Source organism: Pholis gunnellus, assembly GCF_910591455.1.
Source record: "Pholis gunnellus genome assembly, chromosome: 7".
NCBI classification, from domain to species: domain Eukaryota; kingdom Metazoa; phylum Chordata; class Actinopteri; order Perciformes; family Pholidae; genus Pholis; species Pholis gunnellus.
Genome location: NC_136533.1, coordinates 25,721,255 through 25,774,592, shown reverse-complemented (window position 1 = coordinate 25,774,592; position 53,338 = coordinate 25,721,255). Strand labels below are relative to the sequence as shown.

Sequence of the window (53,338 nt, the reverse complement as noted above, 5' to 3'; positions counted from 1 at the left end):
AGATTCTCTCGGTAACAGAGAATTTCTTCGGCTCAGGAAGGGAATTCCCGTCCTCACGGCTAGCACAAAGTCGACTTGGGTGGAGAGGAGAAATGTGCTTCTCTCTCTGAAGAATCCGTTTCTCCACAACAAAACAAACAAACAGTCCAGTAGATACGTCCAGCGAATCTAAAACTGCTAAAAACCTAGGATTTTCTTTTGTACAGCAACGTTGCGTGTGCTCACTTGTCGACCGAGATCGAGGGAAAAGCATAGAGATGGGGGAGCACGGCTGTTTTATAGAAACAGGGGCTGAACCACCCAAATCAGGATGGGTCTTGCCTGCAGAATCGGCAGGCCCAGATCTCTTTGTCTCAAAGCACATGGTGAAGCCACATAGTCAGATCCCAACAGTAATGTAGTGGAGTAGCCTTTGGTCCTAGCTGGGTTAGCTTAGCTTCCATCTCGGTTCCCCTCCCTCTCCTCTCTGGGCAGTTTGGTGGTGTTTGGTCCAACAGGTCTGGCTGGTTGGTCGCCAGTGACCGGTGATCGTTTAAAAGTTTGTTGCACTTAATCCGATCTCCACGCTTCCTTTTCAGATGTTGATGAATGTATTCTGTCATATACCATGAGTGATAAACTCGGTATCCACTTAACATGGATATCATTGCCTCTCGTACAAACATCCGGACATGCACACACACACACACACACACACACACACACACACACACACACACACACACACACACACACACACACACACACACACACACACACACCTAATATACCCAATCTAATCTGTATACTCCCACACTTTTATTAAATCATGACATAAATCATCATGTGCTTTATTGTATTGTCTGTATGTCTGTCTATTATATCATGTACGTATATGTGACATTACTTAATCAACAAAAAAAAGTATTAGAAGACAGCGCTCTCACAGGTCGTTAGCTGATCAGCTTCTGCTCTTGTCTTGGATCTTCTGCACCTCTTCCCTGAACTGTGCTCTTTTTCTGATTCTGGAGAATTCTGGTTAATTCAACATGGATTACAGGAATTGCTGACTTTGTTGTCTATGCTAGCAGAGTAAAGTTACTGCACATAAAACATAAGACTTTCCTTTTGGTATCTGTTCTTATTTTGTTCAGCACAACTATTGTGAAGATCACAACAAAACTGTAAATGAACAAAACATAAATGCCTCTCTCCAGTACAACAGAGACTTTCAGCCACCCTGCAGAGCTACCAGTTTGGTATCTGCTCTATCTGAAAAGTGTGTCGAGATAACTTCATGATTTGAGGCTGTATAAATAAATTGACTTGATTTAAAATAGCTGCGTTTAGAGTGGAGCAGAGGAAGGACTAAACCATTTTTAGCCTTTTGTAAGGGGTGAGAGGGAACTCAGAGAGCCTCCACTATTTATTTATTTTTAGTTCAGTCTCGCAACCGATTTGTTCATCCGATTTTAAATTACTTATAGCAAAAATTGCATCAATAACAAACTTTTCATTCCAGGCTTTTTGAGCCTTATTAGGTGGACACAAACAAAACACAACTCCAAGTGAATGCTAATGTTGATCTGTGTCTGCTGGTTGTTAGAATTGAGGCAAACTATGGTGGTATTCTGTCAGTTCTGTTTGATGTGTTCTGCCCCCTGACGGCATGTATGTAGATGACACATCACTTACATGAAACAACACATGGTTTCTGATATGTGTGTGTGTGGTTACATGGTTAGTAAGAGTGTTAGACGATACCACACAGAGCTGTGACTAAAGGAGCAAAATACAGACATTTCACACACACACACACAAACACACACGCCTACACACAAACACACACACACACACACACACACACACACACACACACACACACACACACACACACACACACACACACACACACACACACACACACACACACACTTACACAGCAGTTTTTCAGCTCATTAGGCAGAGGGTTGCATGTCTAATCATGTTTTGTATGGATGGTGCAGGGTCATTGTGATCTAATTTACCTTTAGTGGTTATTCAGCTGAGCAGAAAGGGAGGGAAGAGGAGGGAGGAGGGAGGAGGGGGAGGGAGGATGGTCCAGATCTGAGGGGAACTTGTGCATAGAAACACATTTTCTGGATTACACTATTTGGAAAAAAATGACTAAGCTGCAATGTGAACTTGGCCTATGATTCCTTCTCTCTGTGGCTGTACATAATGGAATTACTTATTTCATCATTAGTGTGTTAGCTATTAAAATAGTAAGACATATTCCTGGAAAATAAAACAATGGAAATGAATTGATTTAATAGAAAGATTTATTTCATCCTCAAGGCACCCCAGTAACAACTTATAAATGGCATGTATTATCTAGTCAATCTGAAGCTAATCACTGATTTCTGCAGAAATACATCCCAAAAACTAATGCATAATAGTAAATTAATTATCTAAAATAATGATTGATCAATGTATTACCTAAAAATTAATTGTTGAAGTTATAAATAAATCTGAATCTGCAATTCAATTCAATTCAATTTTATTTGTATAGCTCAATACCACAAATTACAAATGTCCTCAAAGAGCTTTACAGTCTGTACAACACCCTCACATCGAAACAGAAACAACTCTCCAAAAAAAACCTTTAATGGGTAAAAAAAGAGAAAAGAAACAGCAGAGCAACAGAAGAGGATCCCTCTGTCAGGATGGACAGAAGTACAATAGATGTCATGTGTACAGGATGGACATCATAACAGAGTTACAACTTAGTCAATGCATATGACAGAAATGATTCAAGAAATGAAAGTAGTAATAGCAGTAGTAGCACTAACAATAGCAGCATAATAATAACCACGATCCATGGAAACCTGCACAGAGACTCCGGGGGAAACCAAGTAATATACATTCATTCTTCTGGATCTTAAGAAACGTATTAGAGCAGTCTGAAAAAGGAATTGCAATAATCTCGTCTAATCTTTCTGCATTGTTTTGAGACAGGATATGCCTGATTTTTGCAATGTTACATCGGTGAACAAAAGGCAATTTTAAGAGCATATGTTGCTCAAAGATAACGCTGAGACTCTTTACAGTGATGCTGGAGGCCAGGGCCATTCCATCGAGAGTAACTATATCATTAGCGAGGCAGAAAGCACAAAGACTCTGGAGAAGAAGCCAAGTCTCACTATGGTACATGAATAGGACATGAATGCATACAACCATCTTTCAGCTCTTTACTTTTATTTCATGTGCCACACATTTTGAAAAGTGCTTTTTATTATTAGTACATTTTATCGGATATCTTGTGTAAAGTTAAATGATCAGTCTCTGACTGATTGCAAGAAACACTCCCCAAACTCCACATCGTTACATTATAGACCGTTTCAACAGAATTGCATTGCCAGGCAACATTTTGGGTCCATGTTGACTTCTTGTCAGCAGCTGTTATTCACACACACTGCAGCTGTTGATGTTTATGTCAGCTACCGTTAGCGAAGTCTCTTTTGACGGACAAACACAAATTCACAGGTTCATTTTAAAACAAGTGTAACGAACAGAAAGAAGAGAATTGATTTATACAATCTCATATACAGAGGTAAGATAAAAAATAAAAATAAAACACGGACCTTAACCTGACCAAAAAACACCTCAAATAAAATAAAGAGAACTGATTATAATCAGGGAAATGTGTGTTACTATTCTGTAAAGCTAGGGTGGTTAATGTATTTAAGAAAGATTTTTGTTATATTTGTCTCTTGTCTCTTAACATTTGACAATCAATAAATCAAATGCTCTGACAAAAAAAAGAAAATAAATCTGGTATCTGTGGATGTCACAAGCCAGTAATAATCCTGACCAATCATTTCATTCAGCCCAAATCCAATGTTTGGATGAGCTAACTGCGTGCACTCTGCTCGTGTACTCATTGAGCGTCACCGCGGCCCGAGTCCTCCACAAGCTGCTCGCTTGTCAGCTGTGAGTTCTAACTGCAGCCATGTGTTTACATTCATAATGATCATTTTGAGGGAATGGCTGTCAGTGTTGACCACTTGCTTCTAGCTGCTTTCATTGGAAAAGAGTTGGACACACTGGGCGGGGTTTACTCTTTGGATCATCTTTTTAATCTAGCGTACTCTTGCTGACTCCTCCAATGCTACCTACTCAAGCTTAAAGCCAAATCACACCTGTACCACAGGGTTGATACCAAAAGATGCAAACTCAGTTAGTCTTGTCTACTCACTCTTCAGTTAGCAACTCTTCAGTAACTCTTAGTTAACTCTTCATGTTCACCTTCCTGTTTTGAGGATACAGAAGTATCAGCAAACCACCAGACTGCAACACAGCTTCTTTCCTCTGTCTGTGAGATCCTTAATTCATCCTCCATGTACAATATCGTTGTTTTTTGTTGTTGTTTGTTTTCTTTACTAGCTAAATTGGACTACAAACTACATTTTGTTGTGCAACCCTGTTGTTGAAGACAAATACAAAGCTTGTAAACTTGTATGTTGTATTGTATGAATAGGGAACATTTTGTTCAAATTGAAACCTATTTCTCCTTTGTAAATGAGCGTTACTTTCAAAAGGACAAATGCCATCACAATATGTAGAGGCCAACTGGCCCTAACTTTGGACCCCAGGAGCTGGTTAAATTCCAAGCTGTTCTATGGTGCAGTGACATGTTCACATGGGGGTCCAATGCCTTTGTTCAAGTGTGTTAAATGGGTTAAAGAGTAGTGTCCAGAGGCAGCAATGTGTGTCCTGCTCAGTGTGCAGGGATAAAGACCTCCGTATGATACTGGTCAGTCAGGTCCAGCACCCAGCCAGCAGGGCCGACCACCTGCCAATCAAACAGAGCTCACACAACAATAGGTGGGAGTCAGCCTGAGCCTGCAAACACAAACACACATGCCTGCATGCACAAACACACACACACACACACACACACACACACACACACACACACACATACACACACCCACACACACACACACACACACACACACACACACACACACACACACACACACACACACACACACACACACACACACAGACGCATAATTCACTTTCCTCCTATACCTCCACACAACACCCCACCTTCACTTTTCTCATTTTTTTATTTCATTTTTCTTTATTTGTTTTAAACACCCATATTGTGAGTAACAGTAGGTCTGTATCTCAATTATCTAATACTATATCTTATCGTTTTTACCACTGTCAGAAATGTTATGCCATTGCTAGTCTTATAAATAACTTATTTGTTCTAGCACAGTGTGTGATTGACGGTAGAAAACGACTCCCTTCCTGATAGAGGACGTTAACATCCTGTCAGGCTCCCTGAGCGTTAATTTTTGGGGCCGAACATCGATCGCTGGAAGCAGAATTGGCCGGTCCTGGCTGGAGCTACGCCATCAACGGTCTCATCTCATACTCGCCTGCTTGGTTTCACAAGGGCTGTACCAAATAGTTTGAAACTTCATTCACAACTTTGACATCTGAATCCTAAATTATGTCTACTCATTCTACACTAATCAGGGAGAGGCGAAGTGAAGATAAGGTGTCAGTACCAGTTACAAACAGGCTCGGTAGTGAATAATATAGCTCACAACATGGTGAATTATTATCGTGGTGGCTGTTTTGTTAGACTAAATGGTTGTGATCCAACTTAACTGCAAGCTTAGCAGTGTATTCCAGACCTCAACGTCTTCCAGCTCTTCGTGGGGAACCCCGAGGCGTCCCCAGACCAGACCAGATAATATATATTTCGTTCTATACCTCTTACCAAATGGTTTTCTGAGAAATTGATTTCATTTAAACATTTCTACTTCCTAACAATATCAATGAAGCTTTGCATCTTGAAATGAGATACTTAGTACGCTGTAACAGTTTTGGTTGTAAAAACATAACCAAAACCCACACAGCATGGAGTGGTAAATGGTAAATGGACTGTACTCCTATAGTTCTTTTCTTGTCTTTCCGACTACTTAAAGCGTTTTAACACTACATGTCATCATTCACACATTGACACCAATTCATATACTGATGGAGGGGCTACCATGTAAGGTGCCACCGGACAATCAGGACTAACTAACATTCACACCCACTCATACACTGCAGGAACAGCCTGTGTGAGACATTTGGGGTTAAGTCCTTTGCCCAAGGACACATCGATATGGACGAGCGGAGCCGGGGATTGAAGCGCCGATCCTTTGATTAAAGGACGACCCGCTCAACCACTGAGTCACAGTAATGGAGTCAAACATGCAGAAATACAAATTTGTAAATATTGTATAAAAAAAAAGAAGACATGTTTTGGTGTGGTGCCTCTGAGGGTATTTATTTTGGTAAATACCCTCAGATAAGTCTTCCAGTAAATTCCCAGCATGCTTTTTGCATTTACGCCATTCCAAAGACTTGCATTAATCTTTTGTCATAACACTTCAACGCTATTGCTCGTCTGTGCCGGAATTGTGTTTATCTTTACAAACGCTCAGCCAAGTGATTCACGGACAGTCATTCACTCAGACTGCCCTGCCACAATGCAACTCCACTACAAATCAAAGCCACTTAATGATGCCATTCTTTTGATGCTGAATTCTAACCATTCGTAATTCTTCGAGAAGCTTTTGGCACATTTGATTAGGAGATTAGAAAAAACTGAAAATTTGTAGAATAAGAAAATAAGAAAAGCGGCTTTGCAGGGTGTTTACAGATTACAATTGTGTCCGCTGACAGAGGGCAGGGTGTGTGGTCGAGGTCTTCAAGTGCTACTTCACAGTCACACTCACATGTTTGGCAGGATTGGAGCTCTCATCTTCTTGGATCACTGGACTGACAAAAAACGTTTCTGTGGAGCCACATTTTTAAGCTGGTAAACTGTTTGGTGGACTACTAACCTGCATTAAGTTATGAGTCTGTATTATTTCATGTTAAAGGAATTTAAAAAGGCAAGGCTAGCATGTTAGAACCAGCAGCTAATAACAGAGCTGTGTATAGCATCAAACCACCACTTTTTCCGGAATCATCTGGTGACTCACACCAGCCTTTCCATGACCAGCAGCACTGGGTCCTGACCCACTGTGTGGTCTGACCAGTTGACCTCAATTTGCACTTCAAATTCACAGCAAAAAAGAGCTGTAGTCTTCACAGCCTTCACAGAAAGTCTGTTTACAAAGAAAGTGTCAATTTTCAAATCCCTTCAATCTGACATCAGCGTCAGAAAATACTGTAGAGTTAGTGGGGTAGAGTGAGGATGGGTAGAAGAGAGTGGTCGAACCTAATAAAAGCCTCTGATCAGGAAGGTTCGGTGAGCACAAACACTAATTATTGTCTAGATCTCTTAACATCTTCTTTTGTACCTCAACAATAAAATTGTGGTGCTTTGGGTGGAACAAGTCAGATCCTTTGTAAAAATACTCTAGCAGTTAATGTCCTGCATTCAAAATCCTACGTAGTAAGTAAAAGTACAGTATTATCACCAATACAAAGAAGTATAAAAAGAAAATGAAATATGGCTTCTGTGACTGATATTATCATATAGGACAATACAGGACTGTCTCAGAAAATTAGAATATTGTGATACAGTTCTTTATTTTGTGTAATGCAATTAAAAAAACAAAAATGTCATGCATTCTGGATTCATTACAAATCAACTGAAATATTGCAAGCCTTTTATTCTTTTAATATTGCTGATTATGGCTTACAGCTTAAGAAAACTCAAATATCCTATCTCTAAATATTAGAATATCATGAAAAAGTATACTAGTAGGGTATTCAACTAATCACTTGAATCGTCTAATTAACTCGAAACACCTGCAAGGGTTTCCTGAGCCTTGAAAAACACTCAGCTTGGTTCAGTAAACTAAATCACACGTATGGGGATTATCACAATATTCTAATTTTCTGAGACAGTCCTGTATATAAGCAGCATTCCAGTGTTGTAGCTGCTTGAGGCAGAGATCATTTTAACTACTTTATATACATGTGGTCCAGTGTATCTTAACATGGGGTTGTTAAAGTTAAATCTGAGAGGTCGTGAGATTATTAATGAGAGAGGGAAGAAGAAAGACAAAGTTCTGCTACACAAATTGATATCATTTTTTGGGACTTTATTCTTATTACTTTTTGATAAAATATCGGATCATTTGACTTGTTAGGGTTAATTGATTATTTTAATTACACAATGTGATGGGAGGTCAAATGGGTGAAGTGCGAACGACTTATAGAATACAAGTACAAGTAAGTCTCTTTTCAGTTTCTGTGTGTGCACACGGCCCTGCAGTCTCATGCCCTTTGAGAAGGATTGGCAGCGTGTTTACCTGTGCTGATTAGGATCAACTGACACACGCCTTCAATTTACAGGACAATGTGATTCACCATTATTAGAACACAGGTGCGAACAAATTCTGCAGTTTAACAGCATGTCGTGAATCTGATGGAGACTGGTCTTAGGAAGAACACATTTTAAAACCTACTTTGGAAGATATTAATGAATGAGGCCCTTTTTGTATCCCAACACGGAGCACACACATCCAGACTCCCTGCTCATTGTTCTTGGGGACTTTAACAGAGCAAACCTCAGCAAAGAACTGCCAAAATACAGATCGCATATTAAGTGTAGCACCAGGGACAAAAACACACTGGACCACTGCTACACTGGAATAAAGGATGCATATCACTCAGTCCCCCGGGCAGCTTTGGGACTCTCTGGTCATTGTCTAGTTCATCTTCTCCCGACCTACAGGCAAGAAGTAATATCTGCAAAGCCTGTGGTGAAGACTGTGAGGAGATGGACCAACGAGGCAAAGCTGGAGCTACAGTCCTGCTTTGTCTGCACTGATTGGAGTGTTTTTGAGGCTGCTGCTACAGACCTGGATGAACTCACTGACATTGTGACATCATACATCAGTTTTTGTGAGGACATATGATGACACAGAGATATTAGCCGAGCAGTTAAACGTGCACGGTCCTAACAGTTCCTCTCTGATTGAGAGCAACGTGAAAAGGCGCTTGGACACGGCAGCGCGGTAAGTTTTGTTGGTTCTCCTTAAAGGAGCCATTGGTCAAAGTCAAGGTGCAGGCGGGATCGATTTTAGCAGAGCGACGGCCTGGTTGGAGCACTGAGCATATCCGCTCACACCGGCTCACGTCCGGGATCCTCCTCGATGCGTCATCAGTGTGTGTGTATGTTGTGAAAGCCTAGCCTAACAGGCTCCAAAGTGTGTAGTCTACGTTTTGCTATCCCAAGCTGTGGTACGTACTGTTCTCAGCTGGCAGTTTACCCCACGATTTGACATCAGTGTATAGTTGCCCAAGCGTGGCCTTCAGAGTTACAGTTTTCTCATTCCTTTGTACAGGCGAGTGCTAGAACGCCCCGCTTGGAGTTTTAAACCTTCATAACCTGTAACTCGCAACTCCGCTAATTAGCACATAAAGCTCTGATTAAATATATTTACATAACAACTGTTGTTGTATAGTATATATACTTTTTGGATATATATATATATCGTAAATAGTCGTTAAATGTTTATGCTTGCATCTCTTCTACTTATTTTGCCTTTTGTTGTCCCTAACTATTTTTATATATTTACAATTCTTTCCTGTGTATTTGTAAATTCTGTGTATGTACGAGGAGAGCAACGAAAAACCGGAGTCAAATTCCTTGCATGCGTACGTGTACATGGCCAACAGCAATTCTGGAATTCACTGGCAAACTACATCTCAGTGAGCAGCTTAACTGCAGCACATTACGCAAATTGTGCAAGAGTGCATAAAACACAATAGACTTTTTTTATCCAACTGGTTCTTCCAGCTGCAGTTGCACCAACAACCACCAGAGAGCATCCTACTGCAGCCACATGACTCTGTTCAGAGCACATGGCTGAAGCCTCAGCAGGAGAGGAGGAAAGCAATTTGGCTGATGTTTTACATGTATTTTTACGTTTAAAGAGCTGCAGCGGACTGTGGTTGTGATCGCTGGTCTGAAGAACGGTGCTGACAGCTAGTGTGTCTGTTGGGTTAATGCTTATAAGTTTAATAACTTATACACACAGTATTTGATGTTTCATAACTACCACGAGTCCTGCTTTCTGCCCCGACGAAGAGACGCAGAAAAGTAGAGAACAAATTATGGACATGAAAAAATGACACAGCTTTTAGTTCAGGTGGACATAACGTATGTTTGAACCAGATGGTCATCCTCAGGTCAAATTGAAGAAGTGAACACACCTATATTTAATAGTCATTAACGATGAAACATCACAGCGTTGTCTCCAAATTAGCCTGAATGAGCCCTCTGATATGAGACGTTTTCAGAAAGACGAGAGACTTCACTTCATTAACCTTGTCTTCATCTGATTGGACACACCTGGATGTGATGGGAACTGGGACTTAGGACATCTAAACTGCAATGATCAAAGTTAAAGGACACTGTAACATGTTGACAATTTTTATATTTACTTTGACATAACAGACACGATTTTCTGATTTATTTGGCAAATCACAATATAATATAAGAGACAACAAGCAAATAATGTCTTTGTATACTTAATAGAGTATCAAGTATTGATTTCTTCTTTTTCTTAACCTCAGATAGATGCCTGAGGTGTCTTGATATTATGTATTAGCTTATACTGTACATCACAACAGCACTGCAGTTTAAAAACTGGAATGGAGACAGATCTAAATAAACTTGGAAAGGTATTCTGTTGCACAAAATCCGTTTTCCACCGTCTGTTCGATCCCCGGCTCCACTAGTCCATGTCGATGTGTCCTTGGGCAAGACACTTAACCCCAGATTCACTTGCAAGGACCACACTATCAAATAGAAGTGTTTAACAGGTTTATTAAAGGTAAACGTGATTGAGATGCAAGACTTCGGTTAGTTTAGGAGGTGGAACATTTGACCACTCGAGGGTGTTCTGCTCATACTGATGGAGTGTCTTCCATGCACTCTATATCACATTCATCAGTAAAACACACTGACACAGGTCTGTAGCCTTCAGATGTTTCCCGCTTGAAGCCTGTAGCTTCATGGATACAGCAGGGATTAAACAAAGTTTTAGACTTAAGGGTTACAGATATGCAGCAGCCTTTGAGTCTTTGCTGTCATTTATTAAATCTTTGGGTAACAGACAAATAACACCAACATTAAACAGCCATACACTATGCACAGTAGGCTGTGTTTCACTGTGTCTCCAGATTCGCTGCAGTGCCTTGAATAATATCTCTGATGCTCTGTGTGTCCGCCTGCAGTGCTTGGTTGTGAGGGTCAATCTGTAGAGCAGCTTGGTAGTCTTGTAGGCCTGAGAAAACATGCCACAAGTAGGTCAGCTGACAGCACAGAGCAGGTGGACATGGTCACCATTCAGCCATTCACTTATCATTCTGAAAAGACATGCTTCAGTTATGTATTGTTACTTTACTCTATGTCTTTAAACACAATACAACAATTGTGTGTGTATATCATTAAAACCAAGACATCAAATTCAAAGATGTATAGTAAAAGTGTTCCTATCAAACCTTCTGCATAGAGCTGTAGCTGGCAGAAAGCAGATCCTCGGCGGACGTTGGCTCTGGCTCTGGCAGCTGCATTGGCAGCAACTGGTGGAGTCAACAGATCAAGCGCCTGCAGAGAAACGTGTGCAGATGTTTATTCCTACTTTACATAATGGTTTAATGCAGCTTTACTGTCAGAATGATTCGCTAAATCAGACTGATAAACATGATCAAACTCAATCTCAACATGATTACCACTCAACATGTGTCCAATTTGAAGAACTGTATCGGCGGTCAGAGGCTGCAGTGGTGGAATTATTTTGCCTCTCTCCTTGTACAGTTTCAAGACCTTACCACATGCAGTAGAGTACAGATGACCACAATGTAAAACACCGGGACAGCACCGACCTTAGAAGAATCCTCAATGGCCTTGTGTAGATTCTTTAACTTCAGATGGCAGGCAGCCCTGTTTGAATACAGAGCTGGGATCTCTCTGTTGAGCCTGATGGCCAGGCTGTAGGCGTTCACTGCCCCCAGGTGGTCCCCAGTCACAAAACATTTGCTGAAGGAAAGAGTCAACTTAGTGATGCCGTGGTTCACAATAACACATGCTGTGAAATAGATTTGAGAGCAGACTTCACTTACTCCCCTTTGTCCTTTAACCAGTCAGGGTTCCTCTCCTCCTCCTTCAGGTCCTCCAGCTCTTCAACGTCTGCGTTCACTGCACGCCTGGCTTCAGCTTGTTTTTTGAGCCACTGTTGGTTAAATTGTAATTCCACTCAAAAAGCATATGGTGCATTCAAGCTTTACAGATAACTTTGATGAGAGAAATGTTATTTTCTGGGAATGTTTCATATTTAAAGGCATACTATACAGGAATTGTCGCTTACTGTAACATTTCAATGGAAGACATAATCAAGGGCATAGAATTTGGACGGGATATCCAGCGAATCGTCCCTGGCAAACAACTTTGATCAGAACATTTCAGTATAACCGCTGTCGTCTCAGTAAAAAGACACTGTCCCTGTACTGACAGGACAGATGGTGTCTGGTATTGATTCAGGTAGCTTCAGTTTTCACTTCCAATGTGTTCAGAATAGGTTAATAAATGCATTGAAATGATTTACTGTATCATTGAAGTGAATAAGTGCCACATGCACATTTAAAGGAACATTGGAAAGCACAGCGGCTCGTCCACCGGTTCGATCCCCGGCTCCTCCAGTCCGCGTGTCCTTTGGTAAGACACCGAGCCCCAAATTGTTCCCAAAGGCTGTGTCATCGGTGTGTGAATGTGTGAATGTCGACACGTTGTGTACAGCACAGAGGAATCTCTACATTAAGCTCACTGCTGTTTAACGACAAAGGAGAACCCTGCACATGACAGAAAAGGAGGTCAGACATTCTCACCTCTTCCTCCTCTGGCACTCTTGATTCCCTGAGGGCTGTTGGAAAAAGTCGCGGAGTGAATGTGACTTGAATGTTTCCAACGAGTCTCGGAGCAGGCAGGTCCTCTGCTTTTCTCTTGCTCTTTGCTTCACTGTCGCCTCTTTGATCTAAATGCAGGAATGTGTTCATTAAAAGTGCAAAAACTAACTAGTGTAGGAGCAGATTGGATCACACAGGAAATGCCTTACCCAGTTTGACAGCTAAACATCCATTTCCCTGCTTCTCTGTCATGGCTTCCAGTTTCTTTGGACTGTCTCTGTGACTGTGGGGTTTGAGTTGTTCTTCTTGCTCTGCTTGTTGTTTCTGTCTCAGTTGCCATGCTGCCAGCTCTGCTGTGGTTCTCTCTCGCTCTTTGTCCTTGATTTTCTGGATACTGTCTCTTTTCTCCTTTTCAAGCTGAGATCAGGTCAAATACACTATGAATAAGTCCTGCTAGATTCCACAGCAGATTTCCAATGGTCATTTTGGACACTTGGCGATGTGATTCATAAGTAGAGTGTGGTGTCACTGAGTTTGTTACCTTCATCATTTTCTCCAGTGCATATTTTTTCTCTGCACACTCTTTCTTCGCCTTGGATGTGGACTGTGCAAAGAGCTTCTCCTGGTATTTCAACACAGCCCTTTCTCTGACCTCCTTTTTCTCTTCATCATCTGAAACATATTGAGTAGTATTGGTGGAGCAGTGTGCTGCAGCATAAAGGAGATAGATGGTATGTGAAATGACTACAAGGTCAGCTAGATGCTCTTACTTGTAGTTATCATCAGATGCTCCCACACTTTATTGGTCCTCTTTGGCAAACTGAAAACTGCAACTCCGTCTCCAACCTTTGCTGTGCTTCTGTCGTCATCAACAGGTTTAAATAGGAAGGCTTCGAACAGATATGGTGGGTAATGCACCTGTACAGAAAATAGCGTGGAAAACGTTATGTACTGTTTGGGGAGGAACACCAAACGTTACACATTATAAAATACAGCCAAGAAGTGGCAGACTGTTTGAGAGGCAGGGGCATAAAAAAAGGGCACCAGTTGCATGTGGTGGGGCGCCAGTGAAAGCTTTCTAGCATGAAGAGCTGCCTTTATTCCACTGCACCTCGTCGTACAGTTTAAGGACACTTCATCATGTTTTCTCCATTTGAGGTCACCTGAGACTGCATCAGGTGAAAAAAACAAATCAATCTTTTAATAGAGAATGTAGTTTAGGCTAAGAAGTGAGCCTATGTTTTATGATTGATAATATGAAGTAGGCTACATTTCAGCACTTTCAATATTTCAATAAACTAATGTTAACTTAAGGTAGTGGAAGAAATACTCAGATCTCTACTTAAGCAAAAGTAGTTACAGGTGCGGCAGGTAGATCGGATGTTCGATCCCCAACTCCGACTCCTCCAGTCCATGTCTGTGTCCTTGGGAAAGACATTTAACCCCCAACAGCTCACCATCGGTGTATGGATGAGTGTGAATGTGAATTAGTTTAGTCCTGATGGGCAGGTGGCACCTTGTATGGTAGCCCCATGCCATCAATGTATGAGTTTGGGCTGTGCAATATTATCGATATTTGTAACTATTGCAATATTTTTTTCCACAATGGTGTATCGATATTCCCAAGCATAGTATCAATACATAAAAAAATAAATAATCATATTTTAAACCCCTGGTGTCAAACGTCCTGTAGATGTCACGTTCTAGTGCTCACTAAGCTAAGAGACATCAGAACATGGCGTCTCAAAAGCATGACGGGTTATATTGCTGTATCACTTGACACCACGCAGGTGAAAACAGCAGCATGGTAACCACAGCCTACCTCAGCTCGGCCCAAGGAGATAAGTGAGTAGGTGGTGCATGTCATTTGCAGATATTTGCGTGCGTATAATTTGGTTGAAAACCTGTGTGTTCTCTTGCTGCACTGGTTCTGTTCGGCGTGTTTGTCTTACTGCTTGTATTATAAGCGTGTCTGTGACTGTGCTGCCTGATGCTGTTGTCTGCTACGTGTTAGTCTGCTTGTCTTCATGTAATGCCTGTTGTGTGTTGGAAATGTTTGGACATGTTTTGCTGTCTTTTTAACTTTTGATTTGACTTAATTAAGCCCCTCCCCTTAAGGGACACAGTTGTAAACACAAATGTCAATATATGTGAAAGCAGTTGTGAAGTATTCTGTTTCTACTCAATCTAAAACGAATTACTAAGAACTCCTAATATTTTTAAAACACGGTTGATAATTATTCTGGAAAATAAACAACAGTTTTTGAGGTACCCATATCATTTTCCCAATGATTAAGACATATGCGGTGTGATTAAGTGCCAGAGTGCATCAAAAAGCATCAAAATAGAGACCGGGCCCCCTCATGTCCTCACATCCTGGAGACGCCCCTGCTGTGATTAACACCGTAGTAGAGTAAAAAAGCACGACGTGTATTGCTGTCAGCTAGCATGACGAAAGGTACCGAACCCTGTTTCTGTTAACTTTACCTTTAGGTATTCGTCCGTAGACAGGATGTCCACTTTACTCACTTTCGCTCCTTTAAGTGGAACACTTAAGCAGACCGTGGAGTCCGTCTGTGTCCACGAGTAGTCAGTTACTAACAACGGCATCTTCTTCCTCTTCGTGTCCTGTTCGTAGTTGTGGTTCGTTCACTAACTGCGCAGAAACGTCGATGTCGCCAGGGTCAAACGTAACTCCTGCGACAAAAGGCGAAGAGTCTTGAAGAGACAAATGCTGTCTGCTGCCTCATGGCGTCCTGTCTCTATGGTGACCAGCATGCTGCCTTCAATTTTATCGGGAAAATCCGTTTTAATAGCTTCAAATATGCTAAAGCAGGGGTTCTCAACCTTTTGTAATTTAATTGTAGAGAATAAATCCCAAAGAAGGCAAGGCAAGTTTATTTGTATCGCACATTTCAACAAGGCAATTCAAAACCATTAAAAGCATCAAAACATAAGGCAAAAGAAAAGGAGATTTAAAAACAATTAAGAACATTCATCAAAACATTAAAAACAGTCATTAAAACACTAAAACGCAGTGTAAGAAATAAAATACAGTAGTGAAATGTAGAAATGCAGGAAATTGATTAATATCTTTGAATCAGGTTCAATTAAAGGCAGCAGCAAACAGAAAAGTCTTCAGTCTTGATTTAAAGGAGCCCGAGGGTCTCAGCAGACCTGCAGCTTTCTGGGACTTTGTTCCAGATATGTGGAGCAGAACAACTGAACGCTGCTTCTCCATGTTTAGTTCTGACTCTGGGAACAGAAAGTAGACCAGTCCCAGACCACCTAAGGCAGGCATGTCCAAAGTCCGGCCCGCGGGCCAATCACGGCCCGAGGTCAGATTTTATACGGCCCGCGCCTTCTGTCTTAAAATGCATTATTTATGGCCCGCCAGCACAGTCAAAACGGAATGAATAAATCATACAAATTCAACATGCAATTCCTCTTTTCACCTCATGGTGGCAGCACCACTCTGTAACTGTCTGGCTTTTTTTAATTGTCTCTGACCCTTCAACTGTCATGGCTACGGTAAATAAAATAAGGAAAGTCGATACCGAGGGCCGCCGCTTACATATTTTTTAACCGAAAACCGAAACAACTGTGTCTGCCTAGTTTGTCATGAGACTGTTGCCTTGTTTAAGTGATATAATGTAAAGAGACACTACGAGACAAAACATACTAATACTTCAACAAGCTATCAGAGAGCAACCGTGCTAGAAAAGTGAAGCAACTCCAAAATAACTTGGCCACACAGCAGCGGTCTTTTTCGCGGGCCCACGAGTCAAATTCATACCTGCAAACTTGTCGCTTTTCAGCGAAATTAGCCGTTTTGAATGAAAATATATCATCCACGTGATCCGTAGATGTTTTCTCTTTAGGGGGGGGGGGGTCATCTGGCCAGCGTTTCTCAGATTGGATTGAGACGAGGTGATGATGTGATCTTCGCAATAAAACATCTTTGATGTGTCGAGTCTTGGCCAATCAGCGTTAAGATGTCTACACCGTCTTTCCCTCCGTTACAGTTCAGACTTGCTCGGTTAAGGATAACGTCCACTGCATGCGGAACTTTGTTTGTTAACATTCGTCATTATCACGATTTAGGAGGAAAAAAAACGTAACGCGATGAAACATGCCCGGTTCAGTTCACGCGGTCACTCGTTAACGTTAAACCGGAACACCGGCGGATCTGCTGGCAGGTTGTTTTTTTTAACTCAAAGTAGAATGAGGATGATTTCGTGGTGACAATAACTTTTAAGACCACGATGATGAGGCCCAGATACTGATGAGATGATGAGGTCAAAGAGCTTCAGGGAGAGGACGCTGTTTGTGTAGCGCACCTTGATGCAGGGCTGAGATGTGAAGGAGCTGGGCCTGGATAAAGGTGGAGGTCTACTCTAAACAGACGTGAGTACAGCTTCCTGCTGTCGCAGTGTTTTAGAAATATTGATAAGGCAGGGTATGCTAAATACTGCCTCTGCTCCAAGGAGATGAACTACAGTAACAAGGGCTCACGTGCCCTCTCATCACACTCCCAGACACTGTTCACTGTGATGACCACAGCCCGGGTACTTCCGGTCCCAACAGGGCCCTGAAGTAATGATAGAGAGGGTTAAGGTGCCTGTATCTTCATTTCAGCGAGTTGCTAATGCAGAGGTGTGTATAGATCACAGAAAGGCTTTAGTTTTTGAGATACCCCTATACAAGAAAGAACTAATCACAACCATGTTTTTTTCATAACTCTAATAATAGGTCTATTTTTTTTAAATTTATGGTTGTATAAATTTATTTTACTTCAAAATTAGTTTTTGGGTTGATGTTTGGATCCTCCCCAAACCAAAAGCAGTGATAATGTAGGCTTCTCCAAAAGGTACAGCGCCTGACTTATCACATGTATCTCAAGCATCAAGAATGTCACCAAATTTGGACTGGATATTATTATTAGTTATTGCATACAATACAGCAAATGTTTCATCAATACCTTTGTTCATCTTTGAAATTTATACAGTTAAACACTAATAAATTATAAACAGAAATTAAATGGGACATTAAAAAACAAAAAACGAAAAGCTATGTGTTTAATTTGCTGTTTGACGTTTTAAAGGACTGTGGAAAGACTGTTTTTATATCAGGGCCTATCCCAGGGGTCGGGAACCTTTACTATCCAAAGAGCCATTTTGCCCTATTTTCCACCAAACAATATAAAAACAATATAAAAACTCTTATGAAGAGGAGAAAAAAAACTTGGTCAGTTTGCTGCAGCAGTTGAGAAATCGCGGCTCCCTGAGGCTCAGGGAGCCACAACAGAGGGGCTGAAGAGCCGCAGGTTGCCGACCCCTGCCCTGGCCCACACTCGGTCGTGGAACTGACCGTTTTAACAGACTCCTCTGCCTCCATACCTGGCTCCAATCTGCAGGACTCACAGCATGGGTTTTATTGACAATTTTAACCTGTTCTGGGATCGTTCCTCTTTGTTTAAAAGAGGCGGGATCCATCCCAACAAGAGGGGCAGCTACATGCTATCGCTAACCTACAGCATACAGTGCAGCAGTCACAAGTCCACAAGTTTCTTTGTGGTTCAGACCAGGAAGCAGAGTTGCAGTCACACTACTCTGCACTTCCATTAGAGCAGTTACCCACCCAAAACCATATAGAGACTGTCTCTGCCCCACGGCCACTTAATGGCCTGAAAATGGCCTTGTGTAAGACATGAAGGTGTTTGAGGAGCTAATGCCTTCTCCTCTTCCTCCTTTTCCTCCATATCAATTACTGTCCTGTCAACGTATTCAGGACATTATCAGTAACACATATTGAATCATATAATGTCACAAATTATTGAGGGGACCTGTTTACCAATATTAGACTAATCATTAATCTAATGACTAAATCTTACTTTTATACAAGCAGTGAACTGAGGATTTAGTTCTGGTGGGCATGAGACAGATAGAATCAGTTAGAATCCTTGTTTACCACAGAAAGAACCGGAGGTTAGACAGCTAGATGGCCTTTACAACAGATAGGTTACACATGCACACAAGGGTGCATTTTCTTAAAATGTAGTAAATATATTTCAGTATAGTTTCAACATTAGGCTTACAATATTAAGAATTTATGTGTACATCAATATTAAACACAGTTGCTTCTCTTAAATGCAAATAAAATTGCTCTTTTACCACTACTGGTGTGTGAGAAATGATGTATAGCTGTATACATACAGTACATTTTTGTAGCCATTTGAGGGCAGCGTAACAAGCTTTAAATGTAGCCAGCTTATTATAGTACTTGCTGAGACCATTTAACTGTAACAGCTCCGGAGCATTTATTCACGGTCTGATAGCAGCACTGGAACTGAAACGATCTCAATGCAAAAGCTATTTTTCTCTTGCACTTTTCATTTGAATGTCCCGTGAGCATCTTTGGACTGCAGCTGTGTTGTGCATTATGCTCTGCAGTAACACTACAGCCTGAAGGGACGGTATACTCCACATACCTGATAGTGGCTGATATATTTCAGGACAACTCTGACTACATACAGACTCAAAATCAAACATGTTTACCTGATCCAGTTGTCATTTCCATTTCCACTTTGGCGGTTATAACACAACCACCCACTATGTCGTAACTGCTCACCTTATCTGCAGCTGTGTGTTCTCCACTGCAGAGCAGCTGCTCATTCACAAGCTGTTTGGACAGAAATGGGATGAGGTGTCACCGTTCTTTAGTAAACAATTAACAGAAGTGCAACAGGTCGACTGGCTGAATCAACTTCCGAACTAAACATATTAAGAAAAGCTCTCAGGAGCAACAGTGTACAATTCCAGATGCATGCAGGTCGTTGAATAAGACGTTATGCCATTTCAAGTAGTCATAGTCAAAGAAATCTCAAATCAATTGTCTATAATAACATATATATTAGTATATATTAGTATATATATTAGTGCTGGGCAACGGTTAACATTTTTAATCGCGATTAATCGCATGATTTCTTTGCAATTAATCACATTGTTATGCACAAAATTCAATAATGAATTCAAAAGTAGTGTATTGCACACTTTTATTTTAAAAGTACTGCAAACAAAAGTGCAATAACATTTGGTTTGCAAACACTTTAAACAAATAAGGTTATTTTTAACAGCAGTATTCTCTTTACACAGTAGCAGTTATAACACAGTTATAATGTTTTTTATAACATTTTTGGTATTTTTTTGGTATTTTGGTCAGACACAACGCTGATTACCGTAATTTGTGTGGTATTTGTTATAAATGTACGTTGGTACATAGAGGGTGATAACAAACTACATGGAGGGAATTAGGACCCAGGGGAATTTGGTGAAGGAAACAGGAAGAGCTCTTGTGTTAAAAATGTCCGCTTAATAATTTAAAAAAATGCGATAATGCGTTAACTTGCCCAGCACTAATAATATATATAATATATATATATATTATAATATATATTATAATAATTATATCATGCATTGATCTTCCTGGTAGAAATCCTGAATTTGTTTGAGTAATTATTTCAGATAATACTCCTCAGTCTAAATGTTATTATCTTATTTTCCTCAGTGTCCTTATGTCCCCTTTGTTTTCGTCCCTGTCTTCCATTGAATAATTTCTTGGCTCGTATATGTGTTTATGTACTTGTCTGCACTTGTTTTGGTCAGTCAAGATAACGACATGTTGAACACCAACTCTAGACAGCTAACTAGTAGGGCACTGACCAAGCGTCAGTATATGACGAGTTGCGAGTGAGAATGCGTTGAAAAAACAAAGCATATCAAAAGGCATTACCAAATGTCCATGTTACACATAATACATGTAACGGCATACACAGACCGTACTGGAGCAAATGGGAGTGGGGTAAATGAGGGAGGGACACACTGATTTCATTTCTACATGTCCACATCTACAAACACTGTATGTGAAACAAAACCTTTGGAAACTAGCTTTTCGGAAGGAAGCAAGAGAGTAATACGAATGTGAAAAAAATGGTAGTCAAAACTGCATTAACAGTGATGGTACATTTTCTTTTTGCCTGATTTTTACCTTTTCCATATTATTCTTCATTGTTATCCACAAACTACTAAAAACACATCACTGTTGCATCGGATGAAATGTTCTTACATAACCATGAATGCCACTGAAAATAGTCAGCCAATAGTGACAGTTCTGGTTTGGAGTCTGTTGGATAAATTGACCTAAAATGTAGCTCAGCTGTTCATGTGGTTGTCAAGATCTACTGTAATAACTGTGGTGATCCCCTGACTTTTCATCTAGCGTCATCATCAGGTCCACGTTTCAATTTGTCCAATACTCTGCAATCTCAACACCTCATGGTAAGATAAGATAAGATAAGATAATCCTTTATTAGTCCCTCAGTGGGGAAATGTACAGGATCACAGCAGCAAAGTGGACGATGCACACAAGATACATGGTAAAAAACAAGAGCAGCAGTAATGTAAATATTAAACAGTAAAGAATATCAACTAAGTAAAACAATAATTCACAATAAACAAATAAATAAATAAAAAAGAATATTATATATACAGACAGAGTATTTTGTATTGCACAGTGTAATTATTGCACAGATTATTAGTGTTTTTTGGTGTTGTTTTGTTAGTGTTGTGCACTCAGCACAGCTGGTTGTGCAGCCTCACAGCAGCAGGAAGGAAGGACCTGCGGTACCTCTCCTTCACACACCGGGGGTGAATCAGCCAGTGGCTGAAGGAGCTGCATAGAGCTGCCAGGACGTCCTGCATGGGGTGGGAGGTGTTGCTCATCAGGGATGATAGCTTAACCATCATCCTCCTGTCTCCCACCACCTCCACCGTATCCAGTGGACACCCCAGCACACTGCTGGCCTTCTTGATGAGTTTGTTGAGTCTGTTCCTGTCGGCTGTCGAGATGCTGCCGCCCCAGCAGACCACTCCATAAAAAATGTCTGATGCCACCACGGAGTCAAAGAAGGTCCTCAGGAGAGCTTCCTGCACTCCAAAAGACCTCAGTCTCCTCAGCAGATAGAGTCTGCTCTCACCCTTTTTATAAAGTGCATGTGTGTGATCAATCCACTCCAGTTTATTGTTCAAGTGAACACCCAGGTACTTATAAGATCTCACGATCTCAATGTCCTTTCCCTGGATGTTCACTAGTATCGGAGGAGAGTGTTTACCCCGGCGGAAGTCCACCACCAGCTCTTTGGTTTTACAAGCGTTGATCTGGAGGCGGTTCCGCTGGCACCATCCTATAAAGTCCTGGTTCAGTTCCCTGTATTCCCTGTCATCATTGGCGGAAATGAGGCCGACGATTGCAGAGTCATCGGAGAACTTTTGCAGGTGGCAGATAGGAGTTGTGTGTGAAGTCCGAGGTGTAGATGGTGAAGAGGAGTGGAGCTAAAACGGTCCCTTGTGGGGACCCCGTGCTGCAGGACACCAGGTCAGACTCACACTCCCGTATCTGCACATACTGTGGACGGTTGGTGAGGTAGTCCAGGATCCATGCAGTGAGGTGGTGGTCCACCCCGGTCTGCTCCAGCTTGTCCCTCAGAAGCAAAGGCTGGGTGGTGTTGAAGGCACTTGAGAAATCAAAAAACATGATTCTCACAGTGCTTCCAGCCTTTTCCAGGTGAGAAAGACATCTGTGTAGCAGGTAGATGACAGCGTCATCCACCCCGATGCCAGATTGATAGGGGAACTGAAGTGGGTCCAGAGATGAGCTCACCAGGGGGCGGAGATGCCCAAGGACCAGCCTCTCTAGCGTCTTCATCAGGTGGGATGTTAACGCCACCGGCCTGAAGCTGTTGAAGTCCTTGGATCGTGGGGTCTTTGGGACTGGTACCACGCAGGATGTTTTCCACAGCTGTGGTACTCTCCCCAGCTTCAAGCTCAAGTTGAAGACGTGCTCCACTATCCCGCACAGCTGGTCTGCGCTGGACCTGAGGAGCCTTGAGCTGATGTCATCTGGACCCGTGGCCTTTCTCACCTTGATCTTTCTCAGCTCTTTTCTCACCTGGAAACTTGTGAGACAAGTTGGGGGGTGGGGGCGGTGTGCCATAGGTTGTTGTAGGGGGGGTGGTGCGCTGGTCATAGGGTGTAGTGTCTGAGGAGTGTGGGGGGGAGGCCGAGTGTTGTGGGGAAGGGGGTGGAGGATGGCGGGCAATAACAAATAAAGCAAACTCCTACGAATTAATTTAGTCTCTCATTTGGACTGTGACCCAACAATTAAAGTCAGTGATGCTTTTATCAGACTACAGATAAAAAGAACAAGGCCACAGATGGTATCACAATAGCCAAGGTGATTTTTTTATAGACCTTTTTATTGTAACCCTGTCTATTCTTGCTCAATTAATGGATTGTATTGCAAACGCCGGCTTCATATTATGTTTCCTTCACAACTTGTAAAACTATTAAAACCCTCTGAAGCATTGAACATATTGTTCTTGGTAGGATGTTAATAATGCAGTCTCTTTCAAAGGAGAGTGTGAGTCACGGGAGAGAAACCTTTTAACATCTGTCCTTGTGCATTCTTAGTTTTATAGAACGTTGAGAATTTCCACATCTTTCTCACATCTAAGGAAATGCTGCACATGGTAGCGTGTGCATTTTATTGTTCCTTAAGGCCTTAAAAAGGACAATGAACTGCAGATGACCCAGTGTGTTCCTCGCTGTCACTACAGTAAAAGCCATGTGCTATCTATTTTAGGGTTTTATAGTGCTGTCAAGGTGAAGGTGCTAGAACATCTCTATAACATCGACATGGGACTTTGTAGCCTTTGTAGTGACAGACAGACCACATCACTTTAGTTTGGTTTCTTAGCCTGCTTGTTCTCCTTTGTTGAAAAGAGAGATATTGATTATGAAACAGTAGCTTTATGTTGTTGTTATTTCCCTTTCTGAAGCTATTGTATGGTGAAATCAATTCATTTTATTTTCGGCAAATAATTGCCCCCTTAACATTTTTAACCGCCCCATCAGTCACTTCCTTCTGATTCCTGGACTGGGTGAAGACTTTTGTAATGTTACTCAATACCCACATCAGTGTTTTAGGCCTATCTCTATAAGGACCCATGGTGACATAGTTGTCACAGACACTTTAAATATCCTGGAAAGTTATCCTTGATTTTAACTCTTGATGTCCCTATGTGACACATACGGAACATCCTGGTGAGGTCATGTGACAGAGAGTTAATTTAGATACCCATGACATCACTTCCAAAATGGCTGCCCGGCTGGTCAGCAGATTTGACAGAACTAGCTAATTTCAAAAAGCTGTTTTTTGTTGCTAAAGTTAAGTTTCAACACATTTAACAATTCTAATGCTTTCATAACATGTCCTACAATACATCTAAACTGTTCTAACCATGTTTATCTAACTCATTTATTTACAAAACATTATGAAAATATTGTTGTGACAGATATGTCACATCGGGCTTTTAAACTTATAATTGTCACAATAACAAAAATAGTAATGAGCTGCTTCATTGATTTAGCTGATTACATTTTTTGTATTGAAATATGTTCTGTTGTTGAATTCAAGACATTTGGTTAAACCTAACCAGAAACGTTATCATTTTGATATGTGTTGTGGAAATCCAAATAAAAAGACATAACCTTGTTACTAAGAACAAAAAGGCAAAGTTGATGGATTTTCAAATGAGGAATACATTTATACGTAAACGCCCATTGTGACATATATGTAACAGTATTTAGAAAATATTTTCAGAAATGTGTTCCATGTGGTGCCTTTAGTCTGTTTTATATCCCCTATAATTTTCCTTTAAGGGAAAATTGGTTTGGGTTCTTATGGTTAAAAACATTAGCACATTATTAAAGGGACATTTCAATATTTTGCCTCTTACCTGTAGTGCTATTTATCAATCTAGATAGTTTTGATGTGAGATGTCAAGTGTTGGAGATGTCATCCATAAAGACATCTCCCTTCTCTCCAATGGAATGTGACTAGATGGCACTAGGCGGTGGGGCTCAAAGCGCCCCAAAAATACATTTAAAAACTCAACAGTGAAGTCTCTTTCTAGAAATCATAACCCGGTTACTCAAGATAATCCTCAAACCTTGTGAGCAGTTTCATGTAGGAACTAAATTATTTCTACTGAACTACACACACTAACCATATTACTGCGCAGAAGGACATCTATACTTGATGCTGCTAACTCACCTAGCACAACTGAGCTAGCCAACATTACAGCTCAGCCGAGGAGGACATGTCATTTTTACATCTTGCACTGTCACGAGCACAAGTCTCTAATCCATGAGCAGATGCACACTTTCGTCTGTGCGGTGATACCGCTGTGTAAGAAAATATGGTTGAGAGCTGCAAATGGATCGCATCTTTCATAAGTCCTCTCCCCTTCCTGTTCATTGTGAAAGCTTTATAGCTATGTGACCATAAAACAACATTCATAAAATGGTAGGATGCTGGAAAACTGCCTCTCTGTTAAAGCCTAACTACAGAATGGAACATGAGATAAACACTTGGAGATTACGGAGGACGAAGGGAACAACATTATTATAATTATTAGAGAAATGAAAAACCAGACAACCTTTGAGCTAAAAACGAATACAAATGATTTAAACAGTATTTATTTGTCATAGATATCAGCAGCCTGTTGCACCAGCTCATAAGTTTGACTTACCTCCTGTTGCTGCCTTTTTGACCAGGTCATCATTGTAAATGAGAACTTCTCAATTGACTTCTCTGGTTAAATAAAGGTAAATAACTATAATAATTAAAGTCTTAACATTGTACTGACAAAGTCCCTAGGAGGAGTTCGTTAAAGTATAGTGACTAGAAATAGGCCAAAATCTATGGAAAAATGACATACAAATCTAAATGGCTGACTTGCGCTATGGTTTGGAGCATGGTCCCAAGAGATTTCTTTTTAAGTCTCCATAGGATACATGTTCCGACCAAGTTTCATACATTTACCTGAAACGTAGCGCTCGGGCTGCTTTTTTGAAATATTGTAGGGGGCGCTATGGAAACAATTTACAACAACCAAGCCAAAAATCCATACCAAATATGTCTTCCCACCACTTATGACACATGTACAAAGTTCCATGACTTTTTGAGCATCCCAAGCCACTGAGCCAGCTTCTTTTTCATGGTGAATGATGCGTTGCCACGGCAACAGCGTTCAACAAAAACTCACAATATTCATCATGAAGCATCTTCAGTGTCTCAAGGCTTTTCTTACTAAATTTGAGACTGATCTGGTCAACTGTCTAGGAGAAGTAAATAAAAGTATAAAATGTGACATTTCCTTTTGCCAGTAGGTGGCACTATGAGTTATTGAAAATGTTGACATTAATGTATGCTCAGACTTGAAGTAGCATCATGCGTATGTAATTTTTTGCAGATTGAATAATATATCTTGGAGTTATAACAACTTTATTGTTCATGCCGAATGAGGCAAAATGGCCGCCACACCACGTCAAGGTTCTTCCATGAAAACTCACAAATTTGATAAATTCTCATCACAAAGGTCTGACGAGCATCCTGACCAAATTTGTGGTTGATCCCATTAATTCTGTAGGAGGAGTTCGTTAAAGTACAAAGGCTGAAAATTGTGAAAAGTGACAAAAAAGCACAACATGGCAGGTTTACTGTAGCGCCCCCTAGTGGTTGAATAACATGAAAATGGCAGGGTATGTTACAGGCTGCGATGTGCACACATGCTGCACATTTGGTGATTTTAGGACAAATGGTTGAGAAGTTATGTGTGTGATATATAAGCCACGCCCCTAAGACGTCTATTGGTCCATATCTTGTAAACGCAAAGAGATATTGAAAAGATTTTAATAACTTTTGATGAAGTAGATCCAATAATGATTCAGAGCAAATTTGGCAGCAATCGGAATCAGCGTGTAGGAGGAGTTTGCAAAAATGTGTTTTTCACAAAATTCAAAATGGCCTGATGTTGTCGGTTGCTCTGGCCCTAATAATAGTTGAAAGTCAACACTAACTGCTACGTAGCAACTAGTAACTCCCCACTCTGATCAATTGCCCCTTCTCTACTTGACCTGTAAGTCGACCGTATTACAAACATCGTCGCAGAAACACCGTTTCCACTTATTTCCAGTCTTAGTGCTAAGCTAAGCTGACCGCTGTTGGCGCCAGCTACATATTTTACATATGAGAATGGTATTAATTTCCTCATTGAACTCTCCGCTAACTGTATTTCCCAAAATGTCAAACTATTGCAGAAAGTTCATTTTAGAAGAACTCTATGAACACATGAAGAGATATTCTTGAAAAACTCTAGTTCTTCCTCTGAAAACCTTATCTTTTCTGATACACTTGCATTTCTGAGCTTTTATTTTTAAGAAGTTAAGAGTAAAATTCAGTAATTATCAGTGTCAAGATATCTGACGGAACCAATTTTGTCATGACAAGGTGAGGCTGATATTTACAATCCCTCTGTTAATGTATCACCTGGTTGAGTGAATGGGAGGGGAGATGCTACCCATGGCTACATATAAAAGTTACACCTTCCACCCTAACATGAACTGTGACAGTGTGGGGCTCCAATACAGGTAGACAACATGGGGAAAGGTTTCTATATCAGTAAAGCTGTTGGGATAGTGGCTATCATCCTGTGTGCAGGGGCCCTGGCTGCGATCATTGCTCTATCTGTTGTTTACTCACAGGAAAAGGCAAAAAATAATAATCAGGTCTCGCCAACGGATGGAGGATCAACATCCAACCCCCCTGTCACACCGTCCCCGTCCAATGAACCTTGGGACAAGTATCGGCTGCCCAAGAGCCTGGTGCCGGACCACTACAATGTCACCTTGTGGCCACGTCTCACTGTAGATGCGACAACTGAACTCTACATCTTTACTGGTAAGATTTTTTACCCATCTCTGATCCTCTGAAACAAAATCACTTTCTTGATACAAATTAGTTTGTCTAGATTTCCCCTCCTCAGTCAACAAGGATTAAAACCAGTAGGAGTTTGAAGGCATTTCTTTGAGAGGAAAAGGGATGGCAATAAAGACTGATAAACTGCTGTCGCTCGGCAGGTAGAGCAGGTCGTCTTACATAATCAGAAGATCGGTGGTTTGATCCCCGGCTTTACCAGTGAATGATTAGAATCTGATCTGCAGGTGGCACCTTGTATGTCAGCTATTAATGTAAAGTCCATTAAGTGGTTGGAAGAATATAAAGACACTTATATAAGACCGATATGTCACAGCTTTAAGAGGGTACATGTGAAAGAAAACAAGACATGAAGAAAAAACACACCCTCTGCTTGCTGGATAACCGTGTAAAGAGGTTTAAACATCCTAAATAATGGTGTTTACATGTACACAGGCTTTACATTTGGGGTTAGACAATATCAAATAGACTCATGAACTTCAAAAGAGATTGGATCGAGGTTGTTTCATACCACTTTTAACAACATATTTAGACCCTGCTTCTCTCAATGTCCATTCTAAAAGGAGAGCATAGAAGTCAAAATTCCCTTTCAGCTTGACAGTTCAATCTTGATCTTAGAAAGAGCAGTGGATTACATTGTGTGGTCATTTAGTGTATATACAGTGTATATATATATATACTTTACATTGTATTGCTGTCCTGCAAAGAAATTCCAAAACATCAACTTGTCATGAACTGAGAAAAGACATTCCTGTTTTTAAGCTTTGTGTGTTTTTGTTAGGGGTTTTCAACAGTTTATTTAGCTCAAGAAGTAGAAGAATTGTCTCAACCCAAAAAGGAAACCTTCAAAAAAAGTCAAAATTTATATTTGGAGATGGTTTTCACTGGAAAGTGACATCAGCTTTATTCTAATTTGATATGCAGGGGTCATTGTTTCTGAACTTGGAGGCTGGGTGGTTGCAAGATAGATCTGAGGGGAAGCACAATCAACAGGATAAGAAAGCATTAAAAACATTCCTCTAAGCTTTGTTTTTTCTTTGTAAATTACTGGATATCTTTTACCTCTTTGAGATTTTGATGCCTTTTCAAATAAAACAACTCATAACCAACTCACTTACATGCTGAGGGTTTCAGAGTGGACATGACTTTGTTTTGATCAGTCACAAGGCTGAAAAGTTTGGAAACCACTCTTCAAAGTGACCCAAATTGCACACAAAGATGATATCAAGAAATTAAAGCTTGGATTCTGATTTTCCAATTTCCAACAACTTGAACATTTTAATTTGAGTTTGGCTTTTTATTACTGCTGATCACAGTTAACGTTATTTCATGTTGTTTTAGGTGATTCCAGTGTGGAGTTTGAGTGTGTTGAGGAGACTGACCTGATTCTTATCCACTCCAATAAGCTGAACTACACCAAATTGGAGAATAACCACTTGGCGATGCTCACATCAGTCAATAGTGGGGTCAAAGCTCCCTCAATCAAGTACTCTTGGCTCCAGGATGTGACTCAGTACCTGGTCCTACAGCTGGATGGTAATCTGATTAAGGACCACAGGTACCACCTCGTCACACAATTTACCGGAGAGCTGGCTGATGACCTAGGAGGCTTCTATAGAAGTGAATACATGGAGGATGGCGTGAAAAAGTAAGTATTTGGTGTCCGATGATACACACAACTTGGAAAAAAGTGAGACTGAGAAGTTTCGGAACATGCACTAACCAGCAATGACCAATAAGAAGTTCTTAAGAAGAAGTTAAGTTCACAAATGAGAAAACATGAACAAAAGCGGTGCAAACGATTTTTTAGCTTAGCCAGCATTGACTTGAGGACAGCAATGCCCCGCTTGCAATGTATAGGCTTTAGCCAGCAATGGCTAATGGTCAGGAGTGACCTGAATAGGAACAGTTTGAGCTTAGACTACGTGGCTAGTGTACTGGAATGACAGGCATGAAATTATGTCGATGTGGCTCAGCTGTAAGTCTCCGTTACATCCCACTTTTAATGGATCCTACTTCACTCTTAAGACATTGAAGGGATTTAACCAATAGAGGACAGGGTTAGGGTTACGACAGATGTGAGGACTTGGCTGAAAGCTATGAATAGTAGTTATCGAGAACAACGCAAGAAAATAACGAATTAATGGATAAGTAGAATACACCAACAGGAGGCCATCTTGCGATGGAATTACAATGCCAAATCAAGCCAGGGTGTAAAATTGGGCTGGGCTAATGGCCCATGCCCCACTTCTTACCCACCTACTCCTGATGGCCTTGATCAGCACATATCTTTGAACTCTGCCTATTTATGTATTTATTTCTTTGCCATTAAGAGGAGAGGGCGGAGAGTGATATACTGGAGAGGAAAGGGGAGAGAAAGAGGGGATGACATTCATCCAAGGGCCCTGATTTGATTTGAACCAGGGCTGCTGATGTAAGTCTTAGCCTTTGTGCATGGGGTGCTCTACCATGTGAGCCATCTGGGCGACAGAGCTTCAAGCTGCGCGGGGTTAAACCCTTGGTATTGGCAGCAGGGTTCCTCGAAAGTTAAGGGAATTCTTGTCCTTACGACTGGCACAATGTCGACGTGAAGTTATCCGTTCTCTTCTTCGGGATCCAAAAAAACAAGACAGTCTATTGTTCGTCCAGCAAAGTTAAGACTATCACCTAGGGTTTTGTTTAAAAGCAACAAACGTTGTGCGCACCTCTTATCATGCGAATCGAATCACGTGGGATAGCGATGAGTTGGTGGTGACGCTGTTTTTTATAGATGCTGTGACGCCAGGCCATAGGACAGGAAATCCGCTGCGGTGCCTATGGCCCTCGTCCAATGAGCTCTCAGTGTTGAGTTTTGGATGAAAATTCACACGTAGGTGGGACTTAATGTCCCATTGGGGTTGGTGTGAATCTTAACTCAAATCAGGCTGCTGACTATCCTGTAGGCATATGTAGCTCCCTTTGTTCAGACTACATGGTCCCAACAGTAGTAAAGGTAGATAGACAATCATATTTAAAAAGAGACAGCAGCAAGATGATAGGCTAATGATTTGATTATTTCGTTGTGCTGTTGGATAGAGGAGACCAGCTGATCTAAACAGCTGATATCATAATTGACAGCCCCGCAATTATGAGTGAGCATGAGCGAGAAGTGAATGGCAGATGTATGAGAAATAAACTATACTCTTGCATGCCTAAGCCCATAGTCTTCCTGACTGACTTTGTTTCTTTAAACATCAAATTTCATTTGTTTATCTCCTGTCAGGGTTGTTGCTACTACTCAGATGCAGCCAACAGATGCCAGGAAGGCTTTCCCCTGTTTTGATGAGCCAGCTATGAAAGCTATTTTCTACATCACGTTGATCCACGACCATGGAACTGTAGCCTTGTCCAATGGCGAAGTGAAAGGTAAGTTGCACTGTAATAGTTTTTGGACAGGATTATTTAACAATTTCTGACAAAATCAATGGAATATATGACACCGCTGGTCCTTTTGTTTGTGGATGTAACATAATTCTTCGGGTGGTTTAAGACTGTGGACAGCAGGGTGTGTTAGAGTGACATGTTATAGGAAAAAATAAATTCAAACTAAGTTAAAGTGATTACAAATGAATAAAGTAATAAACATGTTGGCCTATTCAATTTAATTTCTCTTCTACAGAATCAAGCAATTTCCCCATTGAGGGTCACAATGTGCAGAAGACAATATTTGAGCCAACTGAGAAAATGTCCACCTACCTGTTGGCGTTCATTGTCAGTGACTTTGCCTTCATCAATAATACCATTGATGGAGTTTTGGTAAGAGACTTTAACTTTGAATTTCACCTAATTGATCATGTTCTGCGTGATCTGCACAATACCACCACAATATCGGGTTAGATCATTTTTCCTGGACTAGTTATCGATTTAAAATATTTGTTATCAATAGACCACCAAGATTACAGATGTTTCTACAATTTTTTATGAAACTGGAAAATAAATTGTATTTGTTGCACCCTAATAGTTGGTCTCCATTAATTAGTAACATGAGCAGTGTAATACCCCGATAATTGCAGCAACTCTCCAGCCCACCTTTTTAAAAATGTGAACCACACCCCCAGTCTGCTACTCGACAGGCACTGTACCAGACCTCCATGTGACAATGAAGGGGTTTTTCTGCCAAAAGAGCGCAACAATGTCCAGAGCATTCAGCATTTCAGGTTCAAAGCTCTGGACATTATTGTTTGGGGTCAGGAGTTCCTCAAAGTGCTTTCCACAACCCAAAAATGTCCCCTGTCCAGGTCTGCAGTTCTCCCATTCTGAGTCGGCTTATGGTTTGCCAGAATTTTCATGAGGCCAACCAAAAGTCCTTCCCCATATTCTCCCCAGGCTCCTCCCACACCCAGGTTTTTGCTTTGGCCACTGCTGCAGTTGCAGACCTTCTGGCAAACCAGTAGGTCTGCTGCTTCCGGAAACCCAGGGGCCAGCCAAGCCCTAAAGGCCTCTTTCTTCAGCTTGATGGCCTTCTTCACCACTGGTGTCCACTATCAGGTTCTTAGGTTGCCGCCACAGCAGGCACCAACAACCTTCCGACCACATGTCCTAGCAGCCGCTTAGCTCACTCGGATTCCATAACCCCAGCTTTCCCCGGAATCTACCAAAAATGGTTTCACAGGTGGGAGTTGAAGACCTTGCAGACAAGGGCCTCAGTCAGATAGTATTGTTGATCTTATGCAATCAATGAGGTGACAGGTACATTCAAACTAACAACAATGTGCATAATGAGACTGGTTAATATGTTTTATTGTGTGTATTATGTGATGTGGTTTTAGATTCGCATCTTCGCCAGGAAGCCTGCTATTGCTGCTGGTCAAGGAGAGTATGCCCTTAACAAAACTGGACCCATCCTTAAGTTCTTTGAGAAGTATTACAACTCCAGCTACCCTCTGCCAAAGTCCGGTATGTCCACCACACATGATGATATCAGGCAATGATCAATAACCTCTTTTTTCATGTAACTTTGTTAAATGTATGCTATCAAATTTGTTTCCTGGACCCTTTTTAGCTTTTGCTGTATTACGTATGCACAGTACACCTACCAAGGTATTAATTTATGTGACATTTAATCCAAATACGATTTAACTGTACCATTTCCTCAGTGGTCAGTAGTTATTGCAATCATGTTTAGTATCATTGTGTGCGTTTTTGTGGTCAACCTCAGAAACCTCTTTTTGTAGCCATTGGCTGCCACTTCCAATAAAACAGTAGTGCCAGTCATTCCGAACACCATATACAATGCTATTGCTTCATCTGTTCTGTTGTCATCGATGCAAGACGTATGTGCTTATTTCAAGGATTGATTTTGCCTTTCAGTTTTGACATTGAAGACAGAGCTTTGGCAAGAAGATCTGAGAAGATTACATACAGTATCAATTACTAAGAGATAGAACTTGATAACTTGAATGTTATACAGTCCTTCATGACAGTTGTAATCTTTTGTCATCCAATCTTTGTTGTCCAACTCATACAGTACAGTCCCTAATTTTGTTACATTGTTACACATTTCTAATTCTGGGAAGTCCTCCCTCCAGATCACATGTTTAATTAAACACTGGTGCAGTTAGAACTTATTTAGTCAACTTAAAAGCATTAACTCCACAGGTAATCAACCACTAATAATATCTTGTATAATGCAGATCAGATAGCTCTACCAGACTTTAATGCTGGAGCCATGGAGAACTGGGGTCTGATCACATACAGAGAGACAGCACTGCTCTACGATGAAGCGTATTCCTCCAACTCCAACAAGCAAAGGATTGCGACCATCATCGCTCATGAACTGGCTCACATGGTTTGCATTTAACACTGGAAACTGTATCACTTCACAATGTCTATTGAATCTTGCACAACAGAGCCAGTTCTTGACAAATTGCAAAATAGCTGAAGCTGAATTCAGAAAAAGCAAGCTATAAAGGAATTACAACCAGCACTGCAATCCGCCATTCGTTGGAATGATTTTCTTCAAACGTGGCATGAGAACATCCCAATCAAATAGTCAGTAACTCCGATTAAGTAAGCCAACTCACCAGACAAGTTTTCAAAACTTCATTTTTTGGATTATAGTGACTCTGTCCAACTCACAAGTCTACAGGTCTGGGAACTCATGTCTTATTTATTTTCAATTCTTTCTTGGCATAGCATTCACACCTTTTCTCTTTGCTGTCCCTTTAGTGGTTTGGTAATCTGGTGACCCTGAAGTGGTGGAATGACTTGTGGCTGAATGAAGGCTTTGCATCCTATGTTGAGTACCTGGGAGCAAACGAGGCTGAACCCGACTGGAAAGTGGTAAGAATTTCCTTCCCACCTCATGGACTCAAGAATGGTGACATTGATCGGTGGAGTCTTGGCCTTACTGTCTTATTTGTCTCATAATAGAAAGACCTAATCGTGATCAGTGACGTCCACAGGGTGTTTGCCGTCGATGCTCTGGCCTCTTCTCACCCCCTGTCCTCTAGAGAAGAGGACATCCAGAAACCTGCACAGATCAGTGAGCTGTTCGATGCTATCTCATACAGCAAGGTACCCTCATACACTCGAGCCTTAACAGCAGCAGAACACTTTGTCCATCTCTGATCCTAACATCAAACCATTTAGGTTATGCATTTAATTAATCTCATAGATAACCATAGATAAATCTATCCTTCAATGATGTTTAAAAGCATTTGAAATGTGTTTGCTCATTCTCAGGGAGCATCTGTTCTGAGGATGTTGTCGGACTTCCTAACTGAAGAAGTCTTCACAATGGGACTACGGGTATGGACTTCATGGAGACATACAATCCAATATTTACCTGAAAAAATCCCTCATGCTACTGTGAAGCGTATTCCCCTTTTGTTTGACACAGTATAGAATCTGTTCTGTATGCACCCTTGACAGGGTTTGAGTAGACGTGGTCTTGACAAATACATTTTCTATTAGAAACATGGTAGTGTGCAAAAAATCTGAAAAGGCAAGTTATTACGGAATTTCAACCACCACGGTCCCGCCCAGTCAGTGGGGTGATTTGCTTCAAACGTGGCTTGAAAACATAACCATCAAGCTGTCAGTAATTGTAATTCAGTCAAACAACTCACCTCAAAAGTATTCATTTCTGAATGAAAAAAATATATAATTTGAAATGCTGTGTAAGCAGCAAAGCTTTCAGGTGAAGCAATCAGAAACAACACCAAGGTAAAAATAACACATTTTTCTCTGTCCAACCTGCAGACCTACCTCGGTGAATTTGCGTTTGGGAATGCAGTCTACACAGACCTATTGAATCATCTGCAGATGGCATGTTCATCTCTATAGACTATCAAGTTTTGAATATTAAGCTAATGTGTTAACCAAAAGGATAAGTACCTGCAAACCTTGTGTTGGCTGTTACTTCATTTTTTCTTGTTTGTCTGCTTCCACAGGCTGTTATTGCTAATGGCACTCAACTTCCTGACACTGTCCAGAATATCATGAACACATGGGTGCTGCAGATGGGCTTTCCTGTGGTTACCATAAATACCAAGACTGGGGTTGTGTCCCAGGAGCACTTTCTCTTGGATCCAGAGTCGGAAGTCACTGCTGTATCTCCCTTTAAGTATGTACACTGCCTGTCTTCCATACTTCCCTTCCACTTTACGAATGAATTAGGTATTTCTTGTCTTTTTCTTGCTGCTATATACCATTACATCTACAGTATAGGACAATTCAATTTGCTATAGTTTGCTGCTACTCCTGATTATATTACTAAACTAGTATTACCGCTAAATGTATAGTATCTTCAATACTATTATAAATTCTAGTATTGTCCCAAAAAATTATGTAACTTGTTGATAAAAGGTGATAGAGTCCAGTTTTTGAAAGGCAAAGATTTTTGTTTTTGAAATATCTATATGTAGATGAAATGAAACATTTTTTTGTCCTACAGCTATGAATGGATTGTTCCAATCAAGTGGATGAAAACTGGAGTTATCCAGGAACCACAATGGCTGACGGATAAATCAGGTAAGATGTACAGACACCACAATAACATGGTGCTTTTGTGCTGACAAATGAATAGATTTCTGCTGACATAGTTGATGGTCAAGAAGAGTCAGATTTAAGGACTTTAGAAACACCCTTTTCTCTATTTGACTGATTCAACTATCAGTCAAAATAATGCAATGCACCAGTAGAAACACAACACTAAGCACCAGACAGAGAATAGGGTAAATCCATAAAAAGAACTACCTACATAACCTAGCCAAGCCTAACAAGAAAAACAAACCTTAAACACAACCACGAAAATGAGTGGGTGGGCCAAGTTATTTTTCATGACTGTATTGTATCTATGTATTTCACAAATATGTTTTTTAAATGCAGATCCAGAAATAACATTAAAAAAAAGTGTATTATTGACTGTAAGGTGCAGCAATATACTCGCTATATAGCTTTTAATCTAAATCAGCCTATTGGGACTTCAGCAAGCCGAGGGGCACTGTCGAGGTGCTCTTGAGCAAGGCATTGAACTCCTAACTGCTTGGAGTGCCGACTGGCAGCCCCATCGCCATCCACAACTACTGGATGTCGGCATGTAATGAAAAATAAAGTACTCCCTCTATTAAGCTGACGGTTTTATCCAAAACGACTTACAAGAATTGCATTCACCTGTGTGGATACAACCCAAAAATGAAAGAATCATGCAAATACATCAAATTTGTCAAACAAGCTGAACGTCAAGTGCTACATTTAGAAGCAATACAAGATTGAGAAAAAGTTGTTTTTTAAAGGACAAATTAGTTTTCAGTCTGCAACAGAGTGCAACAGTCAGGATCGGCAGTAGCAGGGTGTAATTGACGGACTAGGGTATATGGATTGACACCTGTATGTAGGATGTGCCTGAGCATTTTACAGCATGGTGAGCAAGTACCAGCATCTTGAATTGGATTCAAACAGTCACTGGTAAACAGTGCAGGGTGTGCAGGAGCAGTGTAGTGGGGTACACCTGCAAATTACAGTGGTCTAGAAGACAAGAGCCTGAACCAGAACCTGTGCACCCCCAAAGTAAGAAATTAATATGAGATGGAGAATGAATCTGCAGAAGTGGTTTAATTTGGAGAGGAGAGAACAAAGGAGAGGAGAGAGGTAAATGAATGAGTGAAAGACAGAATGAGCAATGAGGGTTATGTAAAACTAAGGAGAAAAATAATTCAGAGAAGAGATTAGTCATTTGATAATTACAGTAATTAGTCATGCATGCGTGTGTGTGTGTGTGCGTGTGTGTGTGTGTGCCTGTCGGGTGGGCGCTGTGAAGAATGTGTTTTTCTTTGTTCTGCCTCGTATGTTCTGCGTGCACAAGCATGAACATATAAAAACGCAACATGAGAGCATATCCCTTTATGTTTCCTCTCTCCAGAGTAAACGTGTGTACAATAATGCGCCAGATTAGATTAGATTAGAAAGAAATCCTCACTGCGGGACTAATAAAGGATTATCTTATCTTATCTTAATGTAACTGCAAGACCCTGTGGCAAAGCCAGCTACACAACAATATCACACCAGTGAAGCTCAGTGAAACACTCAATCAATACATGTACAAAAGCAAATTTTATAGTTTAGATTATACTCGTCATGGTGAAGCCGGCACCAGGGGCATCCAACAAAAATGTAGGTAATGCACGTCATGTCCGAAGGCTCTGCAAGTGGTCATGACACTTGGTCGTGGACCTCTGAGTTTTTGTAATTTGGCAAATGCCGTGCGCACAATCAAAACTCTACAGACAAGATTAACACAAATAGTTCACTGATAAAAGCACTGTTAACATTTCAATCAGGAGAGACTTTATTAGATACAACAATAATGTATTACACATGCACAAGAAATGAATAGTGCAAAGTCTTTGGTAATTGGACTCGATCCTGAAGTAAGATAATAGAGGGATAGTCATGCTGAGGTCAGATAAGGCTGCAATCCGATGCTGAATGAGGAGCATGACTGTGATGTTGACTGGAGGTGAATGGGGTCGAAGAGGGTCAGATCTGATTATGCTGAAATGACAACTGACAGCAGCAGAGAAGAGAATATTTTCACAATTTGACAGCAACGATGTGATTGGATTAGGTAAACCGTTCAGAATCTGGTTGGTTAACTTTAAGTGAATGCCCACAATTAGTTGATAGCATTGTCACAGGGAGAGAGAGACTGAGAGATTATGACTGGAAGAGAGTCTTCCTGACTAAACTTCCGAAACTTAAGATAAGATAAACTTTATTGTCCCGAAGGAAATATGTCTTGGAAACATACAGTGTCTGCTGTTAAAAAAATACAAATGACATATTGCATACATACATTACATACACAGACTGTCGCCAGTCCACATGCACACACACACAGTACCTACAGTACATGCACAGACTGCCACCAGCCAACAAATACATTTCACACTGCCCATCATACAACACAACTGTAGTGTATAGTTAAGATAAAAATAAAAATCGGCGTTACAGGGGTTGGGCTCTGGCTAGCTTGCCATTTAGGGCTTTGATGGACAGGGGGACAAAGGAGTTCTTCAAAGCGGTTGAGCTGCACTGGAGGACTCTGAAGAACTTGTTAGGGTGAGCTTGCATGAGTTGACGTTAAAAAGAGTTTAAGAGGGGTCAAATTAACCATAGCAAAGGGTAGGATAGGATCTCGATGGACTACAGAACAGGATATGGGGGGTATATCCTGTATCGATAGGCCGTAGAACAGGATAATGCGGGTCTAGATAGAACACAGTAAAGTATGGTGCGATCTTAACAGATCACGAAAATGATAGCGGAGGTCTTGATAGGCCGCAAAAAAGGATAGTTGGGCGTCATGTTAGACCGCAGAACAGAATAGTTGGTGGTCACGTTACACCGCAGCAGAGAATAGTTGGGGTCACTTTAGACCGCAGAACAGGATAGTTGGGGTCAAGTTAGACCAGAGAAAAGATAGTAGGAGTCACCTAAGACAGGATAAAGGAGAAGACAGTAACATTATAACAGGGATGAGAATACGGTCCAGTTAGACCAGGTCATGTTCAACCAGGAAATGAGAAAAGCGGCCCTTCTTGACCAGGTCACGTTAGACCAGGAAATGAGAATATTGGTCACTTTAGACCAGGTCCCATCAGACCAGGGAAATGGAAAACGTTCATATTAGACCAGCAAAATGAGACAACGGACACTTTAGACTAGGTCACGTTAGACTGGGAGATTGAGAAACAGTCTGTTAGACCAGCAAATTAAGAACATGGTCACTTTAGACCAGAGGATAGTGTGAGTCAGTCTGGAGAAGTAGCTTTAATGATAATATAAGGAACATTTTGCATGAAAGAGATAATGCTATCCCATGCTATGAGACAAATGAAATTATGCCAATAATGCAAGAAACAACATGAAAATGACACAACCATGCATGACTTACTGGACATTTTTTAAGGCTTTAAGGAGCTTTGATTTACAAGTATTGAGTTGATTTCGGGTGGATGTCGAAGGTGAAGGCAGACCAACGTCCCATTTGTTGCAGGGATGTAGATGAGATGCCTTGGTCTGCAGCCGAAGTAGCAGCCCCAATACTAAAAGAATGCTAATGCTGAGGTGATCAATTGCTTTTTTTGTGAGGTTTAACTCTAAATGACAGTTATCCTTAATTTAGTCAAAGGAAGATTACCTGGTGTTAGAAATAAGGAGAAATGGAGCAAGTAGTAGATCTTGAACGTAGGTAGTTAATTATTCATTTAAAGGTAAAAAGAGTCTGTACAAGCAACAATTACAGAGCACGCATCTAGGCATACAATGACTAGGATGAAAGGCTAGATCGGAAAATGTCACGTCTTTATTTGGGTTAAAGGATTTAGAAGATGTGTTAATTCATCATATCTGAGCAAAGCATAGAAGGCTAATAGAAAAACAGAATTGAGCAGGTAATCAATGTAAGGGGAAAAACGCCTGCTCTGAGTTTTGTCAGCATCCTATGCAAATAAAAAGGGCAATAGGCTGTCTGCTTTCAATAACTGGGGATAAGCTTAAGCAATACTTTTAAGCAATAATTTGATGGCCGAATTAGCAAACGAACTTGATGAAGAAGGATTGTAACATCTAATATTAAATTGAATTCCGGCAATCAAACTGTGCATATGGAGGTTTAAAATGCAAAACTCAATGCAGTAGTGAATTGAAGTAAATGTAAATGAAGACACACACGACGTTGAGATGGCCAAGGAGAGAGAGAGTAAAGCTTGTTTAATCTGCGCTCGGTGCCATAGCGCATAGCAACATCTCACGATTTCTGAGCATGAATGGAGCCGTTTATACTGTATGCGCTGTTATTCTGTGAAGAATAAAAGACGAGTGCAGTAGCCCAGAGATATGACCATAGACTGTAGGTATAACTGGTAAAAGTCATAAACCAATCTCCACAGTGACGAGAAGGGATTGTAATTATCTGTACACTCATATCTCATATTCATTCACTTTATTACCTTTGGCAAGCTCTGTAAAGAAAGAAGTCAAGTATAAAATGAAACAAAGGTTGAATATCCTGTAAACTATTTAATTTGGCTGCAAAATATTTTACTCAAATTAATTATTAACAAATCCTGCTTCAAAAGCATCTTAAAACAAATTGGCCTATTTGTATAGTCCCCAGTCATGTTAATAGTATTTTATCAGGGAATTATTTCTGATAGTAATCTTATCGCAATCGCAAGTTGACTTAACTGCTTCTAAGTTATGTTTATTTCCACGCAGTATGATTTGTAATCTCGCGGATGCGTTCCAATTTCACGACTGGAAGGGATGCTTTCATATTGATTAATTCTAGAGTGATGCCCCAGAACTCCAGACAGGTTTCTGGACCCATGGTTTGTCATCTGTCAGGGGAAGCAGAGGGAGTGGAAACAAAGCTTCAGTTTAAGTAGTGAGGAGCCTGAACTATCATGTGGAGCTGATTTAGTATGACGGATAGTTGCCGCATGGAGTCCAAGGTGGCGTTGATGGTAACTGATGATGTAGTAGGAGCTGCAGTGTTTACTAGGGATTGAAGACGAGCAACGATGGTCTTGATGGAGCTAACCAGTGACTGCAGGGTGGAGGCTTGATTCTCACTTGCTCTCACGTGGGCAACGATAACCTCACGATAACCTCACGAGATTGAGGTAGCCGCAGTTTTTAGAGCCAGGCGCCGTATTTGCTGTCCACCGACTGCATGACCCAGGGCATGATGGGAAATGCCTGGCTGTCGCCATATCAAAGTGCTGATTGGCTCTTAGTTTTGACAACAAACACCACATTTTTTAGAAAATCATATTTTTCTGTGTAATTGGAATACTTAATGTTGATTGTTGGTTGATTGTCAAAATCAATGTAATTAACCCAATGACAAGAACAAACTCACAACAACCAGTCACATAAATTCATATGACAACAAAGCAACAAATCAATCCAGGAAACCTGCAGCGGATCCACACATTCCACCACACACTCAAGAGCACGGGCCATTCAAATATTATTCATAAAAACGACACGATGGACAAATTAACAGTAGTAACACTACTGCAGATGTCAAAAAACAAACGCAGTTCACTTACTAAATGCTGTTCACTTAAAGATAAAGTCCATCCTCCTTTCTTTGTTAACAAAGAGTTTAATACCGCGGTTGTACAGAACATCGGTTCAGTTCCAGTAAGAGGTCCTTCTCAAAAAATTATTAAATTATAGAATAGCTATAACTCTGTGACTCTGTTTAGGCCAGCAGACAAGGCTTTGCTGGCCCTGACTGCCCACCACTGCTAAACACATATTCTTGTGTGATTGATAATAATAATGCTTATTTATACAACACATATCAAAACGAGCAGCAAAGTGTTTCACAGGCAGACATAAAAGAACAAAAGATATAACATAATGCAGATACACGCACATTCATAAACATATATTTACAAATCCGAACAAGGTCTGGAAACTACAAGTAGCCTACAGATCACATCTAACAGGATATAACTGTTTCTTTGTCTTCCTGTGTATTCTTCGAAGGCAGCTGAAAACTGTCCAATTTGACGGCAGTTTCTTTTTAACATCCCCGGCTGCTGCCGCCTGCTCTCATCCACTTTCCAGGCGAGGTGCAGTTCATCTTGAACAAGCCTATTGAATCGATGAGCGAGAATTCTTGGAAACTGAGTTCAATGGCTCAGTCACCAATTTGAGTGCTAAGTGCCAACAACGATAATGACTCCAACCTCTTTTTCTTCTCTAGCCACAAATAATGAGATGAAGTTATCAGGGGCTGACTGGGTTCTGGCCAACCTCGACGTGGTGGGTTACTACAGAGTCAACTATGACCCGGACAACTGGAACAGACTCGTAGATAATCTGAGTAACAATCATAAGGTATATTTTAGGTTAACTTAGAAAAATGTGTGATCTCTGCTTTCCTATGAACATGATTCTTGATCTGAGTTGTTGTAGTAGTATTGACAGCGATAATGCTCTTGTTTTTTAAGCTTATTCCAGTTATCAACAGAGCTCAGTTGGTGGATGATGCCTTCAACCTAGCCAGGTAAGTCCTGTTACTATATGAGAATACATAGATAGTATCAGTAATTAAGAGAATGATCATCTGCAGTACTGAGATGTAGAAAAAAGAAATCTAAATTATTTGTTACCTTCAGTAAAGCAGAAAGACTTATATTTGTTTGTTTTGAAATTTTATTGTTTGAATTGTGCAAATAAATAAATATTATTAGACTTTTAAAGATGGTCCAAGCAAAAACACCATTTAACACTATGTCAATTTTGGATATCCCATTCATTTCTACAATTTTGTAACCCCAAAAGAGCAAAGATCATCCCTACAGTACTGGCCCTTGAGACCACCCAGTACCTGAACAAGGAGAGAGATTATATGCCCTGGGAGTCAGCCCTGAATAACCTGGACTTCTTCTACCTTATGTTTGACCGCAGCGAGGTTTATGGTCCCATGCAGGTGTGCTTAAAAATCATCAAAATCAAAAGAGCAAAAACACAAATTAATTACTTCTATGATACCAATTTTCATTGAATTATAAAATGTCCTTAGCTCTGTCTTGCTTTTTTTTTTAGAATTATCTGAGGAAACAGGTCACCCCTCTGTTTGAATACTACAAGAGCATGACTCTCGACTGGAGCAAAGTACCTGATGGACACATGGACCAGTGAGTATTGGAAAACACATGGGCATTTACTGTTCCGGAGATCATACTTCTTAAGAGAGGCACTAACAAAATATGACATTTGCAAACTAGCAAGTTAAACATTAAAGAACAGCATTAGAGGTTGCAGCAACATTGAAGATCTCCTGCTCTTGAGCAACCATATCTGTAGTTCACTTCAGATGTACAGTTATGCAGTTATATACAGTTTATTTCTGGGTAGGAACAGGCCAGTTACCCATGCTACTTGGGTGCATTGGATTTCCAAACCATGTTAGCATAACTTTAGTAACATTAGTCCCTTGTCAAATCTATCTGGCTGTAAACTATTCTATTCTGAACTTGCAAGCATTCACAGGCTAGCATTACCACTGACTAGTGTTGTTTACTTTTAGTAGTTAATGTTAACAACAACTATCTAACTATCAGGTGCGAGGAGTGGTGGATGGGTAAAAAAAACACAGGTTCACTTTAACACTTTAACTTTGACACTTTGCACGGAGTATATAGACTTCTGCCGCTTCACGTGTCTTCTTGTTGCTGTGCACCGACTAAATGTGTCCCCGGCGCAACATTGGACGTAACAATAGTTCCTATCACATATAAAACCAAACAAAAATCCATCTTCATAAAAACAAGTTGTACAAATAATAATATATAAACAAGCATCTTAAAGCTACTGCAGATGTAAAAACAACAGCAGTTCACTTACCAAAGCTGCTGTTCACTATTTAAAGACAAAGTCCTCCTTTCTTTGTTAATAAAGAGTTTAATCTCATGGTTGTTCAGTACATCCGTGTGTTTTAGTTCCAGTAAGAAGTCCTTCTTGATTCATGGACGCCAATGAAGACAGTCGAGCCTCCCCAGTTGTATTTCTTGAACATGTTTTAATGCGTTTGAGGGCTGAAAATGTCCGCTCCACAGAGGCAGCAGATATTGGGATTTTCACCGCCCAACATGTCACGCTAGCTCACTGACCAATCACGTATGGCTAGGCCAGCTAGAAGGCTCTGACACATCAAAGAATACGCCCTACATGTCAAACTAAAGATCTGATTGGTTGAACACTATGACAATCAACAATATCGTCCCCATTCACTTAAACTGCAAAGGGATTCACTTGTGAGTCTGAAGGCCTCCGGGCAGATTTTCTTAACCTAGAGACAACATAGGGGCTGAATCTGATTGGATAAAAGCTCTCCTTAAAACAAGCTGTGCTGGAAACAGAGCAATTGAGGAAGACAGAAGCTGTCCAATGAGATAATAAGCTAATGTAAAGAATATTTAGAATACATGTAGTGTATTTATGAAAAATAATTAAATTATAAAATAGCTATAACTTTGTGATTCTGTCCAGGCCAGCAGAGAAGGCCTTGCTGGCCCTGACAGCCCACCACTGCTTAGTAGTGACATGAGTCTTTAGTCACTTGGTAGTGACGTTAGTCGTTAGGCACAGCCTTTTCCTAAACCAAACTAAGTTGTTTTGTTGCCTGGACCTAACTTCCTGTTAAGATGGAAGTTTATTTATAAAGGACTATACATGTAACTAACGTATATTGACACGCCGTAATGTTGAAAATGTACACGAGAGGGGTACCTAGTGCTTTGATCTCCCATACCAAGAGGCACTGACCAAGCCTCAGTATTTGATGAGTTGGGAGTGAGAATGTGTTGCAATTGCTAGTATTCTTGCTCCCTGTATTTGATGAATGCTTATTCAACCTTACTCTGTCCCTGTGCATCATCCTTGTTTCTCCGTCCTGCAGGTATAACCAGGTGAATGCTATCAGCCTGGCTTGCAGGACAGGCCTTGAGGAATGCCAAACTCTGTCCAAGACATGGTTCAATCAATGGATGAACACTAATAAAAACCAGTGAGTGTATTCTCTCCCATTATGAGACATATTGTAGTTTCACTGATTTAATGATTCTTAACTGTATTTTTAGAGCATCTTTCTGTGCATCAAATATGTTGTACTGTCATCTTGTTTCAGGATCCACCCCAACCTGCGCTCCACTGTGTACTGTAATGCCATTGCAGCAGGTGGCGCTAAAGAGTGGGAGTTTGCTTGGTCACAGTTTGATAATGCCACCATTGCTATTGAAGCTGACAAACTCCGCTCTGCCCTGGCCTGCACGAAGCAACCCTGGCTGCTCAACAGGTCTGCTCACAGACAGCTTGTTAATACTGGTATACAGTGTACAACAGCGTATAACTGACAGTTAGTGACTAGTACACACATATATACTCTATTCTACTTTTACCCTTTCAGGTATCTGGAGTACACTCTGGATCCAGATATGATCCGAAAGCAGGATGCCACCTCCACCATTGTTTACATTGCTAACAATGTGGTTGGACAGTCTCTGGCGTGGGACTTTGTCAGGGCTCGATGGTCATACATTTTCACGGAGTGAGTACAACGCAATACTTTTCTGTTGCAAACATCACTTTATTCCCATGAAACATATCAGTGCATCAGTTTGTTAGTCAAGCCTGCTAAGCATTAAAAATTGGCCATGTGTCAATTTTAATGGTGCTAAAATAGGCTTAATGGTTCTGAGTAAAAGGCTGTTTTGAATACGGATAGGATAAATGATGTGTTAGGTAACATGTCTCTTTGACCTATTCACATGCCCAACTGAAGCACAGTCACATAATAAAAGATCAACTGTCACATAATCACTTAACAGCAGGTAGGCAGTTTTACATTCAGGTTTATTATCAGTGATAGCTTTTATTGACCAAGCATACTCAGTGTAATTCAAGCTCTGCCTCAGATAACCTTTGTTCTTCACTCCTCATAAACCACGCAGGCCCCCCCCCCACAGACCATAATACGGGTGCTTGTGTAATTTCCCTACGGCTGAATTAAGTTAGGAGTTTCAGTGGAAGTAGATCTTTGTGCCTGTTTTTTGCCAAACATAACTAGTGCAACAACTAGTTATCTTTGGTTATAGAATATCTATAATTAGATGTTCAAAGATCCTCTATTCTAATTGTACACACAAAAACTAAGCATTTTTAATGGATTGAGATAAAGTTATTTGGTCTCAGGCAGCCCTTTGGGACTGCCCTGAAGAAACATGATCATACTGGAATTACTTTTGTTTCAGTTGGTGCACTTGGAATTACTCCATGCAAACATGGCAAACTAAAAAAAGGCCATTGAAGCATATTGCAGCATTTTTTCAAAATTGTATTTGAAGAATATCAGCTTTTACCATCACTCAGAAGATCGATTGATCCCACAGGCTTGGTTAAACAGGTTAAAGAAATCTTTTGTTTCTCAGTCTGTCAAACTATTGAATCAGAGTTTGTAAGTAGGCTTCAGCGTACCTGGGCCGAACACTAAATGTAAAAGAGAGCTATGAAATTGATTGCACAGCATTCACTTTTTGTAACGTCTGACGTGATATAAGTTTGTAATATGGTTTTGTTGTTTAGTTAAATGTTGTGTTTTATATTTATGGGAAACAGTGTACTCTTGGGACGTAAGAAAATATTCTGATAATAAAGTTAAATCACACTGTAAGGAAGCACAATCCATGTAATAAAGAAGTGTCCTTTTTGTTGTAACATAGTCTTGGTTAATGCTAAATAAATAAGAAATATATATATTTAAAAGACAAAGGTGATACATATTGTAAAGCTTATGTTGTAGGTGTTTGTACACTGGGTGTTACTGTTGGGATAGTCAGTGTTCAGGTACAAGAGTTGATCCTGAGATCATGGACTGTATATAAGAAGTGGATGTAGTCACCGTGACGTCACCCATTGGTTTGTGGACTGTTGTTTTGAAGTTGCTAGTTCAGCAATTTGTCTGTTCACATCCTGGTTTTTGGCCATAGCCATCTTGGTTTTTGATCGTCGCCATATTGGCTATTTGCAACCAGAAGTGACTCGAGAGGGCGTAGCTAAGTACAACAGAACACTGAATAAAACACTTTTAGGGGGCCAAAATTAACTTCCTTAAAAGTTCTTAGCCAAAAACCCGGACAACTCCCACACCAAACAACGCCATGATAGCAACCTGTCAATCAAGATAGCCCCGCCCTAAAGCATCCCCTGCTTTATGGTCTGTTTGACTCTAAATGGACCATCGTTTACTAAATGAACATCATGCTGTATTGAAGAAGACTTGAAACTAGAGATTGAGACCATGAACTCATGTTTACAATGTTTACTGAGGTAATAAATCAAGAGAGAAGTAGAGTCATTTTCTCATAGACTTCTATACAACCAGAGGAGTCGCCCCCTGCTGGTCATTATGTGGACATTAGAGAACTTTAAGACACTTCAGCAGTAACTTCACTTTTCAGAACCGGAGGTTGCTTGAGATGTGTAAGTGTTTTGGTTGCATAGGTAGATTTTGCAAAGATTACATTTCTGAGTTTGGAAAAGTAAATTCAGTATGGAGATATATGTTTCACCAATTGTAAAAGCTGTGATTTGCATACAAATGGACTTAATTATCTGTCATGTCTTGACTCACAGGTATGGTGGTGGATCATTCTCCTTCTCCAACCTCATCAACGGAGTCACCAAGCGCTTTTCCACTGACTTTGAGCTTCAACAGGTTAGATATTCTCTACCTTTTTGTCCACATTGTTTCTTTGAAATGGGTTTGGCCCAATATCATCTAGAATCAAACACATTTTTATTTCTATTTTAAGGGATGTTTCAAGTTTCAATGTCGAGATTGTGGTCTGCCTGGTACATTTTGTTATGTTATACTAGCATATATGTAGATAAAAGCATATGTGACCAATAATCCTGAGTCTCAAGGCACCAGTTTCTAACACGTTAGTGGAATTTCTTTGTTTTATGAGCCGGTCGTTTAGTTCAAGGTCCTAGTTATTTTAAGATCAGTGAAACCCAAAGTTATTTTTTTCAAAATTCAATTGACAATTATAACTCAGCAAACGGAACTAGGCATGGCAGTTCTGTCAGGCTTTGGATCACTCATATTGAAATGATTACATAAAATTTGCATTTAAAACAAAGCTAGGATTTTTTAAATTTCTAAATGTGTGAGCACAGTCTAAATGTGGCCATAGCAAATAATAAAGATAATTATTTACATCAATGAAATTAATATATCAGTAGATATTGATTAAAAACTGCACCAAAATGATGAAAAAGGCCTTAAAGTTACTATTAGAAGTAATTAAACGATGTTACAATACATCTTGGTGAATAGTATTCAATTAAATCAATAAATATATTTAGACATAAATTGATGTTAAACAGGCTTGCTGAGCCATGTGACATCACAGTGCTAATGCTGTGCGGAGCTAGGCCCAGTTACATTAACAGGTCCATGTAGCAAAATGGATTCCTTTGTTAGCTTGAGATCCCATCGATGGTGGAGGAGCCAGACTGGAAGAAGTTTAGGTTCTGATGTGAAAAGACGCAATCCTTTCTGTGCTGCATTTAAACGAAATGAAAACAGATACGTTTTCGGGAAAAGTCCCGAGGATGGAAAAGTTTGAAAACTCCGGGTTTACCTCCTAGTGTGGACGGGCGTAAACACATGAGTTTGGAAACCGATGACGTAGCTATTTGATTGGTTCTTAGCAGTCACTGCGTGTCCTTCCCTGATTCGTCACACCATTATAACGGAGGAAGCAGCTGTTATTGGAGCAATTAGCAAGTGGCGTGTCCAGCTGCGTTATCAGCCCTATTGAGCGGACGTTTGAAGACACGGTTTGCGGCTTTGAGAAGGACGACGGACACAAAATGGAAGACTTTCCTTTCCTTATTAATTCTTATTTTGTTCTGCACAACTATCGTGAAGTCACCCATAAACTGTAAAGGAACAAAAGAAGGAATTGCTCTTGAGTACGACAGAGACTTCAGCCACCAAAGAGCTACGAGTGAGAGAACAGACAACAACGAAACCGAGGAAACGAGTGAGACGTGTGTTGGTCAAATTCATTGACCCATAACCTAGTTTCATTTAAAAGTTTTCATTTTAAAGTAAATTTGATGTGTAAGAGAGTGATAGAGTAGGACCTTCAGTGTTGTAACTAAGTCTGAAAAATAAAACTTTCCACGAAATTTGAGTTCATAGTGGAAGATTTTAGAGGAAGATCTTAAGTATCAAGCATGGTTTTTCATTCATTCAAGACTACTCTGTTGTATTTTTTTTAAACTATACAACCAATCTACTTCCTGTTTACACCAGCACCCGCATGCCCAGTGTATGTGAATTGTCATGTGATATTCGTTTTCAGGCTTGCTAGTCTGAAGATTTACTATTTGGAATCCAAGGTGGGCACATATTTTACGTTGCTAAAGCCCCACAGCAGCTTCAGCTATCTGTGCCCCGGTGCAGATTAACACACAGTGAAGCCTCACATGTGTTCCTGTGCACTTTTTGACCCGTGTCACAAACCAGCGTGATCCTGTGTTGTTATTTGCTGCTGACTCACTTCAGAAAGCTGCATCATCAACTCTCACCTGTGCTTGTTTGTTTTTTGTGACAGCTGAAGCAGTTTAAGGCAGACAACAGTGTGGTCGGTTTTGGCTCTGGGACGCTGGCAGTGGATCAGTCCATTGAGAGAACCATCAGCAACATAAAATGGATCACAGAGAACAAGGAGAATGTTCTGAATTGGTTTGATAAAGCCTTGTAGCTCTGTATATACTTGTACGACATGCATTTTAAAGACTTCAACAAAATAAATTAGACCAAAATGTGCTTGCTGAAACTTTGATGTACCTGTTTGGTGAAACTGAAAAAAAGAAAATGATTCCGTGAAAGTAGAGGTACTTAGACAGAGCCAGAGAGGACGTGGGTAAGGATGCTTTTTGTTGTTGTTTGTTTTATACTTTTTTAAATCACATTGTTAAATGTATCTACTTGTGCTCCTGAAATTATACAGTAAAGAGTTTGTGTTATTTCTTTGGGCATACTTTTAAAGCCTTTTTTGTGATTGAGGGTTGTTTTGTAACACTTTCTTGTTATGTCAGGATCAGGAGACTTTGCATGAAAAAAATAATTATATTGTGATCATAACGTGATTATTTTATGTATCTATGTCATTAAGGGTAAAAACACATAACATTATTAAACATAATTAAGATATTACTATTTGGCCATCGTTAATATTAGCTGAAACAAACATAAAAATGCATTTCCTTTTAATTTGACCTTCCTCTGTATTTAATATTGAGTACCTTATGGGCTCTGTATTTTGAATACTAAATATTTGAGACAAACACAAAACAACACAAAATAATGAATGGTAAAAACTGAATTGCTATTGAAGACATTCTGATAGTGCTGTAGCTAAATTTAAAGAAGGGATTCCGTCTGCATCCAATTAAATATCATGCCACAATATAACAGAGGACTCTTGTGTAAACCTTTGTCCCTCTCAGATTGATCATGCTGTCGATAGTGCTACAGGCTCACTGTGAATGACACTAGACTCTATTGCCCCCTAAAAAAGAAGATCATAAAACAAAGGAGGTAAACTCTCAAACCCGTAAATTCATCATGAAAACTTTTATATACAGTACATACATAACACCTTCATTGTAAAAACACAACATAGTCCAAAACAGTTTAAATGGACTGTGTTTAAATAAAAGGGATACATGCACACATAAAGGGAGATAATAGCAACACCAACTGAAAACAGCAACACAGAGAGAAAAATAAATAAAAATTAAGCAACAGAAATAAATGCTTCCCATTGTTTTGTTTAACTGTAAGCAAAGAGTGCACACTACACATAAACAGGTATACTTTACATATGCATGTGTAAATATATGCAGTTACGTATATCTGTTCCCATACAAAATTATTTATTTGTTGTATTTATATGCTATTTATACCTCAGATCTGTCATCTTAACGGTAAAAAAAGCAGAGTTCAAAGATGTGTGCAGGCCGATCAAGGCAGGTTGATTTTGCTCAAGTCTTAATAACTTAATATCTTACTGCTAACTTAATAACTTTTAGCTATGAGACACCACAGGATTTCACTATCAGGAACTCAGCAACGAACACCCACAGAACACAAGAGAGATTGGATTTTCTTCACTTGACGTAGGTTTATTTGCATCACACAGAGTACAAGCAAACAGAGTTGTCCCAGGATCAACTAACGTCACAATAGAAATGCACATGACTTTATAGCTTTGCTTTGGCCCTGGTCTGGGTGACTTATCTGTCCTTAGAGAACCCAGGGTTCCTGTCTACCTGTCCCTAGGCTGGACATTTACCACCATGTGTCGAATTAATCACCAGTCTCCTTCCCCAACCTTCTTCTTCTGATTCACACCGCAAAGCAGGTTATCGTGACCTGTTCACATTTCCCACCCATTAAAAATCCTACACTCACGCACATCTGCTCCTTGCCCTCTGCCTATCCACGCTGGCCTCTGGGCCTCTGTGATTACCAGCCTAATCCCAAGAGAACAACGAAACGTCTGGGACAGCGCTCGGTTGGCAAAGAAAACCTTTTGAGATGAGTTGTATGAGTTGTGCATGGGAACAGGCTGTGATCCTCGGGGTCCTGTCTCCTAATGGATCCCTCTAGCCATTTATCACAACCCTCTGAATGCTTATTTCCTGGTTTCCTCTACAATGTTGTATGTTGCACAGACTGTAAAGGCCTGTGATTGTTGTGGCATAATGACGAGAAGAGACGGCGAATTGAAGTTTGCAACCCAGCGGGAAGTGTTTTAATAAGCACAAGCCAACATTCAACAAGTTCAACAAATCCAATGTATTACTTTTCACAGGTTACTTTTATAGTCAAAGTTCACCCCCTTATGTCACTTTCCACCAATCAAACTAGTCTTTTGAACCACAAACAAAACACATCTGGTGTTTTCACTATGTCATGCTCTCATGTCCTCGTTTGGGTCAAGATATCTTTTTGGCAGAACACACCATTCGTGCACGGGACCCAAATTGGAGCGATAGATTACAATTTGTCTGGCGCGTCCAAATCACTTCCTGAGAATGTTGTTGAAATGTGTTCAACATAACAAGTTATTTAAACTGTTTTCTTATGACACCAGTTGTGTTCAGCTCAATCCAAAGTCATATGATGATTTTCTTCAACACATCCCCCTTTTGGGGGGCACTTGACCCCCACCATAACTTTATATAACATTTGTCAAACGGGTGGAACTGTAACCCTAAGTTTTGATCCCTCACAGCATTGCAACAACACAAGTGATTATATGATTTATACAGAATCAGGGAATGATCCTGCCGAGTGATTATGTCAATTATATGTGCTTGATTATTTATCAATACAGAACATTTCAGTTAGTATGATAATTCAAATAACATTAATACTAAGGTCCACTTTCATATAAGGGCGAAAAAACCCGCAGGTTGCATTACAGGAAAAACTCCCTTATGGTCCTTCCCCGCCGAGCGACCACCTTTCTGGCATGAAGTGAACCTGTTCTTGCTTACAAACATGCATTAACTGATACATCACACATTTCAGTTCCTGCAAAATATTGAACAATATATCGGTATTCATTAGATGCAATGTCTATGATCAAACTATGTATTTACGCTATAATACTTGTACATAGACTATATGAATCATGACTATGAATCATGACTTTGAATATGTGAATGTAGAAATATCTGATTATAATACATTCAATTTATAGTAAAACGATAATAAAACATGTGACGTGGTGATTTTGGATGTACAAAGTTCGGGCTTTTTTATGCTGAGTTGCCTCCTCGTCCTGTTTCCTCCATGTCATCTGAGTCCTCCAGATACTCCGGAGTGGGAAACAGGTCCGGTCGTCCAACCACCATTAGAGCGAACTGGGCCTTCGTCCTTTGCTCAATCGTCATCATGTTCATCATCTGAGCCAGTTGGAGATTTGCCATAACCCCCATCTGTTTGTCCAGGCTCCTCTGGCACTGCCTCCTCAGGATGGGTACGATGCAACATGCCAATAGAAAAGCTACAATTAAAACTATTAATGCGCTAATGCCTACTTTTACCAATGCGGACCCCCATTTTCCCAAAATTTGGTCTAACCAATTCAATGACCACCCCCCCGGCCAGCATTCTCCCCGAGCTCTTGCCTCAAACCCCGAATGTTTCTCCATTTCATCAGAATATTCAGTAAAACATTTTCACAACACACTCAATACATGTCGGCTATGTCTGTTGTTTGTTGTTTGCTGTGTGCTAGCTTCCCCTTTCCACATGGTGTGAAGTTGTCTCTTTCTACGTGTATTAGCGTGCAACTGTCTGAACACTGGATAGGCTGGTTTGAACTTAAATGGCTATGCTGGCACAGGTCCTGGTCTAACATGGGTTGGAATATGTGTGGTTGCATCGTAC

At 40.4% G+C, this 53,338-nt stretch overlaps 2 protein-coding genes across 2 annotated transcripts; one reads left to right on the top strand and one right to left on the bottom strand.

Annotated features, from left to right (window-relative positions):
* Window positions 1-11,160: 11,160 nt before the first annotated feature.
* Window positions 11,161-15,507, bottom strand: dnaaf4 (dynein axonemal assembly factor 4; the record flags this gene model as incomplete). The annotated part of the gene is made up of 9 exons (XM_079162642.1): window positions 11,161-11,279; window positions 11,497-11,602; window positions 11,881-12,034; window positions 12,118-12,227; window positions 12,880-13,025; window positions 13,107-13,314; window positions 13,439-13,569; window positions 13,668-13,815; window positions 15,385-15,507. The coding sequence occupies 9 exons, from the start codon at window positions 15,505-15,507 to the stop codon at window positions 11,161-11,163; spliced, it is 1,245 nt and encodes a 414-aa protein (XP_079018768.1).
* Window positions 15,508-27,419: 11,912 nt separating this feature from the next.
* On the top strand, window positions 27,420-49,936 carry LOC306698649 (aminopeptidase N-like). Its single transcript, XM_079163065.1, has 21 exons — window positions 27,420-27,756; window positions 29,134-29,440; window positions 31,055-31,197; window positions 31,451-31,587; window positions 32,601-32,727; window positions 33,465-33,619; window positions 34,000-34,113; window positions 34,204-34,347; window positions 34,516-34,581; window positions 35,035-35,100; window positions 35,226-35,398; window positions 35,729-35,805; window positions 42,059-42,192; window positions 42,306-42,361; window positions 42,640-42,787; window positions 42,904-42,995; window positions 44,759-44,866; window positions 44,987-45,154; window positions 45,266-45,406; window positions 47,491-47,572; window positions 49,485-49,936. The coding sequence occupies exons 1-21, from the start codon at window positions 27,456-27,458 to the stop codon at window positions 49,632-49,634; spliced, it is 2,889 nt and encodes a 962-aa protein (XP_079019191.1). The 5' UTR covers window positions 27,420-27,455; the 3' UTR covers window positions 49,635-49,936.
* Window positions 49,937-53,338: the final 3,402 nt, after the last annotated feature.

Bases quoted from the DNA above. Each gene is read 5' to 3' on its own strand.
- LOC306698649 (XM_079163065.1), top strand. From the start codon at position 27,456: ATGGGGAAAGGTTTCTATATCAGTAAAGCTGTTGGGATAGTGGCTATC. The intron at 29,441-31,054 runs GTAAGTATTTGG...ATCTCCTGTCAG, and splicing joins ATGGAGGATGGCGTGAAAAA to GGTTGTTGCTACTACTCAGA. The intron at 42,788-42,903 runs GTGTGCTTAAAA...TTTTTTTTTTAG, and splicing joins AGGTTTATGGTCCCATGCAG to AATTATCTGAGGAAACAGGT.